The sequence below is a fragment of the Giraffa tippelskirchi genome, chromosome 12 (assembly GCF_054371585.1).
Source record: "Giraffa tippelskirchi isolate mGirTip1 chromosome 12, T2T-mGirTip1v1.2.pri, whole genome shotgun sequence".
Taxonomy (NCBI): domain Eukaryota; kingdom Metazoa; phylum Chordata; class Mammalia; order Artiodactyla; family Giraffidae; genus Giraffa; species Giraffa tippelskirchi.
In genome coordinates, this window is record NC_137286.1 from 62630021 (window position 1) to 62702109 (window position 72089).

Consider the following 72089-nt stretch of genomic DNA (forward strand, 5'->3'; position numbering starts at 1 on the left):
CATCCAGCCCAGCATTTCGCATGAGGTACTCCGTATATAAATTAAATAAGCAGGGTGACAGTATATCCGCCTTGACATACTCCTTTCCCGATTTGGAACCATTCTGTTGTTACATATCCGGTTCTAACTGTTGCTTCTTAACCTGCATACAGATTTCTCAGGAGGCAGGTAAGGTGTTCTGGTATTCCCATCTTTTTAAGAATTTTCCACAGTTTGTTGTGATCCGCAGAGTCAAAGGCTTTGGCATAGTAAATAAAGCAGAAATATATGTTTTTCTGGAACTCTCTTGCTTTTCCAATGATCCAATGCATGTTGGCAATTTGATCTCTGTTTTCTCTGCCTTTTCTAAATCCAGCTTGAACATCTGGAAGTTCAAGGTTCATGTATTGCTCAAGCCTGGCTTGGAGAATTTTGAGCATTATGTTGCTAGTGTGTGAGATGAGTGCAGTTGTGTGGTAGTTTGAGCATTCTTTGGCATTGCCTTTCTTTGGGATTGAAATGAAAACTGACCTTTTCCAGTCCTGTGGCCACTGCTGAGTTTTCCAAAGTAAAGCTAAAGGCAAAGGAAAAAAAGAATGATATACCCATTTGAATACAGAGTTCCAAAGAATAGCAGGGAGAGAAAAGAAAGCCTTTCTCAGTGATCAGTGCAAAGAAATAGAGGAAAACAATAAAATGGGAAAGACTAGAGATCTCTTCAAGAAAGTTGGAGATACCAAGGGCATATTTTATGCAAAGTTGGACACAATAAAGGACAGAAATGGTATGGACCTAACAGAGACAGAAGATATTAAGAAGAGGTGGCAAAGGTATGGAGAAGAACTATACAAAAAAGATCCTCATGACCCAGATAACCACGACGATGTGATCACTCACTAGAGCCAGACATCTTAGAGTTTGAAGTCAAGTGGGCCTTAGGAAGCATCATTATGAACAAAGCTAGTGGAGGTGATGGAATTCCAGTTGAGCTATTTCAAATCCTCAAAGATGAAATAACTTTATTAAAGCATTAAACTCTGTAGATATGGAAACAACAGTCAAAGCCATGGTATGGCAGTTTATAAGGACCCACACATCTCCCATATTTGTATGAGTGCAATCACTGACAAGTAGAAATTTGTAACTGCTTGAAAGACAAATGAGTTCTCAGAAAGGAAAGTGAGATGACATGACCTTTCTCCACTCAATCTTCCAGATGAGAAAATGTGTTTCTGTTCCTTCATCTAAAAGCAAGTAAATCAACAGTTTGAATAGGTTATGTAGTTCTTACAGAGTAGAAAGGGGCTAATAATCTAAAATGATTAGTTTTCCTCTGAGTCCAAATTCTTAAGTGGAACTGAATTTTAGAATATTGCAGCTGAAAAAGAGTGGACAAGTGCGTAAGAAATTTGCACTATATGCCAAGCATGTGGTAGGCAGTGGGGTCATCTAATTCATTTAATTCTCTCAACATTGGGAGGGGAGTATTGTTGACTTTGTTTCAGAGAATTAATTTGTCCAGGAGCAGAAAGCACATCCCGAATGATACACCCAGGATTTGAACTTGGATCTTCTAATTCCTATTTCCAACTTATTTTTGATAAGAACCTTAAAAACAATAATTTATTAAGTGCAGAAATAGATCTAAAGAAGGCAAATTACTTTTACAAGGTCATTCAGATAATTCATTATATCGGTCAATTCAAAAAGTCTTTCCAAGTTCCACATGTGTAAAGTTTTGAGCTGAAAAATCGCAGAGTACAGATAATAATAAAAAGTCCTGGGATCTCTGTGTCTGCATTTCTCTCTACAGCCTGGAGCCACAGGCCTCCTTCTGCTGATAACATTTAACTTATCGGCACATGAACATGTTTGTTGATTTGTACTCAGGATTCTTGCTCATAGCAAAGATGTGATTTAAATTCTGGGCCTGGTTAAATCATCTCATGATGAAGGATTACATGGGATTTGGAGAAATCACTATAAGTAATTACTGTCCAAAGTGTCAGAAAGTGTGTTAGTCTCGCAATCATCTCCCAACTCTTTGCGACCCCATGGATTGTAGCCTGCAAGGCTCCTCTGTCCATGGGAGTCTCCAGGCAAGAATATTGGAGTGGGTTGCCATTTCCTTCTCCAGGAGATCTTCCAAGCTCCAGGGATTGGACCCAGGTTACCCACACTGCAGGCAGATTATTTATTATCTGGGCCACCAGGTAAGCCCCAAAGTGTCAGAAATATTCATTAAATCATCAAACCTCTTAGAACAAATTCTTGTCCTACTGGAGGGGGAGACTCCAACTCACCACTGATCCTCTGGGACCACCCACAGATTTACCTTTAAAAAAAAAAATCGTGATGTTTCTCTTGTACCCCTATGTCCAGGACAAGCTTCCACTTGAAAATTATTCTGTGAGTTAAGATCTTACTTAGCTCTAAAAAGTGCCTAAAAATAGCTTCACACATTTATAATAGACTTCCTTTTCAAGGAAATGTTAAAAACTCATTCTAAAAAAATCTTTGAAAAATAACATTTGTTAACATTTTTCTCAATTAAACTTTAAAAAACTTCAAAAAAAACTTAAAAAAGCAATATAATAGGCATAATACTTTCTTCAGGAGAAATAAAATCATGATATTTCTCTATGTGCAAAAAACTATTTCCCCCTTTAATCAACAGTTAATATAGATTGCCTTAGTCAAACTGCCTTTTATTCATTTTTATTAGTTCAACATTAGCAAAGACTAGAGGATGGACATTTAATTCTCCAAGTACACTGGCAGTTACAGTTCCATATATTAAATTATGTTTTTTGCTTGATGTTTGGTTAAATATCATATGCTGAAAGTGACATGAAGATGCATGGGTGTTTGAGTTGTAGTAATGGGCGTCGAAAAGTTCCTGTGAGGTCTGGACAAGAGATGGTTTGACTAACAGCTTTCATGAAACAATGAATGTAGTAGATATCAATTAAAATATGAAATGTGTCTGGCAAACCATGAGGCTATCATCTTAGTGGTCCTGTTGTTTTCTAACTATAAAGCCCAGCTAATTAATATCCCAGGGGCCAGCCACAAACCCAATTATTAACGCTGAATTAAAACTGAAAACATCCCTAAGAGACAGGGAAAGACCTGCCCTTCAGGAGAGAGAGCAAATGACTTCTTTGTAGGCATTTAGAAGGGGATTTCATAAGTCTCCATGAGTTAACCTGGTAGAAATTGACTAGTGTTTATATACAGGGGTACCCTCTCCTCTAGTTTATGTTGGAAAATTTCAGCAGCTTTCCAGCAAATATCTTCTCTTGCCAAGCTCAGTCCCCAATCACCTTTTCCTTCTCACTGCAGGGCACAGTTGAACTTGTTTTTCTCTTCTCTGCACCTGTGAGTATCCAATCTGTTCCTGGGGATGGTTCCTCCTTCAAGGCTATAGCTCCACTTGGATATAATTTTTCCACTATTGCTTCCCTTCTCTGAAAAGAAGCACATTTTTACTTGAACCATGTAGTGCTAAGCCTGAATGTAAATTGAAGGGAGGAAAATAAAGTAACAAAACAAGCTTTTAAAAAGTTAGAAAGGATACTCAAATCTACAGAAACCTTACAGCCTCATTCTCCAAACTGTAGCCTTTTCTCCCTTCTTCAATGGTAAGGGGATTTCTCCCTTCTCACCCCTTTTCCTCTCTGCATTTGAGTTCCCCCTCCAGCCTCATACCAACAATTCACAATACTATTTTGAGCTCTTAATTATAGATGTTAATTCAAATCAAAATTTAAATGGTATAAAAGAGATCACATAAATAGAAAATTCCTTAATAAATGCAGGGAATTTAAATGAACAAAAATCTTTCAGAACAGGTGTCCAGGAAGGGTTGAAAAGATATTTTTAGACAATTCCTGCTTAGTTGTGCCCACATTGCAGCATTGCTTTTTGCAGTACCTTTTATGAATTTGTTGTTCAGTCACTAAATCATGTCAAACTCTTTGCATCCCCATGGACTGTAGCACACCAGGCTTCTCTGTCCTCCACTATCTCCCAGAGTTTGTTCAAATTCACATCCATTGAAGTGGAGATGCTATCTAGCCATCTCATCTTTTCCCACTCTTTTATCCTTTTGCCCTAAATCTTTCCCAGCATCAGAGTTTTTTTCCAATGAATCAGCTCTTTGTATCAGGTGGCCAAAATATTGGAGCTTCAGCATCAGTCCTTCCAATGAATATTCAGGGTTGACTTTCTTTAGAATTGACTGGCTTGATCTCCTTGCAGTCCAAGGGACTCTCAAGAGTCTTCTCTAGAACTGAGATTTGAAAGCATCAATCCTTCAGCATTTAGCCTTCTTTATGGACCAGCTCTCATCCATACATGACTACTGGAAAAAACATAGCTTTGAATATATGGACCTCTGTTGGCAAAGTGATGTCTCTGCATTTTAATATGCTGTCTTAGCTTTGTCATAGCTTTCTTTCCAAGAAGCAAGTGTTTTTTTAATTTCATGGCTGCAGTCAACATCTGCAGTGATTTTAGAGCACAAGAAAATAAAATCTGTCACTGTTCCCACTTGTTTCCCTTCTATTTGCCATGAAGTGGTGAGTCCAATATTTTGGCCACCTGATGCAAAGAACTGACCCATTGGAAAAGACCCTAATGCTGGGGAAGATTGAAGGCAGGAGGAGAAGGGGACGACAGAGGATGAGATGGTTGGATGACATCACCGACTCAATGGACATGAGTTTGAGCAAGCTCCGGGAGTTGGTGATGGATGGGGAAGCCTGGTATGCTGCAATCCATGGGGTCCCAAAAGGTTGGTCACGACTGACTGACTGAACTGACTGATGGGTCCAAATGCCATGATCTTAGTTTTCTGAATGTTGGGTTTGAAGCCAGGTGTTTCACTCTCCTCTTTCACCTTCATCAAGAGGCTCTTTAGTTTCTCTTCACTTTCTGCCATTAGAGTGGTATCATCTGCATATCTGACCTGTCTCTTGAGAAACCTGTATGCAGGTCAGGAAGCAACAGTTAGAACTGGACATGGAACAACAGACTGGTTCCAAATAGGAAAAGGAGTACGTCAAGGCTGTATATTGTCACCCTGCTTATTTAACTTATATGCAGAGTACATCATGAGAAACACTGGGCTGGAAGAAACACAAGATAGAATCAAGATTGCCAGGAGAAATATCAATAACCTCAGATATGCTGATGACACCCCCCTTATGGCAGAAAGTGAAGAAGAACTAAAGAGCCTCTTGATGAAGGTGAAGGATGAGAGTCAAAAAGTTGGCTTAAAGCTCAACGTTCAGAAAACTAAGATCATGGCATCTGGTCCCATCACTCCATGGGAAATAGATGGGGAAACAGTGGAAACAGTGTCAGACTTTATTTTTGGGGGGCTCCAGAATCACTGCTGATGGTGACTGCAGCCATGAAATTAAAAGATGCTTACTCCTTGGAAGGAAGGTTAAGACCAACCTAGACAGCATATTTAAAAGCAGAGACATTACTTTGCCAACAAAAGTCCGTCTAGTCAAGGCTATGGTTTTTCCAGTGGTCATGTATGGATGTGAGAGTTGGACGGTGAAGAAAGCTGAGTGCTGCAGAATTGATGCTTTTGAACTGTGGTGTTGGAGAAGACTCTTGGGAGTCCCTTGGACTGCAAGGAGATCCAATCAATCCATCCTAAAAGAGATCAATCCTGGGTGTTCATTGGAAGGTCTGATGTTGAAGCTGAAACTCCAATACTTTGGCCACCTCATGCGAAGGGTTGACTCATTGGAAAAGACCCTAATGCTGGGTAGGATTGGGGGCGGGAGGAGAAGGGGACGACAGAGGATGAGATGGTTGGATGGCATCACCGACTCGATGGGCATGGGTTTGGGTAGACTCTGGGAGTTGGTGATGGACAGAGAGGCCTGGCTTGCTGCGATTCATGGGGTCGCAAAGAGTCGGACACGACTGAGCGACTGAACTGAACTGAACTGATCTGCATATCTGAGGTTATTGATATTCCTCCTGACAACCGTAATTCCAGCTTATGATTTTTGCAGCCCGGCATTTTTATGGATGCAAACACACAATATGTGTGAGGCTAAAGACTTAGGGTTGTTCTGATGGTTGTAAAATTCAGTCTGATGAGATCTCAGAGGACAGCAGACTCACAGGCCCCTTGGCTTGGTTGCCCTGGAAGGTGGACTGAGTCTTAGCATTCGCTGTCACCCTCTGGCACCTGGCCTGCACTGACCTCTCAAAGGGCTAAGGGTTCTTCACATTTGTTCATTTCTTACTTGCCTAGACACCTTCTGAGCATGGTTTCTGTGTTAGAATTATCATCAGCATTAAGGACACAAATGTAAAAGATGCTGAAGGACCCAAGGCAATAATAAGTCATTGGGTGTGCCCGGTAGATGGACCTGTTAAGAAAGATGAGGAACAAAGGTCCAATGTCGGAGGGACCCCAGGGCCTGGTGGGATGAGGTTACTGCTGAGATAGGAGATGAAAGAGTTCTGTGCAAAGGCCAGAGATTTATTTCTGGAAATTTTCAGAAATAACAGCAAGGCAAAGGGGAAAGTTCATAGCCTTAAGGTATAATCCTTTTATTACAAGTGCTCTTCCTTTACACTAAGGCAGGCATGTGACTTTGTACAAATTACTGAGCACTTCTGAATGTCACCTGAAATGCACATATCATATTGTCTCCCAGGGTATTTTTGAGAGTATCACACAATGGAACGTAGTGTGTTGGTAACTGACAGTTGTCAGTGTGAGTCCAGTCCCTTGGAACAAAGTGTGAGCAAAGTGTGAACCAGACAAGATTTCAAGAGAGAGAAACAGGCTTTCATGGCTTTCACTTTGTTGCAGTGGCAGGGTCACTAGAGACAGCCAAGAAAGGAAAAGAAAAGACACAGTGTGTATTTTAGCAAAATTTATGACTGCAGCATAGGGAACAATTTTTGGAGGCAGGACTAAGTGAAGATTCAAGTTAAAACCTGTCCCAGGGTTGGTGGGGAGTGACTGATGTCTGAACAGAAGCAGTGGTGAGAAAGGGATGGTGGGAGAAGCTGCCAAGGTATTAGGAAAGGGCAGAGAGAGGGAGAGGAACGGAGAGAGCTGAGGGGCATGAAGGAGCTCAGTGGGATGACACCGACGCCAGGTTATATTAGGGAACACCATTAGATTTAGAAGTGAAACCTAGTTAGTGAACTTGGGCACAGAAATTTCATGTGCCATTGAAGTGATCACCACTTCTCTCAAAAAGCATATGGATATTTACACTTCACTTCTCCACTTGTCTCTAATAATGTTGAGTCAATGTTTAAGTATATTAAATCCTCCACAAACCATAAGTACACCCTCAGTTTTCACTGAATAAATTGTCAAAATATAAAGTGAATGTTTAATTAATTCGACCGCCCATAATTAACAATCATGGAAATGATATTTTTCAAATGTATCAAAGAAATTGATAGCTTATGGTGAATGGTGTCAGATTCGTGATTTCCAAAGGAGAAAACTTCACTTTGGGGCCAAAGACAGGGCTTCAGTCACTCAGAGCTTCATGCAGCGAAAGTTTTATTAAAGCAAAAAGCCTTAGAAAAACCTCTGACACAGATATCAGAAGGGGGCAGAAAGACACCACCTCGCTCGTGTTAGGAAGGCATTTGTTTACTTTTTCAACTAGTTACTCACAATAGAGCAAAAGGATGTTTCAACTAGTTACTCACAATAGAGCAAAAGGATGTTTCAAGGTTGTATAGGTCTTACCAGGCCCACTCCCTCAACATATATCTTAAGATAACAAGATTAGCCAGAAGGAATGAGTTCCTGTTAAGAAAGAGAAACATGCCCTCAAGCAAGACACATTGTTGTTACATAATCATTAGTACAAAACTTAAGGAAAAACATACCTTGAAAAAGATTCCTTCTTTTGTTGTGTAATCATCAGCTCTGGGCTTAAAAAGGTTAGTCTTAGGTGAATAGATTGTTGCCACAACAGCTTAGAGCTTAAGAAAAAATGTCTTATGTGACTAAAACAAAGAAATGTAGGAAAAAAAAAAAAAGTTTGTCCCTTTCTCTTCCTGGAGGGCTCTGGGATCCTTATCAACCTACCTAAGAATTAGCTCTCTCAAAATGAATCATCATTCTTGGTATAATTTTATTTCTTGCTTTCTCACTGCGTTACATTCACAGTGATGGAAGTTCAGGACACACTACCCTAAAATATCATTTAGATAAAGAACACTCAATATGCCAGCAAATTTGGAAAACTCAGCAGTGGCCACAGGACTGGAAAAGATCAGTTTTCATTCCAATCCCAAAGAAAGGCAATGCCAAATGATGTTCAAATTACTATACAATTACACTCATTTCACATGCTAGCAAGATTATGGTCAAAATCCTTCAAGCTGGGCTTCAGCAATATGTGAACAGAGAACTTCCAGATATGCAAACTGGATTTAGAAAAGGCAGAGATCAAACTGCCAGCATCTGTTGGACAATAGGAAAAACAAGGGAATTTTTAAAAATCTGCTTAATTGATTATGCTAAACCTTTGACTGTGTGGATCACTACAAACTGTGGAATATTCTTAAAGAGATGTGAAGACCAGACTACCTTACCTGTCTCCTGAGAAATCTGTATGCAGAACAAAAAGCAACAGTTAGAACCAGACATGGAGCAATGGACTGGTTCAAAATTGGGAAAGAAGTATGTCAAGGTTGTATATTGTCACCCTGCTCATTTAACTTACATGCAGAGTACATCATGAGAAATGCCTGGTTGGATGACTCACTGGAATCAAGATTGCTGGGAGAAATATCAATAACCTCAGATATGCAGATGATACCATTCTAATGGCAGAAAGTGAAAAAGAACTAAACAGGCCCTTGATGAAGGTGAAACAGGAGAGTGAAAAAGCTGGCTTAAAACTCAACATTCAAAAAACTAAGATAATGGCATTTGGTCCCATTATTTTGTGGCAAATAGATGGGGGAAAATTGGAAATGGTGATGGATTTTATTTTCTTGGGCTCCAAAATCACTGTGGATGGTGACTTCAGCCACAAAATTAAAAGATCCTTGCTCCTTGGAAGAAAAGCTATGCCAAATCTATACAGCATATTAAAAAGCAGAGACATCATTTTGCCAACAAAGTCCATATAATCGAAGCTATGATTTTTCCACATCCATGCATGGATGTGAGAGTTGGCCCATAAAGAAGGTGGAATGCTGAAGAACTGATGCTTTTGAATTGTGGTGTTAGAGAAGACTTTTGAGAGTCCCTTGAACTTCAAGGAGACCCAACAAGTCCATCCTAAAGAAGATCAGTTCTGTGTGTTCATTGGAAGGACCGATGCTGAAGCTGAAACTCCGATACTTTGGCCACCTGATGCAAAGACCTGACTCATTGGAAAAGACCTGATGCTGGGAAAGATTGAGGGCAGGAGGAGAAGGGGACGACAGAGGATGAGATGGTTGGATGGTATCACTGACTCAATGGACATGAGTTTGTGTAAACTCCGGGAGTTGGTGATGGACAGGGAGGCCTGGAATGCTGCCTTTCATGGGGTCGCAGAGTTGGACTCGACTGAGTGACTGAACTGAACTGAACTGAGAGTGTAGCACTTTAACAGCATCATCCTTCAGGATTTGAAATAGCTCAACTGGAATTCCATCACCTCCACTAGCTTTGTTTGTAGTGATGCTTCCTAAGGCTCTCTTGACTTTGCACACCTTGTCTGGCTCTAGGTGAGTGATCACACCATCATGGTTGTTTGGGTCATGAAGATCATTTTTTGTATAGTTCTTCTGTGTATTCTTGCCACCTCTTCTTAATATCTTCTGCTTCTGTTAGGTCCATACGGTTTCTGTCCTTTATTGTGCCTATCTTTGCTGAAATGTTCCCTTGGTATCTCTAATTTTCTTAAAGAGATCTCTAGTCTTTCCCATTCTATTGTTTTCCTCTACTTCTTTGCATTGATCACTGAGGAAAGCTTTCTTATCTCTCCTTGTTATTCTTTGGAACTCTGCATTCAAATGGGTATATCTTTCCTTTTCCCCTTTTCCTTTAGCGTCTCTTCTTTTCTCAGCTATTTTTAATGCCTCCTCAGACAGCCATTTTGCCTTTTTGCATTTGTTTCTCTTGGGGATGCCCTTGATCATTGCCTCCTGTGCACTTCATGAACCTCCATCCATAGTTCTTCAGGCTGTCTGTCTATCAGATTGAACCCCTTGAATCTCTTTGTCACTTCTACTGTATAATCATAAGGGATTTGATTTAAGTCATACTTAAATTGTCTAGTGGTTTTCCCTACTTTCTTCAATTTAAGTCCTGATTTTGCAATAAGGAGTTCATGATCTGTGCCATAGTCAGCTCTGGTCTTGCTTTTGCTGACTATATTGAGCTTCTCCATCTTTAGCTGCAAAGAATGTAATTAAATGTATAAAAATGTCGCTGCTGGAAGAGCAAAAAAAAAGTATAAATCATTATCTTGAAAGAAGTAAATGAAAAATGCTAGTGTAAAGTAGTATCTTTTTAAGTTGAAAAGAAATTAGTATCACATGCTAATAATGTGCTGTTTACTAACTATAGGCTGTTAGTAGTAACTATTTTCTGAACTGCAGATGCCAAACAGTGATATATTTATTTTGTGCAATTTGATGTGTCTATTTATAAAGAGAAGCTAAAGACTAAAAAATGAAATTTTATTTACTATTTGGAAGGGAAGCTATTGTAATGTAGGGCTTCCCAGGAGGTGCAGTGGTAAAGAGTCCATCTGCCAGTGCAGGAGACACAGGTTCAATCCCTGGGTTGGGAAGTAAGAAATGGCAGCCATTCCAGTATTCTTGCCTGAGTCACAGAGTCAGATGTGACTGAGCACACACTGGAGGCACTATGTGGGGCACCCACTTGGGAGCAGCCCAGGGTGTATGTCCAGGTGGATGTCTCTCTGGAAGGAGGACCACAGGCAGGGCTGAGATTCACAAGACTTCTTCAAAACCTGGATGAGAAGAAGGTTATGTGATGTGGTTAGATTTCTTGACATTCTATAACATTTTAGAACCAAAATCTTCCCATTCTCTGAAATGTCCTCCCCTCCTTTCTTTTCTATTTTTTCTTACAAAACCAATTTAAATGTCTCTCTCACAACAAAAATGACTCTACACTTCCAGAGTGAGTGCTCTGTCCTCCAAGCACATTCACTAAATTTATTCTTGTCTTCAAACAGCACATACAACAGTTCATCATGGTATATACATCCATACCTTTTACCCCAAAACTGATAGTCTTTTTTTATTTAATGAAATATAGTTGAATACAATGTTGTGTTAGTTTCTGGTAACACTTTGTACAGCAAAGTGATTCAGATATGTGTGTGTGTGTGTTGTTGTTGTTGTTGTTTTTCAGTCACCTAGTTGTGTGCGACTCTTTGTGTCCCCATGGACTGCAGCATGCCAGGCCTCCCTGTCCCTCACCATCTCCCAGTTTGCCCAAGTTCATAATCATTGCATCAGTGATACCGTCCAGCCATCTCAGCCTCTGACTCCCTCTTCTCCTTCTGCCCTCAGCCTTTCCCAGCATCAAGGACTCTTCCAATGAATTGTCTGTTCAAATCAGATGACCGAAATACTGGAGCTTCAAGCATCAGTCCTTCAAGTGAATATTCAGGGCTGATCTCCCTTAAGATTGACTGGTCTTATCTCCTTGCTGTCCAAGGGACTTTCAGGAATCTTCTCCAGCACCATAGTTCAAAGGCATTAATTCTTTGGTGTTCTGCCTTATTTATGATCCAGCTCTCACAACCGTACATGACTACTGGGAAGGCCATAGCCTTAACTATACAGACCTTTGTCGGCAGCATTTCAACACACTGTAGGTTTGTCATTAATTTCTTGCCAAGAAGCAATTGTCTTCTGGTTTCATGGCTGAAGTCACTGTCCACACTGATTTTGGAGCCCAAGAAGTGGAAATCTGTAACTACTTCCACATTTCCCCCTTCTATTTGCCATGAAGTAATGGGACCAGATGCCATGATCTTAGTTTTTTAATATTTAGTTTTAAGCTGGCTCTTTCATGCTCCTCCTTCACCCTCATCAAGAGGCTTTTTAGTTCCTCTTCACTTTCTGCCATTAGAGTGATATCAACCACATGTCTGAGGTTGTTGATGTTTCTCCCACCTATCTTGATTCCAGCTTGTAACTCATCTAGTCTGGCATTTCTCGTGATGTGCTCAGCGTATAGGTTAAACAAACAGGGTGACAGCAGACAGCCATGTTACACTCCTTTCTCATAATTTTCATATTTTTTTCCATTATAGGCTATTATGATATATTGACTCTAGTTTCCTGTGCTATATAGTAGGTCCTTATTGGTTATCTATTTTATATTAGTAGTGTGTATCTGTTATCCCTAAATTCCTAATTTATCTGTTTCTCCACCTTTTCCCTTTGGTAACCGTGAGTTTGTTTTCTATGCCTGTGAGTTTGTTTCTCTTTTGTAAGTAAGTTAATTTGTATCATTTTTTTCAATTCTACATATAAATGATCTCATGTCTTTCTCTGTCTGACTTGCTTCATTTCATATGATCATCTCTACGTCTATGATAGCCTTAGGATTCTTGTACAGATGGGCTTCCCTTGTGGCTCAGAGAGTAAAGAATCTTCCTGCAATACATGAGACCCAGGTTCTATCCATGGGTCGAGAAAATACCCTGGAAAAGACAATAGCCACCCACTCCATTATTCTTGTCTGGAGAATTCCATGGACAGAGGAGCCTGGTGGGCTACAGTCCATGGGGTTGCAGAGAGTCAGACACAACTGAGCAACTAACACACTTGTAAAGATACTGTGCCAGACACGAAATAAATTAACATGAAAGAAGGGAACTGGGGAAGACCCCAAGATTAAATTTCCTAAATAACACTGAAATTGAGAATTCAGGAAAATGTTCTGGAGGAGGATATGGCAACCCACTCCAGTATTCTTGCCTGGAGAATTCCACTGGACAGAGGAGCCTGGTGGGCTACAATCTATAGGGTCACAAAGAGTCAAACATGACTGAAGCGACTTATCACGCAGCATGAAAGTCATACCATCTGACCTTGCATATGGCTGCTGCTGCTGCTAAGTCGCTTCAGTCGTGTCCGACTCTGTGCGACCCCATAGACAGTAGCCCACCAGGCTCCCCCATCCCCGGGATTCTCCAGGCTAGAACACTGGAGTGGGTTGCCATTTCCTTCTCCAATGCATGAAAGTGAAAAGGGAAAGTGAAGTCGCTCAGTCATGTCCGACCCTTAGCGACCCCATGGACTGCAGCTTACCAGGCTCCTCCGTCCATGGGAGTTTGCAGGCAAGAGTACTGGAGTGAGTTGCCATTTCCTTCTCTGTTGCATATGGCACGGGTATGCAAAGTGAAAGTGAAAGTTGCTCAGTTGTTTCCGACTCTTTGCAACCACATGGGCTATACAGTTCATGGAATTCTCTACGCCAGAATATTGGAGTGGGTAGCCACTCCCTTCTTCAGGATACTTCCCAATCCAGGGTGGATTCTTTACCAGCTGAGTCACAAGGGAAGCCCAAGAATACTGGAGTGGGTAGCCTATCCCTTCTCCAGCAGATCTTACTGACCCAGGAATTGAACCAGGGTCTCCTGTATTGCAGGCAGATTCTTTACCAGCTGAGCTATCAGGGAAGCCCTGAAGTATGAACTGAACCATGCTGCAAGGCATCAAAAAAATAAACAAACAAATAAACCACTGAGTAAGTTCACAATCATGGGACAGATTCCAGGGTAAAAAGTTTGTTGGGTTCTGTGGCTTGAGAAAAAGTCTACTTTTAATTTTAGAGCTAGTCTTCCCTGGTGGCTCAGTGCTAAAGAACCCACCTGCCAATATAGGAGACATGGGTTCAATCTGAGGGTCAGGAAGATCCCCTGGAAAAGGAAATGACAACCAACTCCAGTATTTTTGCCTAGGAAATACCATGGACAGAAGAGCCTGGCAAGCTGTAGTACACGGAGTCACAAAGGAGTCAGATATGACTTAGTGACTAAACAACAATTTTAGAGTCAGGTAAAGAAGTTTCCACCTGGAATTATACAATGGACATGATCTTGATATTAGACATGATGTTTTCTATAATCATCTCCCAAAGGGATGGATAAAATCCTTTTATTGAATTGAATATTCAATGAAACAAATAATTACATGACTTCAAAAACACATTTCCATATGTATAGAACCCACCAATAATTATTTGGCATAAAGCTGGATTCAAATGCTTTTGTCCACCTCCTCTTTTTTCAGATCAATACATTTTTCAGAATGCTTAATTACTTGCAGCAAAGGAAAAGCACAAAGCTTTCTGGTGATGATAGAATTGAACATGCATGGGAGGCAGAAAGGGCTGCCAAAGGAAAACAAATTGATAAGTTGGCCTCAGAAGCTGACAAAGGATTAATCTCCAAAATATATAAGCAGCTCATACAGTTCAATGTCAAAAAACAAACAGTACAATCAAAAAATGTGCAGAAGACCTAAACAGGCATTTCTCCAAAGAAGACATACAGATTACCAACAAACACATGAAAAGATGTTCAACATCACTCATTTAGAGAAATGCAAATCAAAACTACAGTGAGGTATCACCTCACACCAATCATAATGACCATCATCAAAAAAACTACAAGCAATAAATGCTGGAGAGGATGTGAAGAAAAGAGAATCTTGCTGTACTGTTGGTGGGAATGTAAACTGGTACAGTTACTGTGGAGCACAGTATGAAGATTCCTTAACAAACTAGGAATAAAACTCATATATGACCCAGCAATCTGACTACTGGACATATATCCTGAGAAAACTAAAATTCAAAATGACACATGCATCCCAATATTCATTGCAGCACTATTTACATTAACCAGGACATGGAAACAACTTAGATGTCCATCAACAATGAATGGATAAGGAGGTTGTGGTACATATATACAAAGGGATATTATTCAGCCATAAAAAGGAACAAATTTAAGTCAGTTATAGTGAGGTGAATGAGTCTAGAGCCTCTTATGCAGAGTGAAGTAAGTCAGAAAGAGAAAGTCAAGTATGGTATGAAGTGAGGTGAATGTTGCTCAGTTGTGTCCCACTCTTTGAGATCCCATGGACTATACAGTCCATGGAATTCTCCAGGCCAGATTAGGTAGCATTTTCCTTACACATATATATGAAATTTAGAAAAATAGTTTGATGATGATGAACCTATTTGCAGAGAAGAAATGGGGACGTAGATGTAGATAACAGACTGGTGGACACAGCAGGGAAGGAGAGGTTGGGGCAAATTGAGTAAGTAACTTTGACATATAAATACTATCACGTGGAAAATAGGTAAAAATTGGGAAGCTGCTGTGTAACACCGGGAGCCCAGCCTGGTGCTCTGCGATGACCTAGAGGGATATGGCAGAGACCACCACAATATTGTAAAGTTATTATCCTCCAATTAAAAAAAAAAAAGAAACTCCTCCCCATTTTTGGCTTTGGGTTTCTCATCCATAGAAGCAGCCTTCCTGAGGGAAGTTTTGTTACCGAGTCCAAGCTTGCTCTGCATGCTGCTCAATGGCCAATGAATTGGAGACAAGGTGCTGAGGCAAGAAAAACTACTTCATTTGGAGAGCTGGCTGATCAAGTAGATGGCTGACTAATGTTCTCAAAATAACCATCTTGTCAGAGTCTGGATGTCAGGTACTTTTACAGATCAGAGATGGGGAGGTGCGGAAACAAAGTAAAAAGGTCATTAATCTTGCAAATATCTCCTAAAATGGCAAGCCACAGGCAGGGTATGTGTTAATTTCTTCCTTCCTGCCATCCACAGGTAGATAGGGTTCTGAACAAAGGCACTTTAACATTCAGGTAGAGGGGCAGGATTTTCTCAGGAAGGCCATCGTGTGTCATTATAATCACAAAAGCAAGACAAAGAAAGTTCCAGCATAGAGTCTGAACTGGCTTTTCCCTGCAACATTTTCACAGAATACTGTTTCACAGGATGTTAGTAGTACCTGTATAGTTGTCACATGCATCTGGAGAAACCTAGGGGTCGACAAAGGTGTTGTTGGTGCAGTTCCTCACACCTGGTGTGTGTGACCTCATGTGGCTGGAAAATGCTTCACACCAAATTCACACACCTTCCCAGAAAATTCCTCTCTGAGACATGGTATGCAATGTCTCCCAAACTTTCAAAATAAGATTATTTTGAAATAATCTTCATTCATTTGAAATAGGCTTCATTCAGCCTCCCTGAACTTCCCTGAGTTTTGAAAGGCAGTTTCAAATACATGCTAATCAGGGAAGGGAGGGGATACAGAGACAAGGGAGAAGCAATCAAGAAACAATAGTACAGCCTTGGGGCAGGGTCCTGGTTCCCCCTCAAGGGATACACAATATCTTTGAGAGATATCTCTGAGGTGTTTTGTACATACTGAAACACCTACCAGGTGGAAGAAGTCAACTATGCTGCTCACAAGCACATAGACACCAGACCAGTTGGAACTATAAGGTTAATGATGCTGACTGCAGATTACTTCACAAGCAACCAAGCAAAAGACTGTTCACAATTTTGAATTATTACTATACATTGCCTCACTACCCTCTCCAGGTCAGTTCAGTTCAGTTCAGTCCCTCAGTCATGTCCGACGCTTTGGTTCACATGGACTGCAGCACGCCAGGCTTCCCTGTCTGTCACCAACTCCATGAGCTTGCTCAAACTCATGTGCATTGAGTCGATGATACCATCCAACCATCTCATCCTCTGCCATTCCCTTCTCCTCTGCCTTCAATCTTCCCCAGCATCAGGGTCTTTTTCAGTGAGTCAGTTCTTTGCGTCAGGTGGCCAAACTATTGGAGCTGCAGCTTCAGAATCAGTCCTACCAATGAATATTCAGGACTGATTTCCTTCAGGATTGAATGATCTCCTTGCAGTCCAATGGACTCTCAAGAGTCTTCTCCAACACCACAGTTCAAAAATATCAGTTCTTTGGTGCTCAGCTTTCTTTATGGTGCAACTCTCACATCCATACTTGACTACTGGAAAAACCACAGCTTTGACTAGATGGACCTTTGTTGGTAAAGTAATGTCTCTGCTTTTTAATATGCTGTCTAAGTTGGTCATAGTTTTTCTTCCAAGGAGCAAGTGTCTTTTAATTTCATGGCTTCAGTCACTGTCCACGGTGATTTTGGAGCCCTAAAATAAAGTCTGTCACTGTTTCCATTGTTTCCCCATCTATTTGCCATGAAGTGATGGGACCAGATGCCATGATCTTAATTTTATGAATGTTCAGTTTTAAGCCAGCTTTTTCACTCTCCTCTTTCACTTTCATCAAGAGGCTCTTTAGTTCCTCTTCACTTTCTGCCGTAAGGGTGGTGTCACCTGCATATCTGAGGTTATTGATATTTCTCCTGGCAATCTTGATTCCAGCTTGTGTTTCATACAGCCCAGCATTTCACATGATGTACTCTGAATATAAGTTAATTAAGCAGAGTGACAATATACAGCCCTGATGTAATCCTTTGCCAATTTGGGACCAGTCTGTTGTTTAATGTCCAGTTCTAACTGTTGCTTCTTGACCTGCATACAGATTTCTCAGGAGGCAGGTAAGGTGGTCTTGTATTCCCATCTCTTGTAGAATTTTCCACAGTTTGTTGTGATCCATACAGTCAAAGGCTTTGGCATAGTCAATAAAGCAGAAGTAGATGTTTTTCTGGAATTCTCTTGCATTTTCAATGATCCAGCAGATGTTGGCAATTAGATACGTAGTTCCTCTGTCTTTTCTAAATCCAGCTTGAACATCTGAAAGTTCTCGGTTCATGTACTGCTGAAACTTCACTTGGAAAATTTTGTGTATCACTTTGCTAGCATGTGAGATGAGTGCAATTGTGTGGTGGTTTGAACATTTTTTGGCATTGCCTTTCTTTGATATTGGAATGAAAACGGACCTTTTCTAGTCCTGTGTCCACTGCTGAGTTTTCCAAATTTGCTGGCATATAGAGTGCATCACTTTCACAGCATCATCTTTTAGGATTTGAAATAGCTCAACTGGAATTCTATCACCTCCTCTAGCTTTGTTCGTAGTGATACTTCCCTGGTGGCTCAGTTGATAAAGAATACGCTTGCAATGCAGGAGACCCTGGTTTGATTCCTGGGAGTCACAAAGATTCCCTGGAGAAGGGACAGGCTACCCAGTCCAGTCTTGCTGGGTTTCCCTGGTGGCTCAGACGGTAAAGAATGTGCTGCATTGTTGCTGCATGTGGACTTTTCTCCAGTTGTGGCAAGCAGGAGCTACACTTCCTTGTGGTGTGTGGGCTTCTCCACTCAGGTCAGGACATTAGCCAGCTGTGGCTCCCTTTGCCTGGCAAAGCAATAAAGCTATTCTTTTCCACTTCATCCAAAACTCTTGAGATTAAGTTTGGTACTTGTGTATGGAAGCTGAATTTTACCTATTAATACAACAATCATTCCAAATCCTCCTGTGATGAGGGGACCTGGAGAACCAGGCATGATGAAGTGAGTGTTTTCCACACCTTGTGATCAACACCCACTTGGATTCAGTGAGGTGCTCTCATGCCCTCATACCACAGACAAGGAAGCTCCAGGATTTCCTTTTTAGTCTAAATTACCCAGAAGCTTCTAATGCTTTGGCCAATATAGTTGGACATTATTTGAACAACTAATGCTTTGTCAAACTCATAATCTGTTTCATAATTTATTTCTTTTTTTCTCTATTCTGTACACTTTTTATATATTTCTTTCATTCAGTAATTCCTAAGCTGGATGTATCATGTTGCTTCATACACTGAGTATTGATTATTTTATTTCTAGAAGTTCTTTTACTTTTTTTTTTTTTATTTTTTTTGTTTGGTTTTTCTTTTTTTTTTTTTATTTTTTTTATTTTATAAATTTATTTATTTTAGTTGGGGGCTAATTACTTTACAATATTGTAATAGTTTTTGCCATACATTGACATGAATCAGCCATGGGTTTACATGTGTTCCCCTTCCCGGACCCCCCACCCACCTCCCTCCCCATCCCATCCTTCTGGATCATCCCATTGCCCCGGCCCTGAGCCCTTGTCACATGCATCGAACATGGAATGGTGCTCTGTTTCACATATGACAATACACATGTCTCAATGCCATTCTCCCAGAACGTCCCACCCTCACCTTCTCCCTCAGAGTCCATAAAATTGTTCCATGCATCTGTGTCTCTTATTCTGTCTCGCATATAGGGTTATCGTTACCATCTTTCAAATTCCATATATATGCATTAGTATACTGTATTGTTGTTTTTCTTTCTGGCTTACTTCACTCTGTATAATGGGCTCCAGTTTCATCCATCTCAGTAGAACCGATTCAAATGTATTTTTTTTAATGGCTGAGTAATATTCCATTGTGTATATGTACCACAGCTTCCTTATCTTTTACTTTTAAAATCTGCCTTTCTTTTTCATAGTATTTTGTTCTTTCATGTTTTCCAATTTCATCTTGTATGCCTTTAATCTTTTAAAAATATTTTATAGTGTTTATTTCGTAGTTTTATCACTTGACATTTTCAAGAGTCTAACCTTACAGTTTATTGCTTCTTTTGACTTCCATTCATGGTGAATTGTTTCCTTCTGTGCTTTATGACTATATACTGTGAGTTCATCATTGGCAGTATTTTATCTACGGGAATCATGTGATAACATGACCCTCCAAATAAGGCTTACGTACACTTCTTGCAATAAATCCCATATAAATGTTCCCTAAAATGACTTGTGTGTTAATTTCTCAGCTTGGGAATTTCTATACTCCCCCAACAAAACAAATTTGAACCCAAAACCCGTGATAGTTGAAGACAGAATGATACAAGTTCTAAGGCACGCATTTTCTTCACTCAGAACTTAGACTAAGGTCGACTAAGGGTTTCACTGAGGGTGACACCTTTATATTTCAGGTTTGATGTGTGAATCTCAGTTTCAAATATGCACCTGTCTGTGGCCCAAACACACACCTCTTCTCCTTACTTGGTGTCAGTACTATAGCCAAAGCCCTGAATTACAAACAATAGCAGCAACTTTTCACAAGGCTGAGCTACTGAATCATAGCTCTCTTTCCATTTGTCATTTCCTTCTTTTCAGTTACCTGTAAATTGCCTCACATTTTCACTTTTTTTTTCCCAAAAAAACCCATCAATTTAAAGAGTGTTTGTTAGGCTTTATCCTGTACCTTACTTGTTGCAGAAAAACAGGGTTTCCTAGACTTATATTCTACATCATTGTAAGAAGAGTAACTTCTGTTTCATTAATATTTATTGATTCAGACTCACTTTGGAAACAAATCTAAAGGCACAGTGTAAATGTGCTCTCTTTGGAGATAATAGGCCTAGATTTAAATTCAATCTCTGACACACATCCATAGTTTGTTCTTAACCTTGTTCTTAACCCCAGTTACTTCCTTTTAGAATCAAAATAATAAATCTTTTCTTATTGATTGGTTGCTTCAGATGCAGAAAAAATATATATATTTTACCTGCAAGGAATTCCACACAGAGAAGTTAGATGCTTACAAAAAGAGTTGGCAGGGTCAGAGGGGCTGGCTCTCAACTTGGCCTCTAGAGTTGATGCTCAGAAAGGGAGAAATGGCCGCTCAGTGGAGCCTCTGCCTTCAGGTGGCATGATGTCCACTGTGAGGCAGGATTGCAAAGCCGCTGCCCTGCAGTGCTGCGCGATGTACCTGCTAGTCCTTACATGCAAAAGCCAAGCCCAATGAACACCTTCAGCCTTGCCTCTGGACATCGGCTAGTGATCAGCCCCTAGAAGGCAGCTGATGACAATGCCAACAGCACTCACACCATTGCTCTCTCTTGACATTTTCAAGAGTCTAACCTTACAGTTTATTGCTTCTTTTGACTTCCATTCATGGTGAATTGTTTCCTTCTGTATACTGTGAGTTCATCAGTGGCAATATTTTATCTATGGGAATCATGTGGAAGGACTTCTGACTGGAATAATAAATCACATTCAGAACTCGGTCTTCAGTGCAGTATGAGATGCAGCATTCTAGGATCTGCAGGAGAGGATGCTGAGAGAACCAACTCATGATATTCACTCAAGGCTTATGAGAAAACACACGTGGAGTGCTTGGCACTGAGCCTGGCAGATAGCAAATGCCCTTTTAGCTCCCAGTGCCCTGAGTGCTTCAAGGCCATTGCCCGGTGAGGCAGAATTTCTGCCACCCCTTAGATTCCCCAGCTGTGAACAGATGAAGCTCACTCACTCATTCACTCAGGCAGGTGTTAATTTCACCAAAACCTGATTGCTCTTCTGAAAACAGACATTAGATACTGATTTAGGAATTGAACCCACAGTTTTCCTCCACGTGTCCAGTATTTGGCCCATCAGACAGGGATTAATGCACCAACTCTAACAGCTGCAGCGTCAACTCTGAGGGCTGTCACTGTGTCCAAAGTAGAGGAAGAACCATTGCTCCTGGTGAGGTCCACCTACAGCAGTCCAAAGCACAGAGCAGCATGGCACCTGCGTTCCCAGGACACAAAGGTCTGTGTACTCCATGGATGTCCCTGAGTGGCACTAGCCGGATCAAGGTCAGGTTCCTCAGCTGGAGCCATCTTCCCCTCCTGTTGGTGTGAAATGCTGCCCCTAACGCCTCCCTCTGCTAATGATGTATTCTGCATTATGTATCATGTGTAGGTTTGCATGAAGACAAAAGGGAGCATAAACACTCTAGGTGAAGGTACGTGATACAAAAGAAATAAATTAAAATAATATAAAATTTTAAATAAAATAAATCTTCCTCAAATACCCTTTTCTTAACACTGTGAAGTATATGTTTGCAAGTTATTATTAATAGGCCAGTTAGACAATTATGCATATGCATATTTATTCAATTATACTCTGAAGTGCTTCATTTTAGGAGAATTTTAAGTAGACAAGGGGAAAAAAAGCAAAAGAGGCCTCTATGTTGCATGACCAGCTCATCTGTGACCTATATCCGTGGCTATGAAATTCAGAACTGTCACAGTGAGTCCTCTGGTTCAAGATTTCCATGTTCTAAACAAACTGAAAAATAAAAACCATGTGATTATTTCAATAGATGCAGAGAAAGCCTTTGACAAAATTCAACATCCATTTATGATAAAAACCCTACAAAAAGCAGGAATAGAAGGAACATACCTCAACATAATAAAAGCTATATGTAACAAACCCACAGCAAACATTATCCTCAATGGTGAAAAACTGAAAGCATTTCCCCTAAAGTCAGGAACAAGACAAGGGTTCCCACTCTCGCCACTACTATTCAACATAGTTTTGGAAGTTTTGGCCACAGCAATCAGGGCAGAAAAAGAAATAAAAGAAATCCAGATTGGAAAAGAAGAATTAGAACTGTCACTGTTTGCAGATGACAGGATCCTCTACATAGAAAACCCTAAAGACTCCACCAGAAAATTACTAGAGCTAATCAATGATATAGTAAAGTTTCAGGATATAAAATTAATACACAGAAATCCATTGCATTCCTATACACTAACAACGAGAAAACAGAAAGAGAAATTAAGGAAACAATTTCATTCACTATCGTAATGAAAAGAATAAAATATTTGGGGATATATCTACCTAAAGAAACAAAAGACCTATATATAGAAAACTACAAAACACTGGTGAAAGAAATCAAAAAGGACACAAATAGATGGAGAAATATACCGTGTTCATGGATCGGAAGAATCAATATAGTGAAAATGAGTATACCACCCAAAGCAATCTATAGATTCACTGCAATCCCTATCAAGCTACCAGTGGTATTCTTCAGAGAACAGAACAAATAATTTCACAATTTGTATGGAAATAGAAAAAACTTTGAATAGCCAAAGCGATCTTGAGAAAGAAGAATGGAACTGGCGGAATCAACCTGCCTGACTTCAGGCTCTACTACAAAGCCACAGTCATCAAGACAGTATGGCACTTGCACAAGGACAGAAATATAGATCAATGGAACAAAATAGAAAGCCCAGATATAAATCCACGCACCTAAGGACACCTTATCTTTGACAAAGGAGGCAAGAATATACAATGGAGAAAAGATAATCTCTTTAACAAGTGGTGCTGGGAAAACTGGTCAATCACTTGTAAAAGAATGAAACTAGAACACTTTCTAACACCGTACACAAAAATAAATTCAAAATGGATTAAAGATCTAAACGTAAGACCAGAAACTATAAAACTCCTAGAGAAAAACATAGGCAAAACACTCTCCGACATAAATCACAGCAGGATCCTTTATGACCCACCTCCCAGAATATTGGAAATAAAAGCAAAAATAAACAAATGGGACATAATTAAACTTAAAAGCGTTTGCACAACAAAGAAAACTATAAGCAAGGTGAAAAGACAGCCTTCAGAATGGGAGAAAATAATAGCAAACAAAGCAATGGACAAACAATTAATCTCAAAAATATACAAGCAACTCTTGCAGCTCAATTCCAGAAAAATAAACAACTCAATCAAAAAGTGGGCCAAAGAACTAAACAGGCATTTCTCCAAAGAATACATACAGATGGCTAACAAACACATGAAAAGATGCTCAACATCACTCATTATCAGAGAAATGCAAATCAAAACCACAATGAGGTACCATTTACACCCGTCAGAATGACTGCTATCCAAAAGACTACAAGCAATAAATGCTGGAGAGGGTATAGAGAAAAGGGAACCCTCTTACACTGTTGGTGGGAATGCAAACTAGTACAGCCACTATGGAGAACAGTGTGGAGATTCCTTAAAAAACTGGAAATAGAACTGCCATATGACCCAGCAATCCCACTGCTGGGCATACACACCAAGGAAACCAGAATTGAAAAAGACACGTGTACTCCAGTGTTCATCACAGCACTGATTGTAATAGCCAGGACATGGAAGCAGCCTAGATGCCCATCAGCAGACGAATGGATAAGGAAGCTGTGGTACATATACACAATGGAATATTATGCAGCCATTAAAAAGAATACATTCGAATCAGTTCTAATGAGGTGGATGAAACTGGAGCCTATTATATAGATTGAAGTAAGTCAGAAAGAAAAACACCAATACAGTATACTAACTCATATATATGGTATTTAGTTAATCGGTAATGATAACCCTGTATGCGAGACATCAAAAGAGACACAGGTAAATAGAACAGTATTATGGACTCTATGGGAGAGGGCGAGAGTGGGATGATATGGGAGAATGGCATTGAAGCATGTAAATTATCATATGTGAAACGAATCGCCAGTCCAGTTTCGATGCATGATACAGGGTGCTCGGGGCTGGTGCACCGGGATGACCCGGAGGGAAGGGATGGGGAGGGAGGTGGGAAGGAGGGTTCTGGAAGGGGAAAACATGTACCCCCATGGTGGATTCATGTCAATGTATGGCAGAGCAAATACAATATTGTAAATTTTAAAAATAGATAAATAAAATAACTTAAAAAAAAAAAAGATTTCCATGTTCATCTTACCTAATTACCAGAGTGACTCCTGAGGCTGTCACAGGATACTTGTCTGATAGTTTCATTTGTTCCTGGAGAGAGCTGCAAGCCTGGACATTTTAAGTTAGATCTTGTTTCATTTAGGTGTGAGGTCTGGGTCCCAGAAATCAATGTCATCCTTATAAAAATATCAAAATTAATGACAAAAATGATGAAAAATAAAGCATAGATGTATGTTTTACAAAGATGTATTTTGAATTGTGGTGCTGGAGTAGACTCTTGAGTGTCTCTTGAACAGCAAACCAGTCAGTCCTAAGGAAATCAACTCTGAATATTCTTTGGAAGGCCTGATGCTGAAGCTGAAGCTCCAACACTTTGCTTACCTGATGTGAAGAGCTGACTTGCTGGAAAAGACCCTGATGCTGGGAAAGATTGAAGGCAAAAGGAGAGGCGGGTGGCAGAGGATGAGATGGTTAGATAGCATCACTGAGTCAATGAACATGAATTTGAGCAAACTTTGAGGAGATAGTGAGGGACAGGGATGTGCTGCAGTCCTTGGGATCACAAAGAGTTTGACCTGACTTAGCAACCAAACAACAATAATAATGGCTTTATAGAAAAATATTCAATATATGTACATCACCATCTCATGGGGCACAGAGGTTCCTGCTGGCTGGAATTTCTTATGACAAGCTTGAGGAAATAGTACTCAAGAGAATTTCTCTTCTTCCTTGGAAATCTACATTGAGCTTCCATTCAAAATCAAGATCATCGCTGTAAATCTTCTCTTTGCTAGATGGGTGTTCTCCTCTGCTCTAAAATAAGGGAGCAATGGCAAATGCTCAACAGAGACAGTTCCATCTAGCTTCTGAAATGTTTAACTCTGAGCACATTTGCATGTTTGCTCGGGATCCTTTTAGTGTGTCCAATGAATCCAACATTAGCACCATAAGCCATACTTATCAACATTACAAAGTAATGTAATAGAGGCATGAGCAAGCCAGGACAAGGACCACCACCTCAGAATCCCCGGGGAACGAGTGCCTTGTTAAACTGAGAGGAAGTAAAAACTGGACATAAGTGTAACTTTCTACTTGATTTCAGTTCTTATTTTGTTCATCTTATTTTTCCTCACTGAGGAAACTTTCTAATGGTAATGATATATATTTGTTGAACAAAAAAGTACTAGGTATGAATAGACATTTTACCAAAGAAGACATGCAAATGACCAAAAAGCACATGAAAATTTGCTCAAAACTACTAATAATTAGGGAAATGTAAATCAAAACTAAAGTGGAATACTATTAATAACTCACACCCAACAGGATAATTGTTAAACAAAATTGCAAAATCAGAAAATAAGTGTTGGTGAGGATGCAGAGAAATCGAATCCTCATGCATTGCTGAGGGGAATGCAAAATGGTAGAAAGTGAAAGTGAAAATCGCTCAGTCATGTCCCACTCTTAGGGACCCCATGGACTATACAGTCCATGGAATTCTCTAGGCCAGAATATTGTAGTGGGTAGCCTTTCCCTTCTCCAGGGGATCTTCCCAACCCAGGGATCAAACCCAGGTCTCCTGCATTGCAGGCAGATTCTTTGCCAGTTGAGCCACCAGGAAAGAGCCACTTATGGAAAAGTGCTGTAGCTCCTCAAAAAATTAAACACAGAATTACCATTTTATCTGGCATTACTACTTCTAAGCAATTATCCAGGAGAGGTGAAAGCAGGGACTCAAAAAAATATTTATACACCCATTGCATAGTAGCATTACACAAAAATCAAAAGGTAGAAACAATCCGAATGGTCATGAACTGATGACTGGATAAACAAAACGTGGTCTACCCATACAATGGAATATTATCAAGTCTTTAAAAAGAAGGCAATTTTAACACAGGTGAAGACACTATACCAAGTAACAAAAATCAGATACAAACGAACAAATATTGAATGATTCCACTTACATGAGGTCCCTAGAGAAGGCAAATTCATAGAAAGTAGAATGCTGGTTGCTAGGGCAAGGAGGAGGGGCTTTTGAGAAGTTGTTTTTTAGGTAGAGTTTGGGAAGAACAAAAAGATCTAGAGATGGATAACAGTTTCACAACAATGTGAATGTAATTTAAAAGCAGTTAAGAGGGTAAGATTTATATTGTTGTTCAGTTACCAAGTTTTGTCCAACTGCAGCATATCGGGCTTCCTTGTCCCTCACCATCTTCAGGAGTTTGCCCAAGTTCACGTCTATTGGATAGGTGATGTCATCCAACCATCTCATCTTCTATCACCCTCTTCTCCTTTTACCTTCACTCTTTCCCATCATCAGAGTATCTTTTAATAAGTTGGCTCTTTGCATCTGGTGGCCAAAGTGTTGGAACTTCAGCTTCAGTATCAGTCCTTCCCATGAATATCCAGGGTTGATTTCCTTTAGGATTGACTGGTTTGACCTCCTCAATGTTCAAGGGATTCTTGGGAGTCTTCTCCAGCACCACAGTTCGAAACATCAGTTCTTCAGCACTCTGCCATCTTTATAGTACAACTTTCATATCTGTATATGACTACTGGAAAGACCATAGCCTTGACTATATGAACCTTTGTTGGCAAAGTGATGTCTTTGTTTTTTAACACATTGTCTATGTTTGTCATAGCTTTCCCTCCAAAAAACAATCATCTTCTAATTTCATGGCTACAGTCACTATCCACAGTGATTTTAGAGCCCAAGAAGAGGAAATCTGTCATTACTTTCAGCTTTTCCTCTTCCATTGGCCATGAAGTGATGGGACCACATCCCATGATCTTAATTTTTTTTTTTAAATAAGTTTTAAGCCAGCTTTTTCAATCCCCTCCTTCACCCTCATCAAGAGGTTCTATAGTTCCTCTTCGTTTTCTGCATTAGAGTGGTATCATCTAAATAACTGTTTCTCCTGGCAATCTTGATTCCAGCTTGCAACTCATCTAGCCTGGCATTTCAAATCATGTTCTCTGTGAATAAGTTAAATAAACAAGGTTACAATAAACAGCCTTCCTGTATTCCTTTCTCAATGCTGAATCAGTCACACACAAGATTCTAACTGTTTATTCTTGACCCTATACAGGCTTCTCATGAGATGAGTAAGATGGTCCAGTATTCCCATCTCTTTAAGAGTTTTCCTCTGCTTGCTATGATCCACAGTCAAAGGCTTTAGCATAGTCAATGAAACAGAGGTATATATTTTTCTGGATTTCCCTTGCTTTCTCTATGATCCAGGGAATACTGACAATTTGATCTCTGGTTCCTCTGCTTTTTCTAAACCCTGCTTGAACATCTGGAAGTTCTCGGTTAATGTAATGCTGAAGCTTAGCATGTAGGATTTTGAACACTCCCTTGCTAGCATGGGAGATGAGTGCAACTGTCCAGTGGTTTGAACATACTTTAGTGCTGTTCTTCTTCGGAATTGGGATGAGGGTTGACATTTTCCAGTCCTATGACCACTGCTGGGTTTTCCAAACTTGCTGACATATTGAGCACAGCACTTTAACAGCATCATCCTTTAGGATTTGAAATAGCTCAGCTGGAATTCCATCACCTCCACTACCTTTGTTCATAGTGATACTTCCTAAGGCCCACTTGACTTCACACTCCAGGATGTCTGGCTCTAGGTGAGTGATCACACCATCATGGTTATCTGGGTCATTAAGATCTTTTTTGTACAGTTCTTCTGTCTATTCTTTTCATTTCTTCTTGATCTTTTCTGCTTCTATTAGGTCTTTACCATTTCTGTTCTTTATTGTGCCCATCTTTGGATGAAAATTTCCTTTGATATTTCCAATTTTATTAAATGGTCTCTAGTTTTTCCCCTTCTGTTGTTTTCCTCTGTTTCTTTGTATTGTTTATTGAAAAGGGCCTTCTTGTCTATCCTTACTGTTCTCTGGAACTCTGCATTTACTTGGGCGTACATTTCCCTTTCTCCCTTGCTTTTCATGTCTCTTATTTCTTCAGCTATTTGTAAATCCTCTGCAGACAACCACTTTGCCTTCTTGCATTTCTTTCCCTTTGGGATGGTTTTGTTCGCTGCCTCCTGTACAATATTATGAACCTGTGTCCACAGTTCTTTAGGCACTCTGTTTACTAGATTTAATCCCTTGAATCTATTCATCACTTCCACTGTATATTCATAGGGCATTTGATTTAAGTTGTACCTTACTGGTCTAGTGATTTTTCCTGCTTTCTTTAGTTTAAGCCTAAATTCTTCTATGAGAAGCTGATGATCTGAGCCACAATCAGCTCTGGGTCTTGTTTTGCTAACTGTATACAGCTTCTCTATCTTTGGCTACAAAGAATGTAATCAATCTGATTTTGGTATTGACCATTTAGTGATGTCCATGTGTAAAGTCGTCTCTTTTGTTGCTGAAAGAGTGTTTGCTATGACCAGTGAGTTCTTTTGGCAGCATTTATATTATGCATATTTTACTAGTGAAAGAAATAGTTTTTTAGAGACATTATGCCTAGTGGCTCTTTTACCTTATCACCTTACTTGGAATTCTGCTAGAGTCTCTCCTCACAGGTGTCAATCAGTCTCATCTGTCAATCGGATGAGATGTGACATGCAGGTTGATGACTCCAGCACTCACGGTGGGTTATCGGACCCCCAGACATGTGCTCATTCAATCACAAACAAAAGCCAGTCAGCAGCAACACTGCCATGCCATCGCAGGGTGCTCAGAGCACCCTCTTCTGATGTTCAGACTGCAGACCTCTGTGCTTCTTGGAAAATGGGCCTCAGGCACCTGTGTCTATGCAAGAAGAAAACAAATCTACAAGGCCAATGCTTGTGGAATGAGCCTAGCTGTTTAGGTGTGTTGCTTTTACTGACTTAAAATGATGTTTAGTAGGTATGAGTTTCTCCTCTTTGGTGGTTTCCTAAAAGTCCTAACACACTAATTAAGTGATGTGCTTTTGTTCACTTAAGTTTTACTAACTACTACAATGCAAGAGAATCTTAAAAAGCAAGTTTCACATCCTATTCTCAAGTCCACTTCCCCCTACACTGAAATTCTCATCTTCTCTCCTCACTCTCTAATAAATAGGCCAGAAAGAAGAGATACATGAAAGAAGTCATCTAAAACCCAAACCAGAAAACCAGGTTCCATGTAGCCAATGACCCACTGCACAGTACTTAGAGTTTAAAAGGTGAAATTATTCATTTCTGTTTGAAATTGTTTTCAGCCATTGTAGAGATTCTTTGTTGTTGTTCAGTTCAGTTTAGTCTCTCAGTCATGTCTGACTCTGCAACCCCATCGACTACAGCATGCCAGGCTTCTTTGTCCATCACCAACTGCCAGACCTTGCTCAAACTCTTGTTTGCTGTTGTTACTGAGGTAATATTGATTGAAAACATGTAAGTATGAAACTTGAAGTGTACATCATAATATTCCTATTTCTGTATAGCCTACAGCCACCACCCCAAATTTTTTACCTATTACATACAGTTGATTCCCTTTCCCCATTTCACCCTCCCAACTCCTGCCCCTCTGCTAGCCAATACTCTTGTTTTCTTTATCTATGCATTTGTTTTTGTTTGGTTTGATTTGTTCATTTATTTTTGTTTCTTTATTTTTTTTAATATTCCATGTATGAGTGAAAGAAATTGAAGATAACACAAATATTTGGAGAGATATCCTCTGTTCTTTTATTGGAAGAACAAATATTGTTAAAATGACCATACTACCCAAAGCAATCAACAGATTCGATGCAAACCCCATCAAAATGTCAAGGACATCTTTCACAGGGGTAGAACAAAAAAATTCTATATGAAATCAGAGAACACCTCAAATAGCCAGAACAATCCTGAGAAAAAAGAACAGTGTTGGAGATATCACACTCCCTAATTTCAAACTGTAGTACAAAGTCATAATAATCAAAACAGCATAGCATTGAGACAAAAACAGACACATAATGGAACAGAATTGAGAGCCCAGCAATAAACCCACATAATTATGGGCAATTAATTTATGACAGAGGAGGAAAAGACACACAATGGGGAAAGGATGGTCTCTTCAGTAAGTGGTGTTGGGAAAACTTGGACTGCTACTTTCAAACAAAGGAAACTAGACTACTATCTCACACCATACACGGAGTGTTAATCTCTTAGCCACGTCCAAATGTTTGCAACCCCATGGACGGTAGTCCGCCAGACTCCTCTGTCCATAGAATTCTCCAGGCAAGACTACTGGAGTGGGTAGCCATTCCGTTCTCCAGGGATCTTCCCAACCTAGAGACTGAACCCAGGTCTCCTGCACTGCAGGCAGATTCTTTACCGTCTGAGCCACTAAATTAAAGAATTGAATGTAAGACCTGAGACCATAAAACTCCCAAGGGAAAACACAGGCAGTACACTATTTGACATTGGTCTTAGCAATATCTTTCTATATTTGTCTTCTCAGGCAAAGGAAGCAAAACAAAAATAAGCAACTGGGACTACATCAAACTAAAACACTTCTGCATAGTAAAGGAGACCATTAATAAAAGGAAAAGACAGCCTACCAAATGGGAGAAGATATTTGTAAAAATATATCCTATAAGTGGTTAACATACAAAATATCTAAAGGATTCACACAACTCAACATAAGAAAATCAAACAGTCAGGTAGGAGTCAAGGTAGCAGAATAAGAGGCCAGGAATTCACTGCTACTCACAAGTACGTCAAGGATACATCTACGAATAGAAAAATCCTCAGAGATCACCTGCTGAATACTAGTGGAAGACCTTGGAAACCTAAGACGAGAAAAGTTCCTACACAACCAGGTAGGACAAAGAAAAAAAAAAAAAGAAAAGAGGAAATGGGAAAGGACCAGCACCCATGCTAGGGAACTGAAAGTGAGGAGAAATTCCCACTCTCAGAAAAGCCCACTCACGGCAAGGAAACCCGCAGGGCAGAGAGGGACCTTTGGAGGATTGAAGGGAAGCACAGTAACTGGCCTGTGGAAGGCAGGAGTCAGTGGGAACCGCATGACATGCCACTGCCCTTCACACCCAGTCTGAGTCGTGTGTCTTCTGGTGCAGAGGGTGGGGGCCAGGGACTGGTTGCTAGAAAGTGGGGTTCGGAGAGAGGACCCAGGAAGGGAGCAGTTTCTGGCTGTGAAGAGACGGCCTGAAGGACAGGAGTAAGGTGCTCCATAACCGGGAATGTTTTCTGAAGAAACCGAGGGCACAGACAGAAGTAAGCCGCCATTACTGAGTGGTGCACAAAGGTATGGCAACCCCCTTCCCCACCCTCCAGCCTCTTGCCGCCGCGCGCACTGGGAGGGGCTCCCAACTGAGCTGGCTTGCCTGCCTCTCAGGCCAAGGCTTCCTTGCCAGTGCAGGCTCCAGAGTCCTAAGAGCCACCAATGTCAAAGCCTCCTCTGGAATCAGCCCTGGGCACCACAGCCTGAAACGGGAAGCCATCAGTGCTGGCAGAGGCTGAGTGCTTACGTGTGGGGTTAGAAGAGTGCGCCCAGGGAGGGGACTGCTGTTGGCCTTGCAAAGACAACCTGAGAGAATGAGACTGAAAGGCTGCGCATCTGGGGATACTCCTAGAGGAAGCATGATCGCCTTGGAAATGAGGTTGAGAGGTGCACAAGGGGCGGGGCCGCCATTACAGTCCCCTACCTTCCCCCACTGTCCCTGCCTCTGCAGGTACTGGGAGGATCTTCCACCAGAGTAAGCTTCTCCCAGTCTGCTGCATCTTTCTGCTGGCCTCTGTCACAGGCACTTCATGCATATCCCAGCTGTGGCCGCCTTATCCCTGCCCAGCCTGAGCAAAAAAGTGCGCCAATCATCAGGAGAGCTTCAGTCAGCTGCTGCTTTTGCTCCCTCTCACCTGGGCAGGGTACATGCATAACAAGGTGGACCACATGCAGAGATGGGGCCCAAACAAAGCTGAGCCCCAGGGGCTATGCAACTAAGGAAGAAGTATGGAAATCTCTCTGCTCAACTGCACAAGCTGCAGATCAAATCCCTGTGATTTGCTTGGTAAACCCTTGCATCTGTGGAATATCTGAATACACACGTACTCTAACAGCTGAGAACGGGTTTCTCTTTGGCAGTTGTGGACTTTGGGGGCAAATTCATGAAGGAGCTGGGCCAGGTCAGAGTCTGAGTTGTACCCGCAGTGCCCACAATGGGTCCAGAGACATACCCAGAGATACTGGAGGGCCTCCTGGGAAGGTAAGTGTTGGCTGTGGCTCTCTGGGGGTAGTCAAGGACATTATCAATGGAGGCTTCAGGAAAATATTATTATTACTATTATTTTTTTCTTTTTCTTTTCTTGTTTCACTTTGTTTTATTGGTGTTATTTTGTATTATTTTTAAAAGTTTTTCATTGTTTTCCTTTTCCCTTTTTAAAAAATATTTTAGTATTTTTTTTAACATTTCCTAGTTTCACTCTACTTTTTTTGTGAATACTTTTTTTCTTGTTTTTCTTTTTATTCTTTATAGATTTTTAAAAATTGCTTTTGTGTGTTTGTTAAATGTTTTCCTTCTCTTTTTAAAAAATTTTAGTTTGCTTTCTGTTTTTCTCTTGTACCTTGTTTGTTGGTTTTCTTTTTATTGTTTGTTTTTGCTCTGGGGTTCCTTTGTTAGGTTGTTCTCTTGATTTTCTGGGCTTCCCAGGTGGCTCAGATGGTACAGAATCTGCCTGCAAGCAGGAGACCTGAGTTTGATCCGTGGTTTGGGAAGATCCTCTGGAGAAAGGAATTGCACCCATTCCATTATTCTTGCCTGGGGAGTCCCATGGACAGAGGAGCCTGGAGGGCTACTATAGCCCATGGACTCACAAAAAGTTGGACATGATTGAGCAACTAACATTTTCTGCTCTTTCTTGATTTTCTATTTCCTTATTTTTCCTTCTCTTTATTTGGTTTTGCTTTTATAATTTGTCTTGTGTTTTGTTTAGCTGTTTGTCTTCTTCTTTTTTGTTTTTTTCTTTTCCTTTTTCCCCCTGGCCATGCCATGCACTTGTGGGATGTTGGTTCTCTGCCCAGGGGTCAGGCCTGAGCCTCCAGAGTAAGAACGTCATGTCCAATGCACTGGAACACCAGAGAATTCCCATACCCAGGTAATACAAATCAGCATGAACTCTCCCAGAGGTCTCCATCTTGACACCAAGATATGCCTGCTACGTGCTCAATCACTTCAATCATGTCTGACTCTTTGTGACCCTATGGACTGTATGTAGCCCACCAGGCTCCTCTGTCCATAGGATTCTCCAGGCAAAAATACTGGAGTGGGTTGCCATACCCTCCTCCAGGGGATCTTCCCAACCCAGGGATTGAACCTACATCTCTTATGCCTCCTGATTTGGCAGGCAACGTAGTGCCACCTGGGAAGACCTGACATGGCTCCACCCAAATGGGTGCAGGCTCCAGTGCCAGAGGCCACACACCAGACAACCAGCAAAACAGGAACATGGCCCCAACTATCAGCGGAAAGGTACAAAGCCATACTAAGCTCACAGACACCCCAAAACACACCACTTGATGTGGCCTTGCCCATCAGAGGGACAAGACTCAGCTCTACCCACCAGAGTGCAGGTACCAATCCCTCTAGGAAGCTGACATAAACTGCTGGAAAAACTCTCCCAGCAGGGGGCAGACAAAAGAAGAGGAACCACCACCCTGCAGCCTGTGGAAAGGAGACCACAAACGGAGTATGTTAGACAAAATGAGAGCAGAGATATGTGTTACAGAAGAAGGAGCAAGATAAAAATCCATAAAATTCAATAAATGAAGGGGAAATCGGCAATTCTGAAAAAGAATCCAGAGTAACAATAGTTAGTATAATCCAATATCTCAGAAACAGAATGGAGGCCAGGATCAATAAGATACAAGAAATGTTTAACAAGGACCTAGAAGAACTAAAGAACATTGATGAACAGCATAGTAACTGAAATGAAAAATACACTAGAAGAAATTAATAGGAGAATGACTGGAGAAGAAGGACAGATAAGTGAGCTGGAAAATAAAATGATGCAAATAACTGCCACAGAGAAGACTCAGAAAAAGAATGAAAAGAAATGAGGAGAGTCTCATACACTTCTAGGGCCACATTGAGTGCACCAACTTTCAAATTACATGGGTTTCAGAGGAGGAAAACAAAGTGGAAAATCTGAGAAAATATTTGAAGAAACTGTATTCAAAAAATTCCCTAAAATAAGAAAGAAAATACTCACCCAAATCCAGGAAGCACAGGTTCTCATATAGGATAAACCCAAGGAGAAGCATGCCAAGACATGTATTATCAAACTAACAAAAATTAAATACAAAGAAAAAAGTGTTAAATGCAGCAAGAGAAAAGCAATAAATAACATACAAGGGAATGCCTGTAAGGTTATCAGCTGATTTTTTAAAGAACAAATTCTATAGTACAGGAGAGAGTTTCAAGACATATTTAAAGAATGAAAGGGAAAAACCTACAACCAAGATTACTCTACCCGACAAGGATTTTGTTCAGATTCAGTGGCAAAATCAGAAGCTCTACAGATAAGCAAAAGCTAAGTGAATTCAACACCATCAAATCAGCTTTACAAAGAATGCTAAAGGAAATTTTTTTTGACAAGATATGCCAGAGAAGAAAAGGACCAACAAAAACAAACCCTAAACAATTTAGAAAGTGGTGATAAGAACATATATGTTGATAACTATCTTAAATGTAAATGGAATAAATGCTCCAACCAAAAGACACAGACTGATTGAATGAATATAAAAATAAGATTCATAATTATGCTCAATACATAAGGCAATGCTAACAGCCTAAAAAGGGGAAAATCAACAGTAACACAGTGATAGTGGGGAGAATTTAACACTCCATTCAAACCAATGGACAGACTATCCAGAGAGAAAATAAATAAGGAAACAGACGATTTAAATGATACAATAAACTGTATGTGTGCTAAGTCACTTCAGCCCTCTCCTGCTCTGTGTGGTACTCTGTGTGGCCCTATGAGCTGTAGGTTGCCAAGCTCCTCTGTCATGGAATTCTCCAGCCAAGACTACTTGAGTGGGTTGCCATGCACTTTCAGGGGATCTTCCCAACCCAGTGGTCAAACCTATGTCACTTACATCTCCTGCATTGACAGGTGGCTTCTTTACCACTAGTGCCACTTGGGAAGCATCACACAATAGACTAGGTAGACTTAATTGATATTTATAGGACATTCTATCTAAAAGCACTTTCTTCTCAAATGCACACAATACATTCTCCAAGATATATCATACCTTGGTAATTCAAGCTTTGGTAAATTTAAGAAAATTGGAATTGTATCAAGCATCTCTTTGACCACAATGATATGAGATTAGAAATCAATTACAGGGGAAAAAAATCTGTAAAAAACACAAGCACATGGAGGCTAAAAAATATGCTACTAAACAACCAATGGATCACCGAAGAAATCAAAGAGGAAATCAACAAATGACAATGAAAGCGTGACAACCTAAGACCTACCAGATGTAGCAAAAGTAGTTCTAGGAGGGAAGTTTATGACAATACAATCCCACTTCTGGAAACAAGAAAAATCTCAAATAAACAAACCTCAACTTATACCTAAAGCAACTAGAAAAATAAGAAATAACAAACCCAAAGTATTTAAATGGAACAAAATCACAAATATCACAGCAGAAATAAATGACTTAGAAACAAAACAATAGCAAAGATCAATGAAACTAAAAATTGATTCTTTGAGAAGATAAACAAAATTGATAAATCTTTCGTCAGACTCCTCAAGAAGAAATGAAATGAAAAAGGAAAGTTACAATCAACACCACAGAAAAACAAAGAATCATAGGAGACTACTACAAGCAACTATAAGCCAAAAAATGGACAACCTGGAAGAAATGGACAAATTCTTTAGAAAGATGCAACTTTCTAAGACTGGATTGAGGGTGTGCTTTTTGCAACCCCGTGGGCTGTAACCTACCAGGCTTCTCTGTCATGGATTTTTCCAGGAAAGAATACTGGAGCAGGTTGCCATTTCCTACTCCAAGAGATTTTCCTGACCCAGGGATAGATCCTACATCTCTTACATCTCCTGAATTAGCAGGCAGTTTTTTTTTTCCCACTGCACCACCTGGGAAGCCTCCAAGACCAAACCAGGAAGAAATAGAAAATATGAATAGACTCACAAGTAATGAAATTGAAACTGTGAATAAAATTCTTCTAGCAAAAAATCCCAGGACCAGATGGCCTCAGAGGCAAATTCTATCAAATATTTAGAGGAGCACTAACTCTATCATTCTCAAACTCTTCCAAAAAATTGAAGAGAGAGGAACACTATCAACTTCATTCTATGAGGCTACTATTACCCTTATGCCAAAACCAAAGATATTGCAAAAAGAAAATTAAAGGTCAATATTATTGATGAACATAGACACAAAAGTCCTGAACAAAATACTAGCAACAGAATCCAATAACACATTAAAAGGATCATATGTCACGATCAAGTAGGCTTTAACCCAAAAAGGGAATCTACAAATCAAGCAATATGATACACTATATTAACAAATTCAAGAATGAAAATCATGTATTCCTCTTTATAGATGCAGAAAAAGCTTTTGACACAATTCAACACCCATTTATTATTAAAAAAAAAAAAAAGATAGCTCCAAAGACTGGACATAGAGAGAACCTACCTCAACATAATAAAAGCCATATACGACAAATCCACAGTAAACTTTATTCTCCATGGTGAAAAACTGAAAGCATTTCTTTCAAGATAGGAACAAGACAAGGGTTTCCACTGTCACCACTTTTTATTCAATATCGTTTTGGAAGTACTAGGGATGGCATTCAGAGAAGAAAAACAAATAAAAGAAATCCATATTGGAAAAGAAGATAGAAAAGATTTTCACAGAGAAAATCCTAAAGATGCCACCAAAAAACTGCTAGAGCTAATCAATGAATTTGGTAAAGTTACAGAATACAAAATGAATACACGGAAATCTCTTGCATTCCTGTGCACTGACAATGGAAGATCAGAAAGATAAATTAAGGATCTATCCCATTTAGCATTGTAACAAAAAGAATTAAATACCTAAGAATAAACCTACCTAAGGAGGCAAATAACTGCAGTGGGTTGCCATGCCTTCCTCCAGAGGGTTTTCCCAACCCAGGGCTCAAACCGAGGTCTCCAACATTGCAGGCAGTTTCTTTACCATATGAGTCACCAGGGAAGCTCTTGAATACTGGAATGGGTAGCCTATCCCTTCTCCAAGGGATCTTCCCAGCCCAGGAATTGAACTGGAGTATCCTGCATTGCATGTGGATTGTATAAGTTGAGTTACCAGGGAAGATGGCAGAGTAGAAGGACATGTGCTCATCTTCTCCTGTGAGAACAACAAAACCTCAGCTAGCTGCTGAACAACCACCAACAGGAGAATGTTGGATCCCACCAAAAAAAGATACCCTGCATCCAAGGGCAAAAGAGGAGCACCAACATGATGGTAGGGGCACAATTGTGTTTAATCAAACTTCATACCCTCCAGAGATACTCTGAGGGTGCAAACAAAACCTTCTGTGTACCGGGACCCATGGAAAGAAGCAGTGACCCCCCACAAGAGACTGAGCCAGACCTGCCTGAGAATGTTTGAGTGTCTCCTGTGGAGGTACGGGTAAGCAGTGGCCTGCTATGGGGACAGGGGCCCTGGTTGCAGCAGACCTAGGAGGTGTGGCATGTGGCATCAGTCCTCTTGGAAGAGGTCTCCATTAGCTCCACCATAGAGCTGCTGAGTAGATGACTCACAAACTGGAGAACAATTATATCAAAGAAATTCTCACACTACTGCAAAAACTCTTATGAATCACAACCGTTTTCCCAACCAGGGGATCCAGCAAATGGATTGAGAATTCCCAGAGAATTTGACTTTGAAGTCCAGTAGGACTGATTACAGAACATCCACAGGACTGGGGAAACAGACTCTTGGAGGGCACAACAAAACCATGTGCACACCAGGACTCAGGAAAGGAGCAATGATTCCACAAGACTGAGCCAGACTTCCCTGTGAGTGTCCCGGAGTCTTTGATGGAGGCATGGGTTGACAGTGGCCTGCTGTGGAGTCAGGGGCACTGACTACAACAGTGCTGGGAGCCACGGCATGCTGGCATAAGTCCTTTTGAAGGGGATTGCCATTACGACCATTAACCCTACCATAGTTCGGCCTCAGGTCAAACTACAGGAAGGGAACACAGCCCCGCCAGACTATTGACCACCTGACCAGCTCGCAATTTTCCCACAGCCAGTCCCTTCCATCAGGAAGCTTCCATAAGCCTCTTATCTTCATCCATCAGAGGGCAGACAGAATGAAAACCGCAGCCACAGAAAACTAACCAACCTTATCACATAGATCACAGCCTTGTGAAACTCAAGGAAACTACAAGCCATACCATAGAGGGCCAACCAAGACAGATGGGTCATGGCAGAGAGTTCTGACAAAACGTACTGCACTGGAGAAGGGAATGGCAAACCACTTCAGTATTCTTGCCTTGAGAATCCCATGTACAGTATGAAAAGGCAAAGATATGACACTGAAAGATGAACTCTCAAGGTCAGGAGGTGCCCAATAAGCTACTGGAGAAGAGCAGAGAAATAGCCCCAGAAGGAATGACGAGGTTCAACCAAAGCAGAAACAACACCTAGTTGTAGATGAATCTGATGGTGAAAGCAAAGTCTGATGCTGTAAAGAACAATATAGCCTAGGAACCCGGAATGTTAAGCATGAATCAAGGAAAATTGGAAGTGGTCAAACAGGAGATGGCAAGAGTGAACCTCACCATTTTAGGAATCAGTGAACTAAAATGGACTAGAATAGGTGAATTTAATTCAGATAAACATTATATCTACTACTGTGGGAAAGAATCCCTTAGAAGAAATGGAGTAGCCCTCATAATCAACAAAAGAGTCCAAAATGCAATCTTGGGTGCAATCTCAAAAACAACAGAATGATCTCTGTTCATTTCCAAAACAAACCATTCAATATCCCAGTAATCCAAGTCTATGCCACAACCACTAATGCTGAAGAAGCAAAAGTTGAATGGTTCTATGAAGATCTACAAGACCCTCTAGAATTAACACCAAAAATGATGTCCTTTTCATCATAGAGTACTGGAATGCAAAATAGGAAGTCAAGAGATACCTGAAGTAACAGGCAAGTTTGGACTTGGAGTACAAAATGAAGCAGGACAAAGACTAACAGAGTTTTGCCAAGAGGATGCACTGGTCATAGCAAACACACTCTTCCAACAACACAAGAGATGACTCTACACATGGAGATCATCAGATGGTCAATACCAAAATCAGATTGATTATATTGTTTGCAGCCAAAGATGGAGAAACTTTATACAGTCAGCAAAAACAAGACCAGGAGCTGAGTGTGGCTCAGATCTTGAACTCTTTATTCAAAATTCAGACATATTGAAGAAAATAGGGAAAACCATGAAGTCATTCATGTATGACCTAAATCAAATCCCTTAAGATTATACAGTGAAAGTGACAAAATAGATTCATAGGATTACATCTGACAGAGAGAGAGTTTCTGAAGAACCATGAATGGAGGTTTGTAATGTTGCATAGAAGGTGGTGATCAAAACCATCCCCAAGAAAAAGAAACACAAAAAAGCCAAAAGGTTGTCTCAGGAAGCTTTGCAAATAGCTAAGAAGAGAAGTGAAAGCCAAAGGAGAAAAAGGAAGATATACCCATCTGAATGCAGAGTTCCAAAGAATAGCAAGGAGACATATGAAAGCCTTCCTAAGAGAATAATGCAAAGAAATAGAGGAAAACAATAGAATGGGAAAGACTAGAAATCTCTTCAAGAAAACTAGAGGTATCAAGGGAATATTTCTACAAAAATAGGCACAATAAAGGACAGAAACAGCAAGGACCTAACAGAAGTAGAAAATATTAAGTAGAGGTGGCAAGAATACATAGACGAACTATACAAAAAAAGATCTTAATGACCCAGATAATTATGATGATGTGATCACTCCTCAAAACCAGGCATCTTGGAGTGCAAAGTCAAGTGAGCCTTAGGAAGCATCACTGCAAGCAAAGTGACTGTGATGGAATTCCAGTTGAGCTATTTCAAATCCTAAAAGATGATGCTGTTAGAGTGCTGCACTCAATATGCCAGCAAATTTGGAAAACTTAGCAGTGGCCAGAGCACTGGAAATGACAGTTTTCATTCCAATCTTATAAAAGACAATGCCAAAGAATATTAAAACTACCACACAATTGTGCTCATTTCACAAGCTTGCAAAGTAAAGCTCAAAATTCTCCAAGATAGGCTTCAACAGTACGTGAAACGAGAACTTCCAGATATTCAAACTGTATTAAGAAAAGGCAGAGAAACCAGAGGTCAAATTGCCAACATCTGTTGAATCATCAAAAAAGGCAAGAGAGTTCCAGAAAAACATTTACTCCTGCTTCATTGGCTATGCTAAAGCATTTGACTGTGTGGACCACAACATACTGTAAAATTCTTAAAGAGATGGGAATACCAGACCACCTTACCTGCCTCCTGAGAAACCTGTTCTCAGGTCAAGAAACAACAGTTAGAACCAGACATGGAACAACAGACTGGTTCAAAATTGGGAAAAGAGTACATCAAGGCTTTATATTGTCACCCTGCTTATTTAACTTCTATGCAGAGTACATCATGTGAAATGATGGGCTGGATGAGCACAAACTGAAATCCAGATTTCTGGTAGAAATATCAATAACCTCAGACATGCAGATGACACCACCCTTATGGCAGAAAGCAAAGAGGAGAGCAAAGAGCCTCTTGATGAAGGAGAAAGAGGAGACAGAAAAGTTGACTTAGAACTCCACATTCAAAAAAACAAAGATCATGGCATCCGGTTCCATCATTTCATGGCAATTAGTTGGTGGAAACAATGGAAACAGTGACAGACTTTATTTCTCTTGGGCTCTAAAATCACTGTAGATGGTGACTGCAGTCACGAAATTAAAAGCTGCTTGCTCCTTGAAAGAAAAGCTATGATAAATCTAGACAGCATATTAAAAAGTAGAAACACTCCTTTGCCAACAAATTTCCATGTAGTCAAAGATAAAGTTTTCCCATTAGTAATATATGGATGTGAGACTTGGAGCATAAAGAAGGCTGAGCACTGAAGAATTGGATCTTTTGAACTGTGGTGTTGCAGAAGACTCTTGAGAGTCCCTTGGACTGTAAGCAGATCAAACCATTCCATCCTAAAGGAAAGTGGTCCTGAATATTCATTGGAAGGACTGATGCTGAAGCTGAAGCTTCACTACTTTGGTCACCTGATACAAAGAGTTGACTCAGAAAAGCCCCCAGTGTTGGGAAAGATTGAAGGCAGGAGAAAGGGACAACAGAGGATGAGATTGTTGGATAGTGTCACCAACTCAGTGGACATGAGTTTGAGCAAGCTCTGGGAGATGGGAAGGACAGGGAAGCCTCTTGTGCTGCAGTCCATGGGATCACAAAGAATCAGACATGACTGAGCAACTGAACAACAACAAAGGAGGCAAAAAGCTTGTACTCAGAAAGCTGTAAGATACTGATGCAAGAAATCAAAAATGATACAAATAGATGGAAAGATATAACATGATCTTGGATTGAAAGAATCAATATTGTGAAAATGACTCTACTACCCATGTAATATTCAGATTCATCACAATCCCTATTAAATTACCAAGGACATTTTTCACAGAACAAAAAATTCTCACAATTTGTATGGGAACATAAAAGACCTTGAATAGCCAAAACAATCTTAAGAAAGAAAAATAGAGCTGGAAAAACTAGCCTCCCTGACTTCGTACTATAGTACACATCTACAGTAATCAATACAGTATGGTACTGGCACTAAAGTGGAAAAATGGATCAGTGGAATAAGACAGAAAACCCAGAGATACACCCACTCATCTATGGTCACCTAGTCTATGATGATGAAGGCAAGAATATACAACAGAGAAAAGACAGTCTCTTCAATAAGTCATGGTTGGAAAACCGGACAGCTACATGTAAAAGAATGAAACTAGAACACTCCCTAACACCATACCCAAAAATAAACTCAAAATGGATTAAAGACCTGAATATAAGCCTGTATACTGTAAAACTCTTAGAGGAAAACACAGGTAGAACACTCTTTACATAAATCACAGCAAGGTCTTTTTGACCCACCTTCTAGAGTAATGAAAATGAAAACAAAAATAAACAAATGAGACCTAAGTAAACTTAAACTTAAATTAAACTTAGTAATCTTTTGAACAGCAAAGGAAACCATATACAAGATGAAAAGATAACCCTCAGATGGGAGAAAATATTTGCAAAGGGAGTAATTGATAAGGGATGAATCTCCAAAATATACTAACAGCTCAGGAAGCTCAATTTAAAAAAATTAATAAATAAATGGGCAAAAGACCTAAACAGACATCTCTCCAAAGAAGATACATAGATGGCCAAGAGTCACATGAAAAGATGATCAACATCACTAATTATTAGAGAAATCAAAACTACAATGGAAACTACAATCACCTCACAGCAGTCAGAATGACCATCATCAAAAAATCTACAATCAATAAATGCTGGTGAGGGTGTGGAGAACAGGCAACCATCTTGTATTGCTGTTGGAAATGTAAATTGATACAGCCACTACAGAAAACAATATGGAAGTTCCCTTAGAAACTAAAAATAGAACAACCACATTACCCAGCATTCCCACTCTTGGACATCTGCTCATAGAAAGTATTAGTCTCTCAGTCAGCTCTTTGCAACCCCATGGATTATAGCCTGCCAAGCTCCTCCATCCACGGATTTCACAGGCAAGAATACTGGAGTGGGTTGCCATTTTCTTCTCCAAGGGATCTTCCCAACCCAGGGACTGAACCCGGGTCTCCCGCATTACAGACGGACTCTTTACCATCTGAGCCACCAGGGAAGCCTAATAAAAATTAATTATTAAAAAAATCAAACAACCTGATTCAGAAATGGGCAGAAGATCTGAATAGACATTTTTACAAAGAAGATATACAGGTGACTAATAGGCACATGAAAAATGTAGAGGTTCTTAATGCAAAGAGTTCCTCTTTTGAAAGCAGTAATTTCAAAAGCAGTACTACACCTGACAGTTCCCAGTCATGGAAGTGTAGTTAATGTCCACACACTGAAACATTTGTTTCTGTGCTCCAGCAAAACTAATGAACTTAGAAAGAGAATCCACAGGAACTCAAAAGTATTGGAGTGAGCGGCACACTCATGACATAGGAATCTCATGGTTGTGAGGAAGGCTCTCTGGAAAGTCTTGCCTTCTGCATGAAGACTTAGTGGCATACAATGTGAAACTGGTGAAGTAGGCAACTTGCAAACTTTTGGAAATCTTTACTTGTGGGCCAGATCCTGAGTAACGATAGTCTGTGGCCCCATCATGCCTTGGATATTTTTAACCAAGAATTTATTTTTACCACTTCTTTTTTAAGCCATTTCAATGGGAGGAAGGCATCTTTTTTGTCCTCTTGTGATTTTCTGTGATACACTTTTGAGAAAAATAGCTCTAGTGTTTTTCACACGTATAATTTTATTGCTTGGAAGGAACCCCAGGCCTTGGCAAGTGTGGTGGTGAGGCCTTTAATGATGAACCCGTGGTCTCCCAGGGCAAATTCTGCAGCCCTCCTGGCGTGGAAATTTCACTCCACACACATTTCTCCCTCACAGAGATACTTGAGTTTTTACCTATTTTAGGTTTGTGGAAACTGACCAGGTAGTTAATGTTACAGAGCATACTCCTGTGAATATTGAGTCCTTTGTCCGCTTTCTCTCTGCTATATTTTACCATGTATTCTTATGTCCATGCCATGATTCTTTTTTATTTATCAGAACCGCATTAACCTCATCTTTTCTTAAATGCCATTGCTTTCAGTTCAACTGACCACCTCACTTCTCTTCTGTTTATAGATTGATTTGTGTATTTCCAACTTCACTTATATATTTGTGGTATAATAGGAAGTACATTTGCTCTTTGTCACCAGGTCCTGACACAGATGCTAAAGCCCTTGGAATTTCCCTATTGATAAGAGTGTCATCTGTTCTGCATAAGAAGCCCCTTGAGCCCACCTGCATTTATGCTAATGAGGTGACAGTCTGGGGCCCTAGATTCCCTCAGAATGGGTTTGGTCACGAGCAAGACCAAGATATTAGGAGGTTTGGATTTTCAGGCACATCCTCTGATCCCTGAGAAAGAGTTGGGGCTGCAGATTAAGCTCCATAATAAAAACTCTTGAATGAGGAGATTAGATGAGCTTCAGGGTTGGTAAGCACATCCACATGCCAGAGTGTAATGCACCCCAGCTCCACAGGGACAGAAGCTCCTGCTTTCAAACCTTCTCCCCATGTACCTCTTCATCTGTATTCTTTATACATCAGTACAAAATATTGGTGAGAAAGTTGCTCCATGGAAGTATTCCAAGATCTGTCATGCTCAGGTCACTACAAAATGACAGTGAGACATCATTTACTTCTAAAGTCATCCAAGGGGCTGCGCAAGCATTGGGCATTACATATTTCTTCCATTGTGCCTGGAGACTCCAGTCTTCAGGAAAAGTAGAAAGAGCCAACCAATCTTCCAATCAGCAATTAAAAAGGTACTCCAAGAGACCTCTCTCAGATGAAAGGAGGCTTTACCTGTAGTCCTTCTCCATACTTACATTGCTCTGAAAGAATGTTGGTTTTAGCCTTTATGAGATGTTATACGGGAGATCTTTTGTTTATGTCAATGACCTCTTTCTAGATCCAGAGACTTAAACCCTTTGATCTTACACTATGGCCACTGGGCAATTCCAACAAGAAATGCGCTTGAGGGGTGTCAACCAGGACCCAGAGGATTCTGAGGGATGGCCACTCTATGCCCCAGGGACTCAAGGGCTAATCAAGGTTTGAAAAGATGAGTCCCCCAAAGCTCAACTCCAGCCCACATGGAAGGGCCCCTACCCTGTAATACTCTTTACCCGCATAGCAATCAAGGCACCTGGCCCTGACTCCTGGATTCACTACACTCAAGTCAAACCACGGAAGGAAACCCAACACATCTGTGAGCCTCTGGGAGAATTCCATATCTACTCAGGAATAAAGAAAAGTGTCATGCTGATGAACATCCAAAAAGTTAAGCTCCTGAGGATAAGCTTTCTTGGAATGGCCCTTGCATTTAGCCTGGACCACATCGTTGTCTCTCTCTTGGTTTGTGTTAGTCAGAGAGATCCTTTTCACATCTACTGTGGGTTCCCATAAGACCATTGCCAAGGCACCACAATGTGGCTTCTGTGTCTCCTGTGCCTCACCAGTTTGAGTTACTCTTATATACATCCCTTAAGTCCGACCATCACAGAAATCACGAACACGCTCAATGAGGCTAGTTTCTGGGTATGTCTTGACCCAATTCTTATTAAGCTGACATAGAAATAGATCAGGACTGATTACATTCAAAACGAATCAAATACTGGACGAGGTCAGCACAGCAACATCCTGGTTTCATTAAATCAAGGATACACTCCTATGGTGGCTCTGGCTTATACTTCTGTTTGCTCCCTCTTTCTTCAACTTCCCTGGTAGTTCAGATGGTAAAGAATCCACCTGCAATGCAGGAGACCTGGGTTGGATCCCTGGGTTGGGAAGATCCCCTGGAGAAGTGCTACCCACTTCAGCATTCTGGCCTGGAGAATTTCACTGAAAGAGGAGCCTGGCAGGCTACAGTCCATGGGGTCGCAAAGAGTTGGACACTACTGAGAAACATACATTCCTCAACTTACTCTCTTGGATTATTTCTTCTCAGGTCAACAAGATACAGGCTCAACTTCTGATACAACATGGATAACAACCCCTGACCCTTCTGATGACTTCCTCATATCGTCCTCCTTCGATAGACATCAGCAGCTCTTACTGCTCCCCCCTTGTTGACGGCAAGCCAGTGATGGACACCCAAGGCCCCTCGCTGCCCCAACTCAGCAGGAAGCATCCAGAATGAATGATGCCCATCTCCCCAATAATTTGGGGTCCATACACTTGAGGGGAAATGTTAGATAGGAAGTTAGACATGAGCAATGAGGGGAGGCCTGGCTGAAAGGAATGCAAGCCATCTCTAAACTCCATCCCAGACACACCCAGGAGAGCTCACAGATATGCTACAAAATAACCACAGAGACTTTTCAACTCCTGCACATGCACCCTAGGCACACAGTGGATACAACATGAACACAGGGGCTTCCCCAAGTAACCTTAGTCAGTTAGGAGCCCGTTAAGGGCTCATGAATGTTCAGCATTTAATTATAGCAGTGGAATTATGCAAAGACATATAGGAAGACATAAACAACACAACTTGCTGTCATATAACTTGTAATTGTCAATCAGCCATGAGCATATGCCCATTTGCATTCCCTTTCATTGACTGGTGATGAGTGCAAGCCCTACTTTGCACCAGGCATAACCAAAATTAGGAGACTGGAAGTGTAAAAGGGGGAAGCCAAGAGGGATCGATAGGAAGGATGAGGAGGACTCCTTTGAGAGTGTCAGACTAATAAAATATCTGTCTGCTTGAGCTGAACTGAGCTCTAACTTATCTGTGGATCTACATCTTTTGGGCCATTGCTCCAAATTTTTGTTGTGATGAGACAAGGACTAAGGAAGAGAAATAAACCAACCTGGCATTTGGTGCTGTGACACCAAAAAATTAAAATTTGATTTTAATATGAAATTAAACTGGTGCCTGTAAGTAAACGTTCCTCTGAATTCTGAGAGTTGCTCCAGCAAACCTGAGGGGAAGGTCGTGGGAACCTTCAGTTTATAGCTGGTCAGTCAGAAGCACGAGTGACAATCTGGACTTGGGATTAGCATCCGAAGTGACAGTGGTCCTGTGGGACAGCACCCCAAACCTGTAGGCTCCGATGCTCTTGCCAGGTGGGTGGTGTCAGAATGGAATTAAACTTTTAGAACGCTCAGTCAGAATCCTTAGTGTTAATTGCTTGATGGTGGTGGGGAAAACATATGTCGGAATTCCTTGTATCATTGATCCTTAGATGGAAGTCGGCTATTCGCTTTTATTTTTTATTAATAAGGGTGTATTTATTAATGCTCCTATTCATTTGATTTTTTATTTCTGACTAATAATAGTTATGGGACATCTATCAGTTTCTCACATTATGAAGAGCACTGAGATTCAAAGAGGGAAAATCATTCTGAGCTTCTGCCTTCAACGAGCTCATGTTCTCTCTTCAAAGAGCTCCGTTCATTCTGTACTATTTTGCTTGGTTAAAATGTGAAGGTATGCACCCTGCTCCCCTGCCCTGCATACCGAATGGTATTGCAAGTGATTGTTGCTAAGACAGGCAACTGCTCAGCTGAAGCACCTGAAGGTATCATGGCTTCCTGGGATCCTGGCAAATTTCATTTCCCACATCCTCAGGTGTTATTTTCATCACATCGAGGAACTGCTTCCCTTCACAGTTACCCCGAACATCGTCATGACCCAAACTATCCCACCATCAATAACCATTAGAGCCCCAAGTGACTAGAACCTTCCTTCGCCCAGCTTCCTAGGCCCCTCGGTTCCCTGCAACCCTGTCAGGAGCTCTGCTCTCTCATCCCGGGCGCCTCTTTCGCCTTATCAGTAATGGCCCTTCAGTTCCACAGTTCACCATCTCAACCACACCGCGCCAATGCCCTCAACTCCTTTGCTTTTCATCTTCCTGTCTCACTAACAGACACAAGTTTACCCTGAGCGAACCATGTGTCTCCTTTCTTGAAACCCGCAGGACAGCAATTCTGAAGAAAATTACATAGTGGAGCTGACTGTTTTCATTATAAATTCAGAGTGACTAATGGGCCTCCAGTGCTGTTCACACGCTCTGCTCATTTTCTGTTTATGACCCTCAGGTAATTGGTGGCAACAGCTGTTTCCAGCTTTCTGCCTCTCCTCACGGCCCCACCCACGGCCCTCTCCACTGAACCCACCACATCCTCCACTCAGTATGGAAACTAGAAGCCACTAGAGGCGAGATCCTTCCTTTTTCCCTCACCAAACAGTCAAACCTGCCATGTCCCTGCATTTCCCTCCATCTCCCTGCATGATAGGACAGCATCCCCTTCTCCAGGGCAAAGCCTGATCCTCCACAAGAGTGGGGATTCAGGCCCTCTGTCCTTTCAGAAAAAACCAGTGTTGACTATCCTTTCTCTTTTGGAGGCACTGTTTCCTTTAAACAGTCTTACCTCACCTTCAGTGCAAACGTGTGTGAGCCCATGGAACCCATGCATCCATCCCCTGGCTGAAATGACTCTCCACACATGGCCCGTCAAAGAACTTAAAGCAAATCCCAGATATCAGATCAATACATCCATAATACTTCAGGATTTATCTGTAAAAGACACAGATTTCTTAAAAACCTTACCAAAATACTGTATCAACAAAAATTCCTGAGTAACATCAAATTCCTAGTCAGTGTCCAGATTTCCCAATTGTCTCATAATTTCCCCCCAGAGTTGGTTGGTTTGAATCAGACACCAATACTTGGTTAACATGCTTGAATAATAGGCCCCATGTAGTCCATACCCTGATCCCTGGCACCTGAGTGTTATCTTACATGCAAAAAGGACATGACAGGTGTGAATAAGTTAAGGCCTTGGAATGAAAGACATTATTCTGAGCTCTCCAGGTGGATGCAAAGTAAACACAGAGGTCTTCATAAGAGGAAAGGGGGAGTGTCAGAGCCAGAGGAGGTGTGACAATGGAAGCAGAGGTCCGAGAGCCGTGGAGCCCATGAGACGAGGAGTGAGGGGCATCACCCTGCTGATTCACACAAGACTTGTGACCTCCAGAGTTGTCAGAGAGTAAACTTGGGTTGCTTTAAGTCAATAGACTTGCGATAATTAGTTACAGCAGCAATAGGAATCTAATGCAATGGCTAAATATCTATAGCATTGCTCTGGCTCTTTCTGTTTAGGTTTTGTATTTCATTTGTTGAGGAAACAGGGCCACTTGTCTGGTAAGATTTCCCGTCTGTTACATTTAGCTGACCCCATTCGTGGACTGTGTTTAACTTGCTCTTCTATGTTTTCATTTCCTGTAAATTGTCAGTTTGATCTAGAAACCAAGACAGATATAAGTGAAGATGAATAAGTGTCGCATGATGTTCCCATAGCCTTTAAACAAATGATTGTACTGACATTGTCGTGAAGGAAGGAAAATGGCCATGCTCCCATTGTGGTTGCAGTTCAGTTGCTCAGTCGTGTCCAGCTCTCTGCCACCCCATGGGCTGCAGCATGTCGGGCTTCCCCGGTCTTCACAATCTCTGAAGTTGGTCAAACTCATGTCCACTGACTCAGTGATGAAATCTAATCATCTGATCCTCTGTTGCCCCCTTCTCCTCCTGCCCTCATTGTTTATCAGTGTCAGGATCTTTTTCAATGAGTCGGCTCTTCCTATCAGGTGGCCAAAGTATTGGAGATTCAGCTTCAGCCTCACTCCTTCCAATGAATATTTGGATTGATTTCCTTTAGGAATGACTGGTTAGATATCTTTGACGTCCAAAGGACTCTCAAGAGTCTTCTTCAGCACCACAGTTTGAAAGCATCAATTCTTTGGCACTCAGTCTTTTCACAGTTGGCCCAACTCTCACATTCATACATGACTACTGGATAAACCATAGCTTTGACTAGACAGACCTTTGTCAGCAAAGTGATGTCTCTGCTTTTTAATATGTTGCCTAGGTTGGTCATAGTTTTTCTTTCAAGGATCAAGTGTCTTTTAATTTCATGACTGCAGTCACCATACACAGTGTTTTTGGAGCCCAAGAAAATAAATCCTGGCACTGTTTCTGTTTTTTCCCCATCTATTTGCTATGAAGTGATGGGACAATGATCTTAGTTTTTTGAATGTTGAGTTTTAAGCCGGCCTTTTCACTCTCCACTTTTACCTTAATCAAGAGACTCTTCAATTCCTCTTTGCTTTCTGCCATTAGGGTAGTGTCATCTGAATATCTGAGGTTATGGATATTTTCCCCTGCAGCTTGTGATTCATCCAGCCCGGCATTTCGCATGATGTACTCAGCATAGAATCTCCCTGTAATTCAGGAGACCTTGATTTGATTCCTGGGTCAAGAAGGTGCCCTGAAGAAGGAATTGGCTACCCACTCCATTATTCATGGGCTTCAGTTCAGTTCAGTTCATTCGCTCAGTCGTGTCCGACTCTTTGCGACGCCATGAATTGCAGCACGCCAGGCTTCCCTGTCCATCACCAACTCCCGGAGTTTACCCAAACCCATGGCCATCGAGTCAATGATGCCATCCAACCATCTCATCCATTGTCATCCCCTTCTCCTTCCGCCCCCAATCCCTCCCAGCATTAGGGTCTTTTCCAATGAGTCAACATTTCGCATGAGGTGGCCAAAGTATTGGAGTTTCAGCTTCAACATCAGTCTTTCCAATGAACATTCAGGACTGATCTCCTTTAGGATGTATTGATTGGATCTCCTTGCAGTCCAAGGGACTCTCAAGAGTCTTCTCCAACACCACAGTTCAAAAGCATCAGTTCTGCGGCACTCAGCTTTCTTCACCATCCAACTGTCACATCCATAGAGGACCACTGGAAAAACCATAGCCTTGACTAAACGTACTTTTGTTGGCAAAGTAATGTCTCTGCTTTTAAATATGCTATCTAGGTTGGCCATAACCTTCCTTCCAAGGAGTAAGCGTCTTTTAATTTCATGGCTGCAACCACCATCAGCGGTGATTTTGGAGCCCAAAAAAATAAAGTCTGACACTGTTTCCACTGTTTCCCCATCTATTTCCCATGGAGTGATGGGACCAGATGCCATGATCTTAGTTTTCTGAACGTTGAGCTTTAAGCCAACTTTTTCACTCTCCTCTTTCACTTTCATCAAGAGGCTCTTTAGTTCTTCTTCACTTTCTGCCATAAGGGTGGTGTCATCTGCATATCTGAGATTATTGATATTTCTCCCGGCAATCTTGATTCCAGCTTGTGTTTCTTCCAGCCCAGCGTTTCTCATGATGTACTCTGCATATAAGTTAAATAAGCAGGGTGACAATATACAGCCTTGACGTACTCCTTTTCCTATTTGGAACCAGTCTGTTGTTCCATGTCCAGTACTAACTGTTGCTTCTTGACCTGCATACAGGTTTCTCAAGAGACAGATCAGATGATCTGGTATTCCCATCTCTTTCAGAATTTTCCACAGTTTATTGTGATCCACACAGTCAAAAGCTTTGGCATAGTCAATAAAGCAGAAATAGATGTTTTTCTGGAACTCTCTTGCTTTTTCGATGATCCAGTGGATATTGGCAATTTGATCTCTGGTTCCTCTGCCTTTTCTAAAACCAGCTTGAACATCTGGAAGTTCACGGTTCACATATTGCTGAACCCAGGCTTGGAGAATCTTGAGCATTACTTTACTAGCGTGTGAGATGAGTGCAATTGTGCGGTAGTTTGAGCATTCTTTGGCATTGCCTTTCTTTGGGATTGGAATGAAAACTGACCTTTTCCAGTCCTGTGGCCACTGCTGAGTTTTCCAAATTTGTTGGCATATCAAGTGCAGCACTTTCACAGCATCATCTTTCAGGATTTGAAATAGCTCAACTGGAATTCTATCACCTCCACTAGCTTTGTTCGTAGTGATGCTTTCTAAGGCCCACCTGACTTCACATTCCAGGATATCTGGCTCTAGGTGAGTGATCACACCATCGTGATTATCTGGGTCGTGAAGATCTTTTTTGTACAGTTCTTCTGTGTATTCTTGCCACCTCTTCTTAATATCTTCATGGGCTTACCTGGTGGTAAAGAATCTGCCTGCAATGCTGGAGACCTGGGTTCAATCCCTGGGTTGGGAAGCTCCCTTGGAGCACGGCATGGCAACCCACTCCAGTATTCTTTCCTGGAGAATCCTCATGGACGGAAGAGGCCTGGTGGGCTACAGTCCATGGGGTCACAAAGGGTTAGACATGACTGACGGGCTAAATACACACACGCACACTGCATAGAAGTTAAATGAGTAGGATGATGATATACCACCTTGACGTACTCCTTTCCCAATTTTGATCCACTCCATTGTTCCCTGTCCAGTTCTAACTGTTACTTCTTGACATGCATACAAGTTTCTCAGGAGGCAGGCAAGGTGGTCTGTTATTCTCATCTCTTGAAGAATTTTCCACAGTTTGTTTTGATCCATGCAAAGGCTTTAGCATAGCCAATAAAGCAGAAATAGATGTTTTTCTGGAATTCTCTTGCTTTTCTATGATTCAACGGATGTTGGCAATTTGATCTCTGGTTACTCTGCCTTTTCTGAATCCAGCTTGAACATCTGGAAGTTCTCAGTTCACATACTGTTGAAGCCTAGCTTGAAGGATTTGAAGAATGACCTTGCTAGCATGTGAAATGAGTGCAATTGTGTGGTAGTTTGAACATTCTTTGGCATTGCCTTTCTTTGGGATTTGAATGAAAACTAACCTTTTCCAGTCCTGTGGCAACTCCTGAGTTTTCCAAATTTGCTGACTTACTGAGTGCAGCACTTTCACAGTATCATCTTTTGATTTGAAATAGCTCAGCTGGAATCCCATCACTTCCACTAACTTTGTTCATAGTAATTCTTCCTAAGTCCCATTTGCCTTCACACTCCAGGATGTCTGGCTCCACGTGAATGATCACACAATTGCTGTTATCTGGGTTATTAGGACCTTTTAAATACAGTTCTGTGTATGCTTGCCACCTCTTCTTAATACCTTCTGCTTCTGTTAGGTCCTTACTGTTTCTATGCTTTATTGTGCCCAACTTTTCATGAAATGTTCCCTTGGTATCTCAAATTTTCATGAAGAGATCTCTAGTCTTTCCCATTCAATTATTTCTCTCTATTTCTTTGCATTGTCCACTTATGAAGGCTTTCTTATTTCTTCTTGCTATTCTTTGAAACTCTGCATTCAGATGTTCAGATGGTTATATCTTTCCTGTTCTCCTTTGCCTTTCACTTCTCTTCTTTTTCAGCTATTTATAAGGCCTCCTCAGACAACCATTTTGCCTTGTTGCATTTCTTTTTCTTGTGGATGGTTTCGGTCACCGCCTCCTGTACAGTGTTACAAACCTCTGTTCATAGTTCTTCAGGCACACTGTGTGTCAGATCTAATCTTTTGAATCTATTTGTCACCTCCACTGTATAATCATAAGGGATTTGATGTAAGTCATACCTAAATGGCCTAGTGGTTTTCCCTGCTCCCATAACTTCTGCAATTATTGGTTAGATTTATTCCATAAAAAGAACATTTTGTAATCGAATGTTCATGTACTCTGAGGTACAGTTTGAAAAGGTAGAGTGAATATTTATTTTTTAAATCAATTTTCAGAAGAATGAAATAATTTCCTATATCCATCAAAGGTAAATGCCGCTGGTGTTGTTTAGTTGCTAAGTCATGTGCAACTCTTTGTGACTTCATGAACTCTATCCCACCAGGCTGCTCTGTCCATGGGATTTCCCAAGCAGGAATGCTGGAATGGGTTTCCATTTCATTCTCCAGGGGATCTTCCCAATCTGGGATAGGACTCGAGTCTCCTGCATTCTCAGGAAGATTGTTTTCTGCTGAGTCACTAGGTCAAGGTGATTAGTGAAGTGTTATTTTTAAAGCTTTATAATAATTCCATGAACTTTAACATATTTGATATATTTCAATTCATTGCAACTAGTATTCTTTTGGCTCTTAATTGCATTTTCTGGCTGGTTAATGATGCCAGGTGTGACTGTTGACAGGTGTGTTTGGTTCTCTTTCTCAGCCTCCAATAACTCAGCTCCTCTCTGGGTCTCAGAGTGATGATCCAAGAGCAGATTTTTGAGACTGTCATTTTTATATGGGGTCTCATGCTAACCTCCATCTCCTTGAGTGGGTCAGAATCATAAGTAGTTTCTGCAAGTGGTGTGAAAAGCCCAGGATCATGTCCCTGGGCTGAGACTTTATCTGCTTAAAGTCACTGGGGTGCCAGAGCCAGATTGCATCAACTCAGAGAGGTGATTACATTGCTCCAAACCAAGACACAGATGGTGGACTGGAAGGACGGGCACCCATCTTGTCCTGTGAGAACTCCAAAACTGTGACTTGCTGCTGAAAACCCATCAACAGGAGAGTGTTGGATCCCACTAGAAAAAGATAACCCACATCCAAGGACAAAGGAAACGCCCCAGTAAGACTGTAGGAGAGGCAAAGGCTCATTTAGACTCAAACCCCATACCTAGCAGAGATGCTTGGACAACTCAAACAAAACTGTGTGTGCATTAAGACCCAGAGACTCCACAGAGACTGAGCCAGACCTGTTTTTGAGTGTTTTAGTGTCTCCTGTGGAAGCACGGGTCAGCAATGGCCTGCCATGGGGACAGGGGCTCTGACTGCAGCAGACCAGGGTCATGCAACATGTGGCAGAAGCCCGCTTGGAGGAGGTCGCCATTAGCCTCAGCACAGAGCCACTGAGCAGATGACACATAAACTGCAGAACAATTATACCAAAGAAATTCTTGCACTGTTAAGAAAGTTCTACGACCCACAACAGATCTCCCAGCATGGGGAACTGGCAAAGGGACTGAGAACCCCCAGGGAATTTGTCTTTGGAGGCCAGTGGGATTTGATTACAGGACTTACACAGGATGAGGGAAACAGATCCCTGCAGGGCACAAATAAAACCTTGTGCACAGCAGGAGCCAGGAGAAAGGAACAATGTCCCCACAAGAGACTGACCAGACTTGCCTGTGTGTGTCCAAGAGTCTCCGGGGGAGGCGTGGGTTGACGGTGGCCCACTACACTGTCAAGGGCACTTAATACAACCATACCTGCACAAGTCCTTTTGAAGGAGGACACCATTATCTTCATTACCGCTACTAGAATTTGGCCTAAGGTCAAACAACAGGGAGGGAATACAGCCTCACCCATCAACAGAAAATTGGATTAAAGATTTACTGAACATGGCCAAGTCAAGAAGTATGACAAAGCTGTATATTGTCACCCTGCTTATTTAACTTATATGCAGAGTACTTCACGCAAAATGCCGGGAAGGATGAAGCACGAGCTGAAATCAATATTGCCGGGAGAAATATCAATAACCTCAGATATGCAGATGACACCGACTATATGGAAGAAAGTGAAGAACTAAAGAGCCTCTTGATGAAAGTGAAAGAGGAAAGTGAAAAGTTTTCTTAAAACTCAACATTCAAAAAACCAATATCATGGCATCTGGTCCCATCACTTCATGGAAAATAGATGGGGAAACAATGGAAACAGTGACAGATTTTATTTTGGGGGGCTCCAAAATCACTGCAGATGGTAAGCTCAGCCATGAAATTAAAAGACACTTGCTCCTTGGAAGAAAAACTATGACCAACCTAGACAGCATATTAAAAAGCAGAGGCATAACTTTACCAACAAAGGTCCGTCTACTCAAAGCTATAGTTTTTCATGTATGGATATGAGAGTTGGGCTATAAAGAAACCCGAGTGCTGAAGAGTTGATGTTTTTGAACTGTGGTGTTGGGGAAGACTCTCAAGAGTCCCTTGGACTGCAAGGAGATCAAATCAGTCAATCCTAAAGGAAATAAGTCCTGAATAATCACTGGAAGAACTGATGCTGAAGCTGAACCTCCAATACTTCAGCCACCTAAGGTGAAGAATTGTCTCAATGAAAAAGATCTTGATGCTGAGAAAGACTGAAGGCAGGAGGAGAAGGGGACGACAGAGGATGAGATGGTTGGATGGCATCACCAACTCGATGGACGTGAGTTTGAGCAAGTTCTGGGAGTTGGTGATGGACAGGGAAGCCTGGCATGCTGCAGTCCATGGGGTTGCAAAGATTCAGACATCACTGAGCGACTTAACTGACTGAACTGAACGTGGTCTCTCACATCAGAACAAGTTACGCCAAATATCTCCCATCAGAAAGCTTCCATAAACCTGTTATTCTTGTCCATCAGAGGGGGGACAGAATGAAAACCACAATCACAGAAACCTAACCAAACTGATCACATGGATCACAGCCTTGTCTAACTCAGTGAAATTATTAGCCATGCCCTGTAGGGCCACCCAAGATGAACAGGTCACAGTGGAGTGTTCTGACAAAACGTGGTTCACTGTGGAAGGGAATGGCCAACCAAATCAGTATTCTTGCCTTGAGAACCCCATGAACAGTATGAAAAGGCAAAAAGATAGGACACTGAAAGATGAACTCTCCAGATCAGTAGGTAACCAACATGCTATTCAAAGAGAGTGGAGAAATAACTCCAGAAAGAATGAGACAGAGCCAAAGCAAAGACAACGCCCAGTTGTGGATGTGACTAGTGATGGAAGTAAGTCCCATGCTGTAAAGAGCATTATTGCATAGGAACCTGGAATGTTAGGTCCCTGAATCAAGGTAACTTGAAAGTGGTCAAATAGGAGATGGCAAGTGAACATCGACATTACAGGAATCAATGAACTAAAATGGACTGCAATAGGCAAATTTAATTCAGATGACAGTTATATCTACTACTGTGAGCAATAATCTTTTAGAAGAAATGGAGTAGCCCTCCTAGTCAACAAAAGAGTCTGAGATTCAGTACTTGGGTGCAATCTCAAAAATGACAGAATGAACTCAGTTCATTTTGAAGACAAACCATTCAGTATCACAGTAATCCAAGTCTATGCCTCAACTACTAATGCTGAATAAGCTGATGCCGAATGGTTCTGTGAAGACCTACAAGACCTTCTAGAATTAACACCAAAAAAAAAAAAAAGCTGTCCTTTTTGTGATGGGGGACAGAAATGCAAAAGTAGGAAGTCAAGAGACACCTGGAGTAACAGGTAAGTATGGCCTTGGAGTACAAAATGAAACAGGGAAAAGGCTAACAGAGTTTTGCCAAGAGAACGCACTGGCTGTGGAAAACACCCTCTTCCAACAACACAAGAGACAACTCTATACATGGAAATGATCAAATGGTCAATACTGAAATTAGATTGATTATATTCTTTGCAGCCAAAGTGCAAAAGCTCTATACAGTCAGCAAAAACAAGACCAGGAGCTGACTGGGGCTCAGAATATGACCTACTTATTGCAAAATTCAGACTTAAATTGAAAAAAATAGGGAAAACCACTAGACCTAAATCTAATCCCTCATGATTATACAGTGGAAGTTGGAAATAGATTCAAGGGATTCGATTTGATAGATAGATATGGATGAAGGTGTGTGACATTGTACAGGAGGCAATGACCAAGACAATCCCCAAGAAAAAGAAATGAAAAAAGGCAAAATGGTTGTCTGACGAGGCCTCACAAATAGTTGAGAAAAGAAGAGAAGTGAAAAGCAAAGGAAGAAAGGAAAGCTAAATCCATCTGAATGCAGAGTTTCAAAGAATAGCAAGGAGAGATAAGAAAGCCTTCCTCAGTGATCAATGCAAAGAAATAGAGGAAAACAATAGAATGGGAAAGACTAGAGATCTCTTCATGAAAATTTGAGATACCGAGGGAACATTTCCTGTAAAGATGGGCACAATAAAGGGCAGAAATTGTATGGACCTAAGAGAAGCAGAAGATATTAAGACGAGGTGGCAAGAATACACAGAAGAACTATACAAAAAAGATCTTCATGACCCAGATAACCATGATGGTGTGATCACGCACCTAGAACCAGACATTCTGGAGTGCAAAGTCAGGTAGTCCTTAGGATGCATCAGTATGAACAAAGCTAGTAGAGGTGATGGAATTTCAGTTGAGCTATTTCAAATCCTAAAAGATGATACTGTGGAAATGCTGCACTCAATATGCCAGCAAATTTGGAACACTCAATAGTGGCCACAGGAAAAGGTCAGTTTTCATTCCAATCCCAAAGAAAGGCAATGACAAAATGTTCAAACTGCCACACAATTGCACTCATCTCATATGCTAGCAAAGTAATGTCCAAAATTTTCTGAATGAAACTTCAACAGTACATGAACTGAGAACTTCCAGATGTTCAAGCTGGATTTAGAAAAGTCAAGGGAGCAAGAGATCAATTGCCAACATCTGTTGGATCATGGAAAAAGCAAGAGAGTTCCAGAAAAAAAATCTACTTATGTTTTATTGACTACACCAAAGCCTTTGACTGTGTGAATCAAAACTGTGGAAAATTCTTCAAGAGATGGGCATAGAAGGCCATCTTACTTGCCTCCTGAGAAATCTGTATGCAGGTCAAGAAGTAACAGTTAGCACTGGACATGGAGCAACAGACTGTTTGCAAATTGGGAAAGAATTACATCAAGCCTGTATATGGTCACCCCACTTATTCAACTTCTATGCAAAATACATCATGCCCAATGCTGGACTGGATGAAGCAGAAGCTGGAATCAAGATTGCAGGGAGAAATATCAATAACCTCATGTATGCACATGATACCACCCTAATGGCAGAAACCGAAGAGGAACTGAAGAGCCTCTTGATAAAAGTGAAAGAGGATAATGAAAAAGCTGGATTAAAACTCAACATTCAAAAAACTAAGGTCATGGCATCTGGTCCCATCACTTCATAGCATATTGATAGGGAAACAATGCAGAGAGTACCAGACTTTATTTTTCTTGGGCTCCAAAATCACTGCAGTTGGTGACTGCAGCCATGAAATTAAAAGACGCTTGCTCCTTGGAAGAAAAGCTATGACCAACTAGACACCATATTAAAAAGCAGAGAATATGTATGACTGCTGCTGCTGCTGCTAAGTCGCTTCAGTCGTGTCCGACTCTGTGCGACCCCATAGACGGCAGCCCATCAGGCTCCGCTGTCCCTGGGATTCTCCAGGCAAGAATACTGGAATGGGTTGCCATTTCCTTCTCCAGTGCATGAAAGGGAAAAGTGAAAGTGAAGTCGCTCAGTCGTGTCCGACTCTTAGCGACCCCATGGACTGTAGCCTACCCGGCTCCTCCATCCATGGGATTTTCCAGGCAAGAGTACTGGAGTGGGGTGCCATTGCCTTCTACGATATGTATGACTATGTGTTGATAAAATTGTAAAGGGGTGCACTATAGCTTCAAAATAAAGAACTCTAAGTTCTACATAGTGGTAGATTGAATCAAACCTCTTTCAGAAAGGCACAGATCAAACAGATTGAACAACTAAACATAGAGAGGCTATGTTTACACATATTACCAAGGTTACATTCATTTATGAAAGAATGTGCTTTATTTTCTAACAAATGTATAATTTTCAACATAAATTAATCATATCCTGAACCACAAAGGTAATAGCCACACATTTCAAGTCAGTATAATTTAAACCACATTCATTTTCACAAAACGAAAAAATAAGAACACAATTTTAAAAGCCAAACACTTGCATAGCTTTAAGTTAGACATCAAATAGAAGTAGAAACCACAAACCATTTTTAACTGAATAATACATGGAATGGGGAAGGCAAGGAGGACATTCAGAAAAACAGATATTCTCAAAAGCACTGATTAGATTCAAAGATAGATTAGAATAAGTTAAATGAAACTTTCTACCCAAGAACCTAAAGGAAATTAACCCTGAATACTCATTGGAAGGACTGATGCTGAAGCTGAAGCTCCAATACTTTGGCCACCTGATGCGAAGAGCCGGCTGGTTGGAAAAGACTCTGATGCTGGGAAAGACTGAGGGCAGGTGGAGAAGGAGAGGACAGAGAATGAGACAGTTGGATGGCATCATTAACTAAATGAACATGAGTTTGAACAAACTCCAAGAGACAGAGAAGGACAAGGAAGCCTAGAATGCAGCAGTCGATGGGGTCGCAGAGAGTCAAACATAACTGAGCGAGGGAACAACAACGCAAGAACCTAAGTGTGGTTTAATCACTAAATCATGCCCAACTCTTGCAACCCCATGGACTGTAGTCTGCCAGGCTCCTCTGTCCATTGGATTCTCCAGGCAAGAATACTGGAATGGGTTCCCATTACCCAAGTATAAGAACACAATAAACCCAAAGAAATTAGAAGGAAAAAATTAATTTAAAAAATGTTGATTCAATAGAATAAACCCACACACAAAACTTTCAGATGATCAGCGGCCCCAAAAGGATATTCTATGAAATCACCAATAAAAAAAACTGTAAGAAAATAAAATAAACAATTAAACAAGGAAGACATCAATAAGTAATATGAGTAACAAAAGACACAGGAGTACCACTACAAGGAGACTTAATATGTTATAAAAGATACTAATATATTATTTTATGTGCAATTTAGGTCTTCCCTTGTGGCTCAGCTTGTAAAGAATCCTCCTGCAATGCGGGAGACCTGGGTTCGATCCCTGGGTTGAGATCCCCTGGAGAAGGGAAAGGTTACCCACTCCAGTATTCTGTCCCGAAGAATTCCATGGACTTTATAGCCCATGGGGTCGCAAAGAGTCGGACACGACTGAGCGACTTTCACTTTCACTTTCACTTAGTTCCGTTAAAATAAAGGTTGGTTTGGGAACCATGGCTATCAGCAACTTCTCTCCTTCTCATTTTATTCCTGAAAGAAGGCTTCCTAGTAGATAACATTAAATGTACATCTTGTCTCTTTTGTGATGACCCACACTGAAGATTAGACATTTTAAATGAAGAATAGTATGGAATTAGAAACCCTAGAGGGAGGCGAAGGGCGATTATGAAGCTGATGCACTGTTTCTAGAAAATTAGCACAGAGCAGCTTACTGGGCTTTCCCCATTCACATGCAGTTTAAACAAATGGGAGGTACATTTGTAATAGGGAAGAACAAATTTCATTCCATACCAGATCTGTTCCTTTTATTTTAATCTTTGTGCTCTGTTGCCTGTGCTTAGCTTGCTGGCTCTCCACATTTGTAAAAGAATGTTGCCTATGGCCTGAAATTCATAGGAATAGCCTATTATGAGGGCTCTGACCTTTAAGAGTGCATTCATTTAGTTCAGTTCAGCTCAGTCGCTCAGTCGTGTCCGACTCTTTGTGACTCCATGAATCGCAGCATGCCAGGCCTCCCTGTCCATCACCAACTCCCGGAGTTTACCCAAACCCATGTCCATCGAGTTAGTGATGCCATTCAACCATCTCATCCTCTGTCGTCCCCTTCTCCTCCTGCCCCCAATCCCTCCCAGCATTAAGGTCTTTTCCAATGAGTCAACTCTTCGCATGAGATGGCCAAAGTATTGGAGTTTCAGCTTCAACATCAGTCCTTCCAATGAACGCCCAGGACCGATCTCCTTTAGGAGAGACATATTAATTTACTTGAAAATGCAGATTCCCCAATCTACTTAAGGATCTGTTCTCCACCGAATTTTATTCCATCTTGGTCATATGAATTTGGATCTATTTTGGTACTTATTTTCTTTCAATTCATCTTTCTTTTCAACACCAGGCATCACACTCTTTTAATTATGAAATCAGCATACTTTAAATTCTGGTGAAGCTCTTCCTCCTGTATCATACTTACTTATTATTTTCCTAGCAATTAATTCTTATTTTTAATACAAAATTTATAATCAGCTTGTCTAGTTCCCACAAACATATTCTGTTGGTTCTGTTCAGACTATCAGTCATGTCCAACTCTTTGTGACCTCATGACTGCAGCACACCAGGCTTTCCTGCCCTTCACCAACACCTGGAGCTTGCTGAAACTCATGTCCATCGAGTCAGTGATGCCATCCAACCACCTCATTCTCAGTTGTCCCCTTCTCCTCCTGTCTTCAATCTTACCCAGCATCAGGGTCTTTTCCAAAGAGTCAGTTCTGTACATAAGCTGCCCAAAGTATTGGAGTTTCAGCTTCAGCGTCAGTCCTTCCTATGAATATTCATGACTTATTTCCTTTAGGATGGACTGGTTGGATCTCCTTGCAGTCCAAGGGACTCTCAGAGAGTCTTCTCCAACACTACAGTTCAAAAGCATCAATTCTTTGGCACTCAACTTTCTTTATGGTCCAACTCTCACATCCATACCTGACTACTGGAAAAACCATAGCGTTGACTAGGTGGACCTTTGTTGGCAAGATAGTGTCTCTGCTTTTTAATATGCTGTCTAGGTTGGTCATAGTTTTCTTCCAAGGAGCAAGCGTCTTTTAATTTCATGCCTGAAGTCACCATCTGCAGTGATTTTTGAGCCCCCCAAAATAAAGTCTCTCACTGTTTCTATTGTTTCCCCCATCTATTTGCCATGAAGTGATGGGACCAGATGCCATGATCTTAGTTTTTTGAATGGTGAGTTTTAAACAAACTCTTTCACTCTCCTCTTTCACTTTCATCAAGAGGTTCTTTAGTTCCTCTTCTCTTTCTGCCATAAGGATGGTGTCATCTACGTATCTGAGGTTGTTGATATTTCTCCTGGCTATCTTGATTCCAGCTTGTGCTTCATCCAGCCCAGCATTTTGCATGATGTACTCTGCATAGAAGTTAAATAAGGAGGATAACACTATTCAGCCTCGACGTAGTCCTTTCCCAATTTGGAACCAGTCTCTTGTTCCATGTCCAGTTCTAAATGTTGCTTCTTGACCTGCATACAGATTTCTCAGGAGGCAGTAAGGTGGTCTGGTATGCCCATTCTTGAAGAATTTTCCACAGTTTATTGTGATCCACACAGTCAAAAGTTTTGGCCTAGTCAATAAAGCAGAAGTAGATATTTTTCTGGAACTCTCTTGTTTTTTCGATGATCCAACAGATGTTGGCAATTTGATCTCTGGTTTATTCCTCTGCCTTTTCTAAATCCAGCTTGAACATCTGAAAGTTCACAGTTCATGTACTGTTGAAGCCTGGCTTGGAGAATTTTGAGCATTACTTTGCTAGCATGTCAGATGAGTGCAATTGTGGGGTAGCTTGAACATCAAGAAAAACAAATGTTCAGACTTTGATTCCATGAATTTGACTATTTAAGATACCTCACATAAGTAGAAGCATGCAATATTTGTCTTTTTATGACTGACTGCTTTATTTCACTTGCATGATGCCCTTAATGTTCATCCATGTTGTCACATACTGCACAATTTCCTTCTTGGTAAGTTTGACTAATATTCTATTTTATGTATATATCTCACATTTTTATCCATTCATCTGTCCATGAATATTTAAGTTGGTTCCATATTTTAGCTATTGTGAATAATGTTGTGATGAACATGGGAGTAAAAATATCTCACCAAGATATTGATTTCAGTTCTTTTGGATAAATACCCAGATGTATGGTTGCTGGATCATTTGGCAGTTCTATCTGTAATTTTTGAGGAAATTTTATGTGGTTTTCCTTAATGGCTACATTTTGCATCCCCATCAATAATGTGCAAATGTTCCACATCCTCACCAAGAGTTGTCTATTATATATTTGATAATAGCTATCCTAATAAATGTGAAGTGCTGTCTCATTGTGGTTTTGACATGCATTCCCTGATGATTAGTACTATTGAGCACCTTTTCATGTTTTTGTTGACCATTTATGTTTTCTTTGGAAAAATGTCTGTTCAGGTCCTTTGCTCGCTTTTAAAATAGGTTATTAATACTTTTACTATTGAGTTAGAGGAGCTTCTTATATATATTAATCCCCTTATCAAATATATAACTTTCAATATATCCTTCCATTCTGTAGGTTGTCTTTTTACTCCATTCAGTATTTCTTTTGCTGTACAGAAGCTTTATAGCTGGATGTAGTCTCACTTATTTTTTATTTTTATTTCCTGTGTTTTTGGTATTATAACCATGAAATTGTTGTCAATACCAATGTCATGAAGTTTTTCTCTTACATTTTCTTCTATGAATTTTATAGTTTCAGGTCTTGATGTTTAAATCTTTAATCCATTTTGAGTTAATTTCCATGTATGGTATAAGGTTCCAATGTCATTTTTTGCATGTGGATATTTAGTTTTTGACTCAAGACTTTGAAAATTTCCTTTTTATTTAACCATTATCCTGCTTTGAGCTGTTTATTTTTATCTTTTTGGATTGCTGAATCATTTGCTTGTTGTAGTTCTTCAAGTTAGTTTTAGTGTCTAATATCTATTCTTTCATTATTTCCACTCCTTTTGAACTTATATTCTAATATGTGAAATATTTTTTCCAGTATGTGTATAACATTTAGATTTGAGAAAATCATTTTGTGCTCTGACTGAACCTCCTTTTAAATCTTATTACATTTTTGTTAAAATTGTCAACTGTTTTTTCTGCCTGTTCTGCTTCAATGGTGTTGACTTATAGCTTGTTCTTCCCCCTAAGTATGTTGTTACTTTTCCTTGGCTGCTCACATTTCTGTACACACCCTCAGCTGCTGGGTCATTTAGTCTGTAGGGAAGTGGTAAACCAATAATGTGGACAGATTTTTCTTCTTTTTGTGCAGACTGGCAGTGATCAAGTTTACATATCAAGTCTCTGTCAATACAGAAAGATGGAGCATTTTATATTAGTACATATGTATTCTGTAAACTGCTGTTCCTCAAAATTGGTCCTTCAACAGCAAAACAAAGGTTATCTATGTAGGTATTTTCCACAGGCTGAACCCTTTATTGAGATTTCCCTTTTACATCCCTCACTAAAACTGTCTCCATCTTTTGCATACAACATGACTCCTATAAATAGTAAATTCCTTGTTCATGGCAATGGATAGATTTATACAATAGCTAAATCCTCAAGCAATCCTGGGCAAAGGGTCTGAAAAGAGGAAGGCCTGTCTCATATATTATCTCATGTCATCCTTACAACAGCTCTGTGAAACGCCAGTGATGTCCATGGTTCACGAAGGAGGAAACAGAAGCCCCAAGAGTTAGCCATTGTCTCCTGTTAAAACTGCTGCACGAAGAGGTTGTCTGGTTTAGCCTAAGGTTAAAGCTTGGGTTAACGTTGGCTTAAAACTCAACTTTCAGAAAACTAAGATCATGGCATCTAGTCCCATCACTTCATGGAAAATAGATGGGGAAACAATGGAAACAGTGAGAGGCTTTATTTTGGGGGGCTCCAAAATCACTGCAGATGACGACAGCAGCCATGAAATTAAAAGACACTTGCTCCTTGGAAGAAAAGCTATGACCAACCTAGACAGCATATTAAAGAGCAGAGTCATTACTTTACCAACAAAGGTCCGTCTAGTCAAAGCTATGGTTTTTCCAGTAGTCATGTATGGATGTGAGAGCTGGACTATAAAGAAAGCTGAATACTGAAGAATTGATGCTTTTGAATTGAGGTGTTGGAGAAGACTCTTGAGAGTCCCTTGGACTGCAAGGAGATCCAACCAGTCCATCCTAAAGGAAATCAGTCCTGAATATTCATTGGAAGGACTGATGCTGAAGCTGAAACTCCAATACTCTGGCCACCTGAAGCAAAGAACCAACTCAACTGGAAAAGACCCTGATGCTGGGAAAGATTGAAGGCAGGGGAAGGGGATGACAGAGGATGAGGTGGTTGGGTGGTATCACTAATGCGATAGACATGAGTATGAGTAGGCTCCGGGAGTTGGTGATGGACAGGGAAGCCTGGCGTGCTGCAGTCCATGGGGTCGCAAAGAGTCAGACACAACTGAGTGGCTGAACTGAACTGAACCGAACTGAAAGCTTGGGTCTTTAACCTCACCCTCCCTTGTTGTGTTTCCAGGACAGCTAAAGAAGCAGTCAGTGGCTGTGACTCAGACTGCAGAGAAGTGTCACTGAAACCAAAAGTGAGTAATATACAAAAACTACCTCAGGAAACTAATTTCAAGCATAATAAAGAACATTCAAACTCAACTAGCAAGCTAAATACATCTAAATTACCACAAGATGCCATGTTGGGCTGACAGCCTGATGAAGACAAAAACCACTGACCTTGCTCAGTGCTGGTGGGAGTTTAAGGCCAAACATTCTCAGTCCCTGAAATTAGAAATAAAATGTTAGGGATGGGGAGGGAGGGAGGAGGGGGGTTCAGAATGGCGAACACATGTACACGCATGACTGATGTAAATGTATGGCAAAATCCACTACAATATTGTAATTAGCCTCCAATTAAAATAAATAATTTTTTTAAAAGACCAAAAAATGAATAAATAAATAAAAAACTAGAAGCTACATTGAAAAAATCCACAAGAAATATTATTTTAGAAGTTACTATTGGCTTCAAGTAGATGACACAGTCGTGTTTTATGAAAGGAATACTATATTTGGATTCTGTTTGTTTTTTAGGCAACTTTAATATCCATTATCTTATAGTACTAAATTATGTACCATGCTCTTCAATGGTTTTCAAAAATAAATAAATAAATGTAGACAATTTGTGAATAAATACTTGGGTGTGTGTATCAAAGGAATTTAAAAGGCTATTTAAATTTTTACATGATAATTCTAATTCTGGGCTTTCATCTGAAATGATAAAATGCTTTTACAAAGCATGTGGCTTGTTTTAGCATGATTTAAGATTTGAAGAAGTTGAAAATGAATTTATGTCAACATAAAGAAAAAACGTAAGAAAAATAATCCCACAGAAGAAAAAAATCTGGAAGGAGTTGTGACAAATTGCTAAAGTTGACTACCTTATGGATGGAAGTATATATTGGTATATGTTTTTATAATTACACATCTTTAAAAGTTTCTATCATGTGTCATTTGATCATCAGATCAACTATGACAGGCACCGGCCTGGCCTGCTGTTGGCTATAACAGAGTAAGAAATGGCACATTGAAACATGTATGTGCAATAAGGCAGGAAAGTTCTCTTATTGTAGTAGGTAGATCCTTGAGTGCTGATCAGATCAGGGGCAAAAGTTCAAAATAGAGTCAAAGAACCTATAGAGTTTGCAAATAAATACATGTAAAGTTATTCAACATCTTTTGTCATTAACAAAATACTAATTACAGCAATAATTAGATACCACTAGAGATGTATTAGAATGAGGAAAATCCAGAAAGCTGACAAAATCAGTTGTGAGCAAGAACATGGAGAAAAAGGAACTCTCTTCCATTGCTGGCAAGAATGCAAAATGGTACAACCACTTTGGAAGACAGTTTGACAGTTACTTACAAACTGTCAAACATATTTTTTATCATGTGGTATAGCAGTTGCACTATTAAGTATTTACTCAGCTGATTTTAAAACTGTTGCCCACATAAATACCCTACCCAAAAATGTTTGTAGCTGCTTTATTCATAATTGCCCCAAACTGGAAGCAATCAATATGTCCTTCAAATCTGTGAACAGATAAACAAACTTTGAGTGGAATACAATGAAATATTAGTGATAAACAGAAATGAGCTATCAGGCTGCACAAAAACATGTGAGTCTTCACTTTGCTAAGTGAAAGAAGACATTCTGAAAAGACCACATGCTGTGATTCCATTATATAGAGACAAGAAAAAGTGGTTACCAGGAATTTGGAAAGGGAAGATAGTTGAACTGTAGGGGATCTTTTAGGGTAGTGAAATTTTTCTGTATGATTCCAAAATGGAAAATATATGAAATCATGCATTTTAACAAATGCATGGAACTTTACAGTACAAGAGGAAACATATACAAAAATGTTCAAAAATCAGTTGGGAAGTCAGAGATTTGCAGGATCAGACAAAGGCTGTGACAAAAGAATCTCGCTGTATTACAGAGGTATAAACAGTCTCACCAAAGAGAATGGGGAGAAAAAGTGCTGACCTAAGTAGCTTTACAAATGAGTTTACATTGTAAGACTGAGGAAAAAGAAATGTGCATAAGCACTATACTCTAGGTGGAGGTGGGATACAGGATATGGGTTAACACACCTGAAACTACCATTCACATATATGGAATTAGATAGGAGTGGATGGTAAAGGGTGGGTGCAAGATTTCTCACTGTTAAAGCAGGAAATTACATATAAGCAATGGTGAAATACTAAAATGACCCATCAGTACCAATTCACTTCATATAGAGGGGTATATATAGAAATATTTATAGATCTATTAATATCTATAAATATAGACATGATACATGTAGACACAATATGTAGTGTGTGTACATACAAGTTTTCTTGTTCTTTCAGCCAAGAAGACCTATAAGCAATGACTTCCTGGTAGCACCTGATACCCATATCTTGGTTTCTAATATTATTCTCCAATAAGAGGAAAAGGGAGTCCTTGGAGAAATGGCTTACTCTTGAGGCAGAAAATATACAAGATGAGCCTGAAATATCTTATTGTGCCCCCAAAAAAGGACATGCTAAATCACACACACCAAGTGATTGAATGAATCAATAAATGTGGAGTAATAGACTAATTTCTCTTGCAGAAAAATGTCAAGTAATATATGCAGATACTCCACATTAAAGAAGGTAGTGCATAACTGTTCCCTCCTTAAGTGAGGGTTATCACAATGACTTCATTCCAGAGAGTACAGTATGAAAGGGGGTGGGGAGAATAACTTTACAATAGAGGAACCAAAAAAACCCTGACCACTCAGCCAGGTAATCAAGGTTAAGATCAACGATGATGTCATGTTGATAATGTATGTGTGTTCAGTGGCTCAGTCATGTCTGACTTTTGAGACCCAATAGATTACCATCCTCCAGGCGCCCCTGTCCATGGAACTTTCCAGGCAAGAATACTGGAGTGGGGTGCCATTTCCTATTCCAGGGGATCTTGAATATGTATCCTTAATGTGATATAATGAGAATGGCTTTACCTCTGTGGTCTTCCTCCTAAAAACCTGTACATTGATTATAATTCTGAGAAAAACATCAGTTAAATCCAAACCAAGAAACATTCTACAAAATATCTGATGAGTATACCTCAAACATGTCAAGGTCATCAAAAACAAGGAAAGTCTGAGAAATTGCCACAACCCAGAGAACCTAAGGAGACACAAAAACTCAATGGAATGTGCTGTCTTGGATGAGGTCCTAAAACAGAAGGAGAACATAGATTAAAATATGGCAAGATGAATAAAATATGAACATAAGTTGATACTAGTGTACCAATATCGGTTAATATTTTATGGCAAATATACAATATTAATTAGTAAAATATTAATATGAGGGAAACTGCCTATGGAGTATAAGGGACTGCTGTCTACTTTCCTCACAACTTTTTCTGTATATCTAATAGTATTCTAAAATGAAAATATAGTAATAAAAAAGACATCATATTATCACCGTATTTAATTAAGTACAAGTTTATACATAAAATATTTAACTTTAGAAAAGTATGAATTAGACCCCATTTGTTTATTTTTGCTTTTATTTTATTGCCTTGGAAGACTGATCTAAGAAAACATTAATATGATTTATGTCAGAGAACATTTTGCCTATGCTTTTTTTTATGAGTTTTATGGCATCATGTCTGAGATTTAAGTCTTTAAGCCATTTTGAGTTTGTTTTTTTGTGTCTGGTGTAAGGGAGTGTTCTAACTTCAATGATTTATGTGTGACCACCCAGTTTTCCCAACACCACTTGCTGAAGAGACCATCTTTTCTCCATTGTGTATTCTTGCCTCCTTTGTTAAAGATTAATTGACTGTGTGTGGATTTATTTCTGGGCTCTCTATTCTGTTCAATTGGTTCATATATCTATTTTTGTGCCAATATGAGGCTGTTTTCATTACTGTAACTTTGTAACATTGTATGAAGTCTGGAAGAGTTATGCCTCCATCTTTGTTTTTGTTTTTGCTTTATTCCTCTCAGGATTCCTTTGTTAAATCTGGATCTTTTGAGGTTCTATATAAATTCAGGATTATTCTAGTTTTGTGAAAAATGTTATGAATAATTGATAGGGATCACATTAAATCTGTAGACTGCTTTGCATAGTCTGGCCATTTTAAAAATATTAGTTCTTCCAATCCAAAAACATAGGTTATCTTTCCATTTCTTTGAAACATCTTCAGTTTCTTGTATCAGTGTTATATAGTTCTCAGCATATAAATCTTTCATCTCCTTGGTCAGATTTATTCTTGTTTTATTGTTTGCTTGATGTGATTTTAAAAGAGGTTGCTGTCTTTTTTTTAACTTTTCCTTTCTATTTCCTTGTTAGTGTAAGGAAATTCAACTGATTTCTTTTTGTATTTTTTAAAATGTTTTTATTTTGTATTGAGTAATTATTTTATTTTGTAATTAACAAATAGTGTTATGATAGTTTCAGGTGACTATCAAAGGAACTCAGTCATGCATACACATGTATCCATTCTCCCTCAAACTCCCCTCACATCCAGGCTGGCACATAACACTGATCAGAGTTCCATGTGTTATACAGTAGGTCCTTGTTGGTTATACATTTTAAATATAGCAGTATGTACATGTTCATGCCAAACTCCCTAACTATCCCTTCCCCCCAGCAATCATAAGCTCATTATTGAAGTCTGTGAGTCTGTTTTGTATTTAAGTTCATTTATATCATTTCTTTTTAGATTCCACATATAAGGGATGTCAGATGATATTTCTCCTTCATTGTCTGACTTACTTCACTCAGTATGACACTCTAGGTCCATCCATGTTGCTGCAAATGGCATTATTTCATTCTTTTTAATGGCTGAGTAATATCCCATTGCATATATGTACCATAATTTCTTTATCCATTACTCTATAGGAATTTAGGTTGCTTGCATGTCTCGGCTATTGTAAACAGTGCTTCAGGTAACATTTGGTTGCATATATCCTTCTGGATCATGTTTTTCTCCAGATACATGCCCAGGAATAGGATTGCAGGGTCATGTGATAGCTCTATTTTTTGTTTTGTAGGGAGCCTCCATACTGTTCAATGGCTGTATTAATTTACATTCCCATCAACAGCGTAGGAAGGTTCTCTTCCCTCCACAACCTCTCCAGAATTTATTGTTTGTGGATTTTTTTGATGATAGACATTCTGGCTGGTGTGAAGTGATATCTCATTGTAGTTTTATATGCAGTTCTCGAATAATTAGCTATGTTTAACACCTTTTGATGTGCCTATTGACTATCTGTAAGTCTTCTTTGGAGAAATGTCTATTTCTGACCATTTTTCAAGTGGGTTGTTTGTTTTGAGGTTGTTAAGCATCGTGAGCTGTTTGTAAATTTTGGAGACTAATCCCTTATCAGTCACATCATTTGCAAATATTTTCTCCCAATCTGTGGGTTGTCTTTTCATTTTGTTTATGTTTCCTTTGCTGTGCAAAAGCTTTTGAATTTAAGTAGGTACCATGTGTTTATCTTTGGTTTTATTTCTATTATTCCAGGGGAAAGACTGAAAAAGATATTGTTGCGATTTATGCAGAGAGTCTTCTGTCTATGTTTCTCTCTAGAAGTTTTATAGTGTCCGGCCTCACATTTAGGGCTTTAATCCATTTTGAGCTTATTTTTGTGTATAGAGTTAAAGAATGATCTAATTTCTTTCCTTTTTTTTTTTTTTTTGTTAACATGTAGCTGTCCCATTTTCCCAACACCATTTGTTAAAGAGACTGCTTTTCCAGTGTTGTGTAGTCTTGCCACCTTCATCATAGTTTAATCGACCACAGATGCTTGGGCTTATTTCAGCGTTTCCTATTCTGTTCCATTGATCTATATTTCTGTTTTTGTGCCACTATCATGCTGTTTTGATGACTGTAACTTTGTATTATAATCTAAAGTCAGGGAACCCGATTCCTCCAGCTCCATTTTTCTTATTCAAGATTGCTTTGGCTATTCAAGGCCTTTTGTGTTTCCATAAAATTTTTGAGTTTTTTTTTTGTTATAGTTTTGTGAAAAAAAAATGCCTTTGGTAA